Consider the following 72,089-nt stretch of genomic DNA (forward strand, 5'->3'; position numbering starts at 1 on the left):
ATGACAAGAAGTGCACACTTAGGGAGAAGGGTGAAGAATTGGGACGTAGCCTTTGTGTGCTCTCTCAACCACCTCTATGCTAACAAAAGAACATACGGGATACTCTACGGCATGACATTTAATTCTATTCATATTGAAGTCCCATTCTGTCTCACTGAGTTCTTCTATATGACATGTTGCAAGTGTGGAGGAAATTAATTTATTACATACTATGCTGTTTAATTAGACATACTATGCTGTTTTATTTACTTAAAAATTGTCCATGGTTAAATGCTAGTATTATTTGCTGTTACAAACTTGTCTTGTGTGACTTAGTCATAAATCCGAGCGTACAGATTTAGGAGCCGTTTGGGTATGACCTGTGTTTACAATCGGCAGGAATTTAGCTATGTGGGAATTGCAGGGAGGAACATAGAATGGTGGCGATATCGTTTATCTTGATCTGCACAGATGAGCTAAACTACTTTTAACAACTCTGTTCACCTGCCGGCCCTGTTTATGCACATCTGCTAACTGTCACATAGATAAGAGGATGTACTTTCTATAAAAGGAGAGAGCCAACTGTTCATTGGGCTTTCAACTCTGAACTATTTGAGTAGTATTATTGATTACTCCATTGTTGCAAATCTCATTGTTGCAAATCTTGCTGTTTGAAGAAATCTACAGTCTCTCTTCATTTGTTAGAATTCCCATCACAATTTGGCAAAGACATAGGATGGCTAACTCCGTCTACTGATCGTTCCCGGGGTGACCGAGGTTATCTGCACACGGGCTGCGTTAGACGTGGCTCGGGGAGCCCACACTTAGCGGAGCAGAAAGGGACCTGCCTCGAACCCGGCAGGGAGCGTTAGTAAGATGGATAAGCCATCCCGAACATACAGAGTTAAGGGTGAGACTGATTTTCTTTCAAACATCATAGAAAATCCTGTTCTGGGAACAGATTGTGCACTTTAGGTCTTTTGTTGGAGCAAAAGACACCCCTAGTTAGAAACTCAGTTATTTCTAATAGGGGAAGTCCTATCATTTTTAATTAGGAACTCTGTTGCAGCAGAGATATCTTTAATTAAAGGAGAAATTCTGGGACGACTTGCCCTGTTGGAGCAGGGTAGGGGGGTTCTCTGTTGAGCACAGAAGCGGACATGGGATGACATGACATGGTTACGAGTTATGTGATCCCAGGGCACAATCCTGAGATAGAAGTTAGAAAAATATTCCTGCAGGTTAGAAAACATTGTAAAAGAAAATAAATGAATCAGTGGACTGGTAAAACAGTTGGTTATGATTGGGAAACCAGCTATAAATTTAAACCCTACACGGATATTTGCATTGGAGGAACTGCCATGTGGGTACAAAATGTAAAATTACATAGAGTGATTAAAAAATATTTTGAGGGAGTGTGTTTGTTTTTGTTTCCTGAGTGTGTGTGTGTGTGTGTGTATTGACAAGAGATTTGTATTATGGATGGACGATGGACCCTAATTTTGGTAATATGTGTTGTCAACAACATTGATATTTGAAGCGTGAGAATGGTATAAGATATTAGGTCTCCCATATTCTCCTGTAGTAAATTGGCAGAAGCTTCAGTATTGGTTCTAATACAAGGTATCAGGTGCCGTGACCAATCAACAGGCACAAATACCATACCTACTCTCCGGGGAAGTGGGTATCACTACCTTTAGAAAATTGTTAAGATTGGCATATATTAAAACCGTGAATGAGGAAATCTAAACACCCTGGACACCGTTGAGAGAAGCACAGAAATAACCACCATTGAAATGTCATCCATTGTTTCTGACACTCGCGTAAAAGTAGGAATAGAAGAGGTAAACTATAGCAAAGCCGTAGAGGCACTAAAAGAAGTGTGAGAGCATTCTACAAATTCGGCTCGAATATGAAAATAAATCTAATCATGGATGCAATTGGGCAGCATTTCCCTGCTGACAGAAAATTCCAATCTAATAAAGAATTCAGAGATGCTATTGTGAGTTGGCACAATGACATAAGAGAAAAATGTGAAACATCTGAAAGAGCTCAGCTAGGATCTCGCAAACAAACACCAACCAGACAACGATTGGAATCTGTTTGGATGGGTTCAGTCATTATTTGGTCTTATTGGAGCTACAATATTCCATTGGTTGATTTATGCCCGCTTCGCCTTCATTGTTTTCATTACTAAATGATAATAACTTTGAACATGTGTGCGTCTCTAACAAAGTAAGTGCCTTATTACATTGTAAAAGTTTCTGTATGACGTGTTATGTTGTTTCTACTATAGCTCACAGTATGTATGGAGCATAATATATGTGTGTATTCCTTATAACTGCGGACACGCAAGGTAACATTACTAATTTCATAACCTTTATGGTGTTTGAGTAAATCGATTGAGTAAATCGTGCATATGTAGCTACCTACATTCTTCTATTAGCTCTGTAAAACAATGATAATTGCGTCGGAGAAGTATTAGCTTGTGTTGTCTTTTGAAGCTACCCTGGCCTTATGACCATGGTTTGTTTTCAATTGGCCTGTTTAGCATAGCCCTGTTCTGCTCTGCCCTTGCACCCTTGTGGAGCTCAACAGTTACTGTTTCTTACTGTTATATGACTCATATTATTGATTTTGTCAATGCAATTTTATAATTTTTATAGCAGTGTTGTTATGTTACTTCTTTGTAATATTGTTTTATTGCTATATCCTGATATTGTATTCTAATTACTAATAGTTACTCTTTATTCTGTACTTTCAGAAACCACACATACAAACAGTATTGAACATTATTTGCCGATATCAACTGGAACTGGACATCTTTCAAGCTGAAGATTGAGGCCAGCTTTTGTATGCTAGCGTACACTCCTAAACAGTACTGGATGAAAACACAGCAAGAAAACACTTGCTGGAAGAGTGTGGGACTGCTGTACCAATTGTCCACATTCAAAGTGTGTCCCTTGCCGAGATGAGAAGCCAGCGTGGTCATCACCGTGGAACCTGACACCCCAAGCCCCTCATAATGTTGGATGTCAGTGGTGGATCCTGTGTAAACTATAATGTCCTGGACAAATCCTGTTTTCACGTCGCACATAACAAAGCACTTGACCCCAAACCTGTGCCTTTTGGGTGGAATATATTGACAGAACGCCAGCCTACCCTTCCATAACATCAGGGACTCATCAATGCATAGCTCCTTGTATGGCACAAAGACCCTACCAACTGCTAATGTCAGGCTGGTAAGAACATTTCGTATTTTCGGTGTAACGGGTCATTTAGGTTGGCAGTAGAATTGTTGACGAAATGCAGGCATCGCAGCAGAAATAGGAAGGGTCCTTGGGAAAAGAGGGTGGCAAAGAAGGGAGTTGCAAACATAGGATCTGTGCTCCAGTATTCTCTTAGGGAGTTATTCTTTACTATTCCCATGAGAAGGATTGTCACCAGGAAGGTATGCAATTCACTAATTGTGATTGTCACCCTTTTAGCGAGTTTCCCCCTCCCTCCTGGCTCTCTCTTCTCCTGCAGCTCCCAAGACATAGCGGTTGGTCTCCTCGAGTATGTCTCCCACCAGCTCCTCTGTCAGAAACAGCTTGAAGCACTCTGCCTCAGAGGGAAATGGCAAGGGGCTTTGCACTCCAGACTGGGACTCATCAAAGCAAACAGCAGTGCCAGGAAATGGCTGGTAGCCTTCCAGCTACCACAGACCTCCTGTACATTATCCACTGTCGGTCTGCCTCCATCAACACCAGCATCTTCAAAGGGACCTCAGGCTTCGTCAGGGGACAAGGGGTCCTCAGATTCAGGGTTCTCAATGGCTAGAAGGTTGGGGGGCAGCTCCTCGTTGTCACTGTCAGAATCTGATTCCTGACTTTGATACTCATTGTCAGAATTGTAAAAAATCTTTCCGCATTTGTGAGTTGTCTCCTTTTGAAAGACATTGCTGATGCTACAGCTTAGCTCACTAGCTACATACATAAAGAACAACACTGAATCGCTCAGGGTGGGAGTGAGGTTACATAATTGACTGCCGACACGCGCCACTTGTATCGATACATCACTATCAGAAAATGTGTTGTGTGGTAATTATTTATTTATTTACTGTTTTATTCACATTTTCAAGTACTGGTGACAAATCATGCATTCGGATTCTTGCATAGATTGTAATGGACACATATTATGTGTGTAAAATACTTTTTTGAAGGTTGTACTGATTATGATGAGCTAAGCTAATTCCAGCTATGTGTGGAGCCATGTTTGTTGAAATACAATGCATTCTGGGTTTCATATAAACGTCTGTCGAACCAAGGATGTTATAACAAAATGAGGTGAGGGAGGGTTCACTCACTTTTTGAGTAAACTTCTGGAAGTGAATGATGAGATGTGAACGATGGTAGACGACACACCCCCTTCAACATGCATACTATAAACAGACCAAACTCATCTTGTCTCCTCTTATTATCTTTGGTTGATGAGAAAAAACAAACATGGCGGTGTGCACAAACTACCCATCGTTGGATTACTTTCAATTTCTAGAAAGTGTTTTACTCAATTATTTAGATCAATGGTGAGCTCACCCGTGATGTGATTATTTTTATATACTAATTGCTATTAGCTAATTCCTGCTGTAGTTTCTGTCAACCGAGAGTTATGAAAATATGAACGCTTATGTTACGTCAGTCTTTCCTCAGTTAGCGCTAGGATAAATGTAGCCTACATTTTCTGGTTTGGATGATTGTGTTATGTTGTAGCTACTGCTGTGAATGTCTGAACATTGCATCCAAAAATAAACTGGTCACATTCTGGACATAACTTTATAAGGACTGTGTTTGTGCAAAATGTTTCTGTGAAATAAACAGTGTGGCCAGCTCAAATGCTGACTGTTGCATCAATCGAAACGGGACGTTCTAAATAAGCATTCTAATCACATCGATTTGAGCGTACGCTGCAGGGACCACTGTAGAATGATCACCCCCGTTTGTTGGTTGGTGTGAAAAAGTTAAGGGTCACTACCATCATGGTGACCAGTCTTCTACTTTCCCTCTTTCCTCATGTTAATGCTTGTTTGATGGAAATGCTCGTAAGTCATTTCCTATTAGGTTGGGACTTAGTCTCAAAAGGGAGAATATCTGGAGGAAATTTATTCATTACATACTATGAATTTAATTAGGCATACTATGCTGTTTTTTACTTTCTACCACACAAGTCAAGGTTTGTTGTCCCTCGCAATGAAATGAGGGAGTGGACTGTGGATCTGTCTCTGTCCATTCATACGTTCGTCACACGCAATATCTCAGACAGCACTGGCCCGCACTTGGGTGAATGATGCGTCTTGCCATAGAGATCCGGCATTTAGAGAATTATATTGATTGGCCCAAGGCAGGAACTATAGTAAATAACTGAAATGTGTTAGTCACACGCAATATCTCAATTGGCACAAGGGGACTGAATCATTTGTGGGGGACGACATGTTTACATTTGCCTTGTATGCATACCAAGTAAATATTGTCAGTTGTTAACAGTGGGGACAGTACCAGAGTCTCTGAAAGGGGATGACCTATGATATGGACTGGAAATAGTCTAATTCAGTTTCATTTTTCTGATGTGATATTTGAAGGTTACAAAAGTTATCTTTGGAAGAAAAGTATTTTCTATACAAGTTCATTTGCTTTCGAGACCTGACACTGTGCCTTTCAACTAATCTATTTTGTGTTCCAACCCTCAGGAAACTATGAGAAGGTAATTGTTCCACTGACCAACTGCAGTTCCACCATATTCCTTACACCAATCTATTCCTTTTAAGCCCATGAGGGTGATTGTATGAGTGCTTCCTTTGACTTAGGGTAAAGGGTAGGCTTATGTCCTGATTGTCCACCCATCTCCCAAAATGTGCAGTGTTATGGATTTTATGATGGAAACTCCCTCTATAGCCAATGACTACATCAATTCAATGTTTATACATTTATGGTGGGGGAGAAGGGTGGTGAATCGGGACACAGAAAGTCTCATTCACACTTCATTGGCCCTTGACCACCCTGGTGCATTAGACTGACCTCTTATGTTTTAAGTTTCCACACATGCTAACCAATACATAAGTTGTGCTCCTTTTTCACAGATGTTTCAGGCTGATGACCTGTCTCCATAGCTGAGAGAAACCGAGGAGGAACATCACTTTGTCCCCAATTCTACTGCTAATGTTTCTAACTGTACTGATGAGGAAGAAGAGGGCAGACTTATCCACTGTTGCGAAACTGTTCAGTCAAATTTACATTGCAACTTTGTTACCAGCAACAAGTCACATGTTCAATAAGGTATTCTGCAAATAGAATTACAATACAAAAATGTTCTTGCTCTTCAGTGAAGTTCTGCCACTTGTATGTTGGAAACCATTATCAAGGAAACTTAGTTGAACACGTTGTGTAAATTGTAACATGTTTCTTAAACACCAGTGATTCCAGGGGCAAGAATAACTGTTACCTGTAGAACAATGTCTCTATCACAGGTCACTAATACAATTATTTGTTAATTGTGCAGACTGATTGGTATGGCATGGGCATGACAAAGCAATGAACTAACTAAACACTTATCGGCTATTATGCCTCTCAATTTCCAGTCGACATTTGCAAGGAAAAAGTCATTATGCAGTATAGCTATACCGATGGCTAGCGGCTTTGACAGTATTGAGTCAAGCAAGTTTTACTGTTTCACAAAATATGGTGTTGGAGGGGCTGTCAGGTGGGCATCTCTGGTCAGAACAGGACCTGCACAAACTTTATCAAATGATAACCTCATGATGCACACTGGCAGAGATGTCAACCAGCAGTATTTGTAAAGACTGTCTCACCAAGGACAAACTCAAATAGCCTACTGTAATGAAAGGCGGCCTAAGGGGTTCTTCTCCCAGTCACTGTGTGCCAAAATGTGATCAACCAGAATGATTTCAGTAATTTTCTATCTACTTATCCCTTAAAATGCTGACATATACACACACAACTTGACACTTTCCATACGCATAGCCAATGATGTGTTTAGAGGTTGTAAATGGCTTTGATTATGTTGCACAGCAGCTATCTAGCTAAATGACCACACAACTTGCTAGCTAGCTTATTGGCCTGGAAGCTAACAGACCAAGGTGCTGGAGCTATTAGTTCAGAGGATACAATCAACACGTCCATCTACTATTTTATTCAGTAACAAACGAGTTGCTAACTAGTGAGCTAGCTACATACAGTATATAGCCACAGAATTAGCTGCTACCTTGTTAGCTAACGTTAGCTTGCAGTACTTTGCCCAATCTCTCCCCTTTTCCCACGAACTGCTCGCACACAGATGAGCAACAGTAACTACTGGTCATAGCAATAGTAACTATGGGGTGGAGTTATGGAAGAGAATCAGCGAAACCGTTTCCAAAATGTTTGTGACGCAGATCGGCGTGACGGTGAGTTAGATTAGTTAGGCAGTCAGATCTGACACTGACACCGGCTTATCCAGTGAGGGGTTATTCAGTGACTTGCACCTGGGCCGCCCCCAGGTGGTAAGGGTAGACAACTACATATTTGCCACGCTGATCCTCAACACTAACACACACCCCCCAGGGGTGCGTGCTAGTACCCTCCTGTACTCCCTTTCCACCCATGACTGTGTGGGCAAGCACAACTCCAACACCATCATTAAATTTGCTGACGACACAACAGTGGTAGGCCTGATCACCGACAATGATGAGACAGCCTACAGGGAGGATGTCAGAGACCTGGCAGTGTGGTGCCAGGACAACAACCTCTCCCTCAATGTGAGCAACACAAATGAGCTGATCATGGACTATAGGAAAAGGAGGGCCGAACAGCCCCCATTAACATCAACGGGGCTGTAGTGGAGTGGGTCGAGAATTTCAAATTCCTCGGTGTCCATATCACCAACTAACTATCATGGTCCAAACACACCAAGACAGTTTTGAAGAGGGAACGACAACACCTTTTCCCCCTCACGAGACTGAAAAGATTTGGCATGGGTGCCCAGATCCTCAAAAAGTTATACAGCTGCACCATCAACAGCATCCTGACTGGTTGCATCACCGCCTGGTATGGCAACTGCTCGGCATCTGATCGTAAGGTGCTACAGAAAGTATAGTGCGTACGGCCCAGTGCATCACTGGGGCCAAGCTTCCTGCCATTCAGGACCTTTATACTAGGCGGTGTCAGAGGAAGGCCCCAAAAATTGTCCAAGACTCCAGTCACCCAAGTCATAGACTGTTCTCTCTGCTCCCGCATGGCAAGCGGTACCGGAGTGCCAAGTCTAGGTCTAAAAGGCTCCGAAACAGCTTCTACCCCCAAGCCATAAGACTGCTGAACAATTAATCAAATGGCCACCCGGACTATTTACATTGACCCCCCCGCTACTCGCTGTTTATTATCTATGCACAGTCACTTTACTCCTACCTACATGTACAAATTATCTCAACTAACCTGTACCCCCACACATTGACTCGGTACAGGTACCCCCTGTATATAACCTCGTTATTGTTATGTAATTTTCTTGTGTTACTTTTGGTTCGATTTTTTTACTTTAGTTTATTTAGTAAATATTTTCTTAACTCTATTTCTTGAACTGCATTGTTGGTTAAGGGCTTGTAAGTAAGCATTTCATGATAAGGTCGACACCTGTTGTATTCGGAGCATGTGACAAATACAATTTGATTTGACTGGTTTACTTTCCAACTTTTACTGTTTTAGGCCTAGTTCTAAATGGCATAGCCATACATCATCACAAATAGTTTTGTAATTATGTTGTTGATGGAAAGGCTGAGCTCTTAATAATCATGGTTGTTTTCTTGCCATTTTCTTTAGAGAACAGTGTAGTGTAGGTTACCATAGTATGTACTGAAAATAATGTGACCCTTGTATGCGTATAGCATTTGCTGGAAAGTAGAGTAATAATCTTTACTAGAAAAGCTTTAATGCACACAGACAATTGAAAACAAAGTTTAAGAAAAGTGTAAAGTTATTTCTTGACATTACAAGCAATAATATGTAATTACCATTGTAAAAAAAGAAACATCAAAATACAAAGCATAAAAACATTAGATAATAATAAAGAAGCCTGTGTTGTTTCGCAGCAAAAGCTAATGGTTTTATAGGCATCCAAAGCTGGATAATTATGTTAAAAATACTGAACAGGCAGCCATCTCCAGTGAACAAGGTGCTGATACCCCAATTTACTAATGTTTTTTGTCCATAAAGCGAAACTTCACCAACAAGAGCTTGTAAACAGGAAAACATTGGCATCCCTTTTAAGGAAAATATATTAAAACTAAATTCTCAACAACCGCAGCACAAAAATGAATGCATTGCATTGCATTGCATTGCATTTCAATCGAATTCCTGACATTTGAATTGAAACATCAAATGGTTGATTTTCCTGTTATATCTAATATAATGTGTTCCACCTCCTAGCAAATTAACCCATAAGTAAATGAGGAGTTGTAAGACTATCAAAAGCCACTGCAGGTCAATCTATTACATTTCATTTCACATTTAATTCCTAAACTGAATTATGAATTAAGCTCTTAGCTAAAGGAGTTTGTTTGTAGTCCCTCACTTACAGTAGGTCATCAAGATAAACACGCAACACTCAAAACCACCTCAGTGGACCCCTTTCAGGTCACCAATAATTTGTGAAGATGACTGCCACAGTCCACGCCTGTGTAGTAAGTACTGAAGTAGATGCACAGTTGTGAAGATGTTCCTTGTTGTCAGCTGTACATGTCCTTGGTCAAGACATCAATGTGGCTTCTGAAATTATATGACAAACATCATGAGACAAGATTCATCATTCTTTGATACACAATTTGATCGGATAAAGAAGGATTTGTCACATATTCAGAACATTTTGAGAGGTACTACAGACTCACCTTTTCTCTGTGACTCTTCTGGTGGATCCGCAATTCCTCTGGATTTGAAAACATATTTTGGCAAAAGGGGCAGACAGACTCTGGGATGGTTCTCCAAAAACCTTGCCCTAGGTCAGGAGGGTCACTGAGCTCCACTTTGGCCTCTTGATGACTTTCCGGAGATTTCTTTAGGTCTGCATGCCAATTATCATCACCAGCTGACTTCCTATTACTCTGATGGAGTGGCCCTGCTCCTCTGACACGCTTCATTCCAGCAACCCAAGATTTGGGATTAGAGGACTTTTGAGACAGCTGATCTGAACACACCACGTTATGGCGAGCCTCTTCCCCCTGTGAGCTTACTGCGGGCCTGGCTCGGGGAGGACTGCTCAAGCGCATCTGAGGCAGTTGAGGCTTATGGGATGCCTGGTTTGAGGAGTTCACAAACTGGATGGAACTGGGGTCAGGACCAGGGAAGGGGAAAGCAGTGTACTTGACCTGTTTTTGAGCCGATGCTGATACATCTCCCTGTCCTGTCTGATTCCCCCTCACAGAGCTGAGCTGAGAGGTGGTGGATCCAGGTCCCCCTGTCGCTGCACTCCCTGGCCTGGCCAACCCCGAGCTCCAGCTCTCCAGAGGCGGCACAGACAACTGCTGGATGCAGTGGTGCAGAGAGGGATAATCCACATACTTAAACTTGGGAACCTTCTCCTTGGAAGTGAGAGGGGTACATCCTCCAGAGGGTCTTCCCAGGGCCAGAGGGCAACCCTTCAGCCAGCTGTCCAGGGGTGGCACGGTGAGCTGCTGGATGCACTGGTGCAGCGAAGGAAAGTCCACGTACTGGAATCTGGGCACTTTGAGGGGCACGTCAGAGACGTCCTCTTTTTTAACCCTGATGGGTATGGTAGGCTGTGCCTCCTCTCTCACCCTACGGGTTTTTGTGTCCGGTTCAGTTTTGACCACTAAGGGTATGCCCTTTGTTTTTGGATCACCTGCTCCCCCTGTAGGGAGAATTCTCCTGTCCTCCATTGCTGGCCTCTGAAAACACATCAAACACAATTAAAGATAACCTACATTGGTGAAATCAGGCTTGAATTTTTTTGAAAGCATTTCCAAATATATCCAGTAACATTACTGTGGAAGGATAATGGAGGTTATTCATAAAATGTTGCTCTACTTCGCTTAAATGTATCTCCTGCTTTTTATCCAAAATGTGTCAATCAAATGTATGTATACTGAACAAAAATATAAACGCAACATGTAAAGTGTTGATCCCATGTTTCATGAGCTGAAATAAAAGATCCCCGAAATGTTCTATATGCACAAAAAGCTTATTTCTCTAAACTTTTGTGCAGAAATTTGTTTACATCCCTGCTAGTGAGAATTTATCCTTTGCCAAGATAATCCATCCACCTGACAGGTGTGACATATCAAGAAGCTGATTAAACAGCATGATCATTACACAGGTGCACCTTGTGCTGGGGACAATAAAAGGTCACTTAAAACGTGCAGTTTTGTCACAAAACACAATACCACAGATCTCTCAAGTTTTTGGGAACGTGCAATTGGCATGCTGACTGCAGGAATGTAGTCAGCATGCCAATTCTCAGAGCTGTTGCCAGAGAATTGAATGTTAATTTTTGAGTTTGGGAAACCCTGTGCTAAGAAATAACAGGTATTAAGTAGGCCAGGGCTCACCAACTCTGTTCCTGTAGAGCTACCGTCCTGTAGGTTTTCACTCCAACCCTAATCTAGCACACCTGATTCTAATAAGTAGCTGGTTGATGAGCTGAACCAGGTTAGTTGGAGTGAAAACCTACAGGAGGGTAGGTCTCCATGAACAGGGCTGAAGATCCCTGAAGTAGGTTGTCCTGACCTGACCACAATAATTAATAGGAAATAGCTCTAGGCAGCTGTATAATACATATATATGTTGATGAGATGCTGATAATAAGGGTAAAACTAGGTCCAGTTGAATATGCTGTGTGCTGCTCCTCCAACCCCATGTCAGGGATATTAATAGCTTTGCAGGTATGAAGTTAGGAGGAAAGTAGGTCAGAGCCAGACTGATCACACTGCCAGGGGCCCAAAACAAAATATATGTCACACAGCCGCTTGAGCCAAGAAAACCTGATACTTTAATACAAAACTCTTCACCCTGCTCACTTTTATAAGTATGGCTTGATTCAAGGGAAGACGGAGAAGATAAACTTGACTACCATTAAGCATTCTGATTCACAATCCAATAGTGAATCTATTATTTTGTTTGTTTTATATAGTTAGTGTGTTTGTTGCCATCATCAGTAGAGACTGTGAAATGACAGCAATATGCGGAATCCCTTTAGAATCCAGTATTATATAGTGATAACCTACTTCTTGTAATGTCATTTTTATTGAACCTACCATCCTGGCACAGTAAAACACAGAGCTTTGCCCTGGAACTGTGCCGAGCCATGACGAGGGGCGGGGGAACGCCGTGTTCCATATTCACTCGCTGTGTTACGAGGAATTGGGTCACGCACGGTGGCCTACATTTGAAGGGTTTGTTGTCTTCGTTTTTCCCTCCCCACATTTATTTGGGTTGGCCCCGCCCTCGTGCGCTCAACAGCACATCAGTAACTAGGCTACATAAATATACATAGTTGAAATGAAAAAGGACCTTTAAATTTGGAAAACTTCCATACCTATTTTATAACATGTTTACCCTAGATTCGTATTAGAAACATAATGACACGTCGCAAAAACTGCAGCGGCGAACGGTTGCATTATTTCCATATGATCACACAATGTATAAATATGTATATTAGACACCGACAAAGTCCACTGGGCTACAGGCCTAAAGCAAGTTCTAGAGAGCGACTGGCGCATACACACAGCAAAACATAGTACATTTCCAAATTAATCATTGTTCTTAATAGAAGTAGCATACAAGAAAATATGTGGCTATGACATGCATTTCTTCATCCAAGTTTTACCTTTCGTTATCGGTCTTCCTGGAAATCCGTGAAACGCGTAATGAATCTGCTTATTGGCGATGCTGTGTCCTGCATTGTGAGCAATTAAATAGTGTTACAAGAAGTGATTCAACCAGTAATTGCACAGACGTTTCGGTTTAGCAGCAAATCGAATAGAAAAAAGGCAAGGCTTGATGGTTGACTCTTCGAGCGTGGTTGATGACACCTGCTATTAGTTTCCGAGAAATAACAGGCTTAATCACTCGATGTCAATGACAGCTAACCAGAAACAGTTGTTAAATTGTGTCAAATGATTTATCTCTGAAAGCCTCTATTGCTACTGCTACCTTGACTGATAAAGTCTCAAACCAATCAGAGTTTTTGTACAGTCAAATCACTCCCACAGAATCCTTATCTATATAGCACAATGCAGACCAATGCTCGAGCTAGTTCCAGCTGAGTAGGCGGAGCCTTCGTGCTCTGGTTCTGGTACAGTTCAGAATGAGTCCTCTCCATTAGGATGGGCAATATCACGCATCACTCCTATAATCCTACAACCCAGAATATATATTACCGCCGTTGGCAGATAACAGAAATAGCGTTCAGCTGATGCTACATTTATCAGTAACGCTTTATGACCATACAATTTATCTTGAACTCACACCAATGTAATGACTAATTTATTACATTGATTATTACATTTATTACTAATTTCCAATAATGATATAAGTAACCATTTATTCTTTAAGAATATAAGACTAATGGTTTTGGGCTACAACTGCCTAATTTCCGATTATAATCCAAGGAAAATATGAAGTGATATTGTCTTTTGTTTATGTTTTTGTTTTCAGATGAGTGAATGTATAGCTTCAAAATATGTAAATATGCTCTCATGACTGTGAGCCCTTGCATCAATCGCTGTGTCTTTGAATTTGAGAGTGGTTACATTTCTCCAGCCCTATCCCTCAGCTTTCTACTAAACCAAGTGGTGGGGCTGCTATCAGGCTGAAACACAAACTCAGGATTGTGGCCTTGCTCAGTCTGCATCCTAAATAGGCATACTACAATTTCACTGGATAGTATGATTCCTAGCTCTGATCAAATTGTTTTATGTAGCTTTATCCCACTGTGCAGTCATGATATAGGCCTTTCCGAACAGTACCATCTTTAAAAACGTATCTATACCTTTTGATAAAACTATATGGTTTTGTGTTTTTATAATGTTACTTTCACAAGGAATGCCTTTTCTTAAACCAGCCAGGATTTTGACATTCAGCTAAAATTATGTATGTTTCATACAGAGAATATAGAAAAAGATAATCACTGATCATGTCATGACAACTTAAAGTATTTTACCTTTACTGTATGTAGTCATTCACAATACTGTGAACCATCAATTCAACATTAAGATTTTCTCAAAATCCTAAAACCATCAGGCAAAGGTCAAGGATTTCCGGCCATGTTTATATGTGCAGTTGGTAATGAGATCGTGTTACGTGTTGTATGCAAAAAAAATTAAGAAGCACAATCATACATCACTAAAACCATTATTTATTTACACAAGCACACACAATGAGACCACACTGCAAGATTTACAATTCAGTCATCATAATACCAAATAAAACATTGCTATTTGGGTTTGATAGACAGTCTATATCTTTCAGACCAAATACGTGAAGCTCATCCTTTGAATACATCACTTCCTATTAGGAACCATGTACAGTACAAGCTGGTGTGTATTCCAGTCTCTGCTCTTGATTTGTAAGCAGTCCCCTATGACTCGAAGGTGTATTGTAGCATATGTAGAAATAAACTAAAAATGACTGCAGCCATTATTATTCCCTTGCATGTTGTACTATTTGAACCAATATATGTAGCAGAAAATAGCTTGAATGACATGACTCTGTAAGAATTGAGATTGTGACCTCATCATTTTATAATGTGGGTTTACATATTTTTCATCCAAATGTTTCCCATTGGAACATTTATTAATCCCATTGCTCATTCCATGTTATTGTTGTAAGAAAATGCATATCACTTCATGTTAAAACAAATGAACAGTTCATTAAAAAAGAAAATTGGGATATACTGATATATAAATACGTAAAACAATACTGATATATAAATACCATAAAACAAAATGTGTCTATACATACATACCTGAATTTGGTTGAATAAGAAAATACAGTGAAAACATGAATAAAGCATGATTTCAGAAAGATAGAGAAGAGCATAGAGTTGGTTCTGTCTCAATAGATAAGAGTTTAGATCTATGAGTCAACGTTTATTAGTAATCTGTTGAAGTGAAGCTTAATTTCTGGGAACAGTGATTTTGCAACATTTTTATTTGATTTGAGAACTATTCAATTAATGTCCCAACTGACAAATTAGTGAAAAAAATATGAATGAATGTTTTCTAATGGGTTGAATTTTCTAAACTATCATTCAAACAATTAGAAGGCGTTAATTACTTAAGCAGGACAATAAGAAAATAAAAAACAGAGAACGCCTTGGACCAAATTCTTTAACAGTCTACCTTATACCTGTAAAAAAAAAAAACTTCTAAGATCGATGTACTGTATTATTGTGAGAGACGACGGTACCAAACTATAACAGGTTAGATACATTACAGTGCATGCTACATTTTAATATACGCATGTTATATAGTTGAGTATGAATACTTTTCATTCACCGTTGGGGTGTTTAAAATGAAATCTGTCCAATATTTCTACAAAGCAAAATAGACAGTAGAGATAAATACAGTATATTATACACGATATAATGGACATTTAACGTTTTTTCAAGAAGTCCGTCTCTTCCCATGTTTGTCCTGTGATGTTTTCATTCTACAATGACTCCTACAGTACATAAATATACACTACATGGCTAAAAGTATGTGGACACCTGCTCGTCGAACATCTCATTACAAATTCATGGGCATTAATATGGAGTTGGTCTCCCCTTTGCTGCTATAACAGTCTCCACTCTTCTGGGAAGGCTTCCCACTAGATGTTGAAACATTGCTGTGGGGACTTGTTTCCATTCAGCCACAAGAGCATTAGTGAGGTCGGGCACTGATGTTTTGTGATTAGGACTGGCTCGCAGTTGATGTTCCAATTCATCCCAAAGGTGTTCAATGAGGTTGAGGTCAGGGCTCTGTGCAGGTCAGTAAAGTTCTTCAACATCGATCTCACTGAACTTCGCTTTGTGTACGGGGGCATTGTCATGATGAAACAGGAAAGGGCCTTTCCAAAACTGTTGCCACAAAGTTAAAAGCACATAATCGTCTACAATGTCATTGTATTGTGTAGCATTAAGATTTCCCTTCACTGGAACTAAGGGGCCTAGCCCGAACCATGAAAAACAGCCCCAGACGATTATTCCTCCTCCACCAAACTTTACAGTTGGCACTATTCATTCGGGCAGGTAGCGTTCTCCTGGCATCCACCAAACCCAGATTAGTCCGTCGGACTGCCAGATGGTGAAGCGTGATTCATCACTTCAGAAAACACTTTTCCACTGCTCCAGAGGTCAATGGTGGCGAGCTTTACACCACTCCAGCCGCCGCTTGGTTTTGCGCATGGTGATCTTTGGCTTGTGTGCGGCTACTAGGCCATGGAAACCCATTTCATGAACCTCCCGATGAACAGTTCTTGTGCTGATGTTGCTTCTAGAGGCAGTTTGGAACTCAGTAGTGAGTGTTGTAACCGAGGACAGATAATTTTTACACGCTAAGCACTTCAGCAGTCGGCAGTCCCGTTATGTGAGCTTGTGTTGTCTACCACTTCGCGGCTAAGCTGTTGTTGCTCCTAGACATTTCCAGTTCACAATAACAGCACTTACAGTTGACCGGGGCAGTTTTAGCAGGGCAGAAACTCAAGAACTGACTTGATGGAAAAGTGGCACCCTATGATGGTGCCACGTTGAAAGTCATTGAGCTCTTCAGTATGGGCCATTTCACTGCCAATGTTTTTCTACAGAGATGTCATGGCTGTGTGTGCGCAATTTTATACACCTGTCAGCAACGGGTGTGTCTGAAATAGCTGAATCCACTAATTTGAATGGGTGTCCACATACTTTTGTAGTGTATTTGGTATTTTGGTGCATGATTGTAATACCCCTTTATTTATCTCTCCTGTTTCCCACATATGCTCTACAGTACATTTAATAAACTCTTGTTTAAAGGTACCTTTGCTCTGTGCAACAAATGTAATGTGTTGAAGACAGACAGTGTCTCTCCAACTTTGGCTTATTTGTGCAATGTGGATCTGCATTCTTGACAGGACACATGGGGGGATGCGACAGACTGTCTGTCAGACGCACCCCTAACCCATCCTCTCCTCTCCTCTCTACCAACCTGCTCTATTCACCTCTCTGGTCTTTCACTCCAACAGGTAGGACTGGGCCACACTATCTGTGGAAAATAATCTCATATATTATCACTTAAAAGGATATCATAAATGCAGAACAATGGATTTGTATGTACCTGAATTGACATCACTCACATTACAAACCATTTGGGGAAATAAAGTAATTGTAAATCTAGAATTTGAAATCAAAAAACCAGGCGTACCTTACAGGCTACTTATTCCTCGCCTGCCGGTCAAGGAATTTCTGTTTTCTATCGGGAGGAATCTCCTCCAAACTGATGCCATGGTTACTTGCCCTGAGGAAAGTCAAAGAAAGAAGGCTTATTCGATTGGTAGTGCACACTGAGCACTCAGAATATCCCAGTATATGAAGCAACAAAAGCCCTGTCCACAATGACAACTGTTTTCAGCAACCGCTGGTGACAACCGTGTCTCAGTTTGAACTTGTAACACAGTCATAAAATGTGAACAGGGCTAAATGAGGCAACCACCAGGGTAATGTGTTGAAACACTACAGCCATGTTTGCTGCCTGCCAGGCAGAGCGTTCATCACACATTATGTAGTGCAGTGGGAGATACGGATTATTTAAGCATGGATTAAACAGGTGGTAGATGAGGAATTGTACATTTGGGTCAGCGTGTGAACTGAACCACTACACCATGGTCATGTCAGCAGCACATAGAAATAGAATGAGAAATTATGATTTAGAAAACTGTTAGTTCCAACCACGCAATCTGACAAATGGGTCAGCACATTATCAGTTTTTTCTCAATTATTTTCTGACATCTTATCCTTTATATCCACAGTGACCTAGCTAGATGAAAATCAACTGTTTTGACACAAACAGGGTTGCATAAGTACTACTGACAAGGGGGCTGGCAGAAGGACCCAGCAGGACTGAGAGTCAATGACAGTATAGTTAGGGCAAACATAAAGCACAATGTAAATAGAGCAGGAAGGCATGTTAAATCTTACCCTGGAGTAAGGTCAGGCGGTATGGGCAGAACCTTGTCAAACCCAGCTCTCCCAGCCAACCAGTAAGTGTTTTCAACTCCCTTCCCCTGAAATAGAAATAGATTTACTGTTTGGGTCTTTCTGTCTTGTCTCTCTCTGTGTGTGTGTGTGTGTGTGTGTGTGTGTGTGTGTGTGTGTGTGTGTGTGTGTGTGTGTGTGTGTGTGTGTGTGTGTGTGTGTGTGTGTGTGTGTGTGTGTGTGTGTGTGTGTGTGTGTGTGTATTCACCTTCAGCTCTGTCATGCCCCTGGTGTCTACTTTGTAGCCCATTTTTAGTTCATGCAGGATATCGACTGTGCTCTGGTTGACATGGATTCTGTAAGCTGGGATAATAAACAACAATAGCAACCACAAAGGCAGCATTAGACTTCAAATACTCAAACACAGAACAAATTCAATGTAAACAATTACCATTAGTTATTTGTCTAAAGAGTATCAACATTATGAACTCATGCATCATTCACATATCCTACATATATTTACACTTTGATTCATTTATATGGTTGACCATATACTGATTTAGTGTAGAGCAACACAAGGTAATATATTGTGTTTGACCCCATATATTCACAATAACATTTTTGACAGATTCCGTAGACTCTTTGTGCAGCAATTTATATCTATGGCCACTTGGTGGGAGTAGATGTGAGATGTACTGTTCTCTTTTGTCACCTACAATAATAATTACTTACTATAGCTGCTATACTGGTTGCCCCTTACCTCTAGAAATACCCTAGATATACACTACTGTTCAAAAGTTTGGGGTCACTTAGAAATGTCCTTGTTTTTGAAAGAAAAGCTAATTTTTCGTCCATTAAAATAACATGAAATGTATCAGAAATACAGCGTAGACATTGTTAATGTTGTAAATTACTATTGTACCTGGAAACGGCAGATTCTTAATGGAATATCTACATAGGCGTACAGAGGCCCATTATCAGCAACCATCACTCCTGTGTTACAATGGCACGTTATGTTAGCTAATCCAAGTTTATCATTTTAAATGGCTAATTGATCATTAGAAAACCATTTTGCAATTATGTTAGCACAGCGGAAAACTGTTGTTATGATTAAAGAAGCAATAAAACTGGCCTTCTTTAGACTAGTTGAGCATCCGGAGCATCAGCATTTGTGGGTTCGATTACAGGCTCAAAATGGCCAGAAACAAAGAATGAAGGCTATTCCATGCGATAAATTGCCAAGAAACTGAAGGTCTCATGGTGAGTAAGTATATATAAAACACAGAAAAATCATGTTGTTAATGGCACTGGGCCTTTAAACCCTGAATTTGCCCACTAATTCCACTGATAGTCTTAAAGGATTAGTCAGGACTGCTTATAATAAACCTCTTTAGTGTTGCATGCACACAAACTGCCATACACCTGTCCCTATCCTTAGTGGCCTCACACAGCGTGATTTCAGTGGTGACTGGCCAAAGAACGAATGTGAGGTACTCACACAACCCTGTGGACTCCATTCGAGAGGCTGTGTTGACAGTGTCTCCGAACAGACAGTACCGAGGCATCGTCAGACCCACCACACCTGCCACCACAGGGCCTGATGGACACAGACACAAACGCAGATAATACACATGATGACATGTTGGTGTCATGTTGTGTTGCTACCATGCTGTCTTGTCATGTGTTGCTGCCATGCTATGTTGTTGTTTTAGGTCTCTCTTTATGTAGCGTTGTGGTGTCTGTTTTGTCGTGATGTGTGTCTTGTCCTATTTTTCTCCCAGCCCCCGTCCCCGCAGGAGGCCTTTTGCCTTTTGGTAGGCCGTCATTGTAAGTAAGAAGTTGTTCTTAACTGACTTGCCTAGTTAAATAAAGGTTAAATAAATAAAGAAGATCAGAAGCAACATAATTCCTGATTTATAACTTGTGATTCATGACTTATTCAAAGAGCCTACAATATGTCTCACAAAAGTCTCTGGAGCAAAGAAATAGCAAATTAACTTCATTTGATCAGTTTAATTGCAGAATATCCTTTCAATCTTTAGAAGAGATGTCAGAATATTTTTATTTTATGCCATTGTGTTATTTCTGAGCTGTCCTTTTTCATACCTTAAAGTAGCCCCCTCTGTGTTACTAGAAATGTGTAAAACATTCCATATTAATTGGTAGGGTAGAGTAACAAGAAAGCATTAGGCAGTGGAGACTAATAGGATGACAGGGCTAAGTGGATGACATTTCACAGTTCCAGGAATATGTTCTAGACGGGGATGAGGTAAAAATACACTTTTGACCAATACTCTGACGTTAATGCCATGTTCCAGAGAATTCCAATACAAGGATTGAATAAATGTACTCATTCTCCATTTTTTTTCAATATAATGTAGCAAAAGCGTAGTTTGCTTATGTATTGAATTTTACATTTCATCTGTTGACTTTGTTGCTCATGGATGAACTGCAATCTATAGCAGTTGACCTCATGGATTGCCAGTCATTTTATCCATAGCTCCATCTATGAATTTGAGAGTAACATTTCATCAGCCTCATGTAAGCACGAAATGGCATGTATTATTATTATTATATTATCACCCAGCTTTTTAGCAAACTAAGTAGCGGGGTTACCGTTTGGTTGAAAAACAAATGAAGAATTATGGCTTTAAAGAGAAAAGGACAGTCAATCTGTCTACATTATAAACACTGATTCAGAGGATAACAATATGACAAATCATTTGAGATGGGTCACCCACCAGAGTGCAGGCCAATACGAATCTTGACCTTGACGTCAGGCATGTGCCTCATCTTGAAGGTTCCAATACAGTGGAGAATGTCCAGGGACATGTTGGACATCTCAGCTGCGTGGCGTCTACCGTTCCGGTTTGGAACTCCAGAGGCTACCATGTACGCATCTCCGATGGTCTCCACCTGAAGTACACAAATCAATCAATATTATATATCAATATAATAATATCATAATAATAATAGTCGAATAGGTCCTGACTCTTGCTAAATAGTAGAAAGCAGATTATTCAGTTGACGTTCCTATCTGTCCTAGACTATGGCGACATCCTCTATATGAACGCAGCTGCCACTTCATTAAACCCATTAGATGCAGTTTATCATAGTGCACTGCGCTTTATTATTTATTATTAGTACTCATCACCGCATTCTCTACCAGGAAGTTGGTTGGCCCTCTGTTGTCACGTAGGTTGATACATTCTTATGTTTTCATTTCTAAAGCCTTTTTTACAAAAAGTCCTTTGGTCTCTACTGAGTTAGGGAAATCAGCTTTTACTTTTCTTGCATCTTATTTGTGGAACAATCTTCGAAATGTTCTTAAATGTGATGTTTTGGTGCCTCTAGGGCAATTCAGAAAGCTGATTGAGGACCTTACTACTGATGAATGTGTTAGTTTTTTATGACCGTGTTTTTCTTTCTGCTTGCATTTTGTACTCATCTTTTGATGAGTGTATTTTCTATAATGTATGTAAATCAGGGCTCATCTGTAAAAGACACCTTGGTCTCAGTATGACTCCCTGATAAAATAAAGGTTCAATAAAATAAATGAAATATCTTTATTGTCCCGATTGGGATTTTTTTTTAATCACATAGGAAAGTCAGTGACACAAACTCGTACACACCAAGACATGCACCCATTTACTTCCAGGATTTGTATTGAAACTAGAACAAACTTCCATTGCATCACTAATATAGGATACAACTCTCTTGCAGCAGGACAGGATACTCACCTTGTAGACATCATGCTGCCCGATGATGGCATCAAAGAGTGTGTAGAGATCATTGAGTAAGTCTACCACCTCAATGGGCTCGCTGAGTGCAGAGATGGTGGTGAAGCCCACAATGTCACTGAAGTACAGAGTGACCTCAGAGAAGTGCTCTGGTCTCACAGGCTTGCCCGTCTTCAGGGCCAGGCACACAGACCTATTGGGTTAGACAATACAAAGGAGTGGATAGAGGGATGCAGATGTGGATAGGATGGAGGTTTGGAGTGTAGGTAGAGAATAAATGACAAGCAACCAATGGACAAAAACAATATATTCTCAATACAGTAAAAAAAATAAAAAATGTGATGACGCAAATAGACATGTGCAGCTTTTAATTTGAAGTGTCAGGAGAGGAGGGGCACTGACCTGGGCAACATCTGGGCCAGCAGGTTATCAGTCTTCTTCCTCTCCACCTCCAGCTCCTCTGTCCTCTCCCTGATCAGGTCCTCAAGGTTAGTAGAGTACTGCTCCAACATACGTAGCATGGAGTCTATGATGTTGGTCTTCTTTCCCTTGGTTATACTCTTGAACTAAGGGATGAAAGGGAAAACATACAGCATGCAGTGAGGAGGGGGTGAAGTGTGTTACATATTACTGTAATATGGTTCACAAAGGCATGTCATTTTGAGTTCTTGTTAGGAGGCATGGTTACCGGATGGGGAGGGAGGATGCGGGCAGGTGGATGGGGACTGAGGGGGGGATGGGTTTGGGTTATCTTAATATGCATTTCTTTGATTGTTTTTTTTTGTACCTGTAACCCACCTCAATTAAAAAAAAATGACAAACCTAAATAAAAAGTTGGTCACAAAAAGCATGTTGTTTTGAGTTCTTGTTAGCTTGAGACCACAGTGTTCAGGTTTGTTGTGTTCAGGTTTGTGCGTGTCTATGAAAATGTATTTGTGTGTTTATGTACAGTTACGTCCAAAATATTGGCACCTTTGATAAAGATGGGCAAAAAAGACTGTATAAAATAAATAACACAAATACTGAGTTACATTATATACTCAAAAATGCTTGTTTAACAAGTAATATTTTTCACAAAAAAAAGATTATTGGCACCCCTGTTTTCAAAACCTATCAATACCTCACCTTGCGAAGATCCACCACCATTTTTACATTAGGTGTGGAGTTCTTTTCTGCTTATGCATCCTTATTTTGACGCCAAACCCACCACTGTTGGGCATGGCCAAATAGCTCTATTTTCATGTCATCGAACAAATGCAAACCTCTGGAGTTTGCTAAACGGCATTGGAACCAGTGCAACAGAGCTCTTTGGCCACGCACACCAGTAGTGAATCTGACATTGAAATAAGGATGCATAAGCAGAAAAGAATCCCATACCTACTGTAAAATATGGTGGTGGATCTTTGATGTTATGGGGCTATTTTGTTTCCACTGGTCCTGTGGTCAATGGCATCATGAACTTGACCCAGTACCAGGACATTTTAGCCTAAAACCTGGTTGTCTCTGCCAGGAGGCTGAAACTTGGCTGCAAGTGGACCTTCCAGCAAGACAATAACCCAAACCACACATCAAAATCCACAAAGAAATGGTTAGTTGACCACAAAAATCTACATTTTGCAATGGCCATCTGTCTCTGGACTTGAACCCCACTGAAAATCTGTGGTTTGAATTTAGAGGGCCACCCATAAGGGCAGACAAAGAATATCAAGGATCTGGAAAGATTCTGAATGGTCCAAGCTCCCTCCCAATTTCATATTATTTTTGGGATAAAAGCTCAGTGCTGTTATACAAGGTGAGGTATTGAAAGGTATTGAAAACAGGGGTGGCAATCATTTTGACCCCTATCTTTTTGAGAGAAAAAAATATTACTTGTTAAACAAAATCATTCTCTGAGTAATTGTATTAGTATAAAATAATAAAATGTTCCCTTTTTTTAGCATAAAATATAGTTCAGTATTTGTATTATTTATTTTATGCAGTAGTTTTGCTCTTTATCAATGGTGCCAATAATTTTGTACCTGACTGTATATGTGTAGCTTTGTGTATGTTTGTGTACAGTAAAGTACCTGTTTGAAGATCTCCTCGAAGGTGGGTCTCTTGTCTGGCTCCTCGCTCCAGGCCTGTTTCATGACCTGGATCACCTCTAGTGGAGCCTCATCCACTGACACAGTGGGCCGACACAGTGGTGGGGGGGATTTCAACTTACTGATGATCTCTGTCAAACACACACACACTGTCAACTTCTGATGCATTGTTTTGAGTGTTTTCAAACCTTTGGTGGTTCCTATGATCTCCAATAATTGTACTGTTCGTATTGGCATGGTGGTCATCCTTCTGTATTTGTTTTACATCTGACATGAGGTTATGGTGGTATTGTTTGATATGAGTTCTCACCCTTGGGAGGCATGTCCAGCATGCAGAAGGGAGCACAGCGGGCAATGACCTCCTGCATGATGATGGCGAAACTGTAAACGTCCCCTGGGAATGATCCTCTCTTCATCAAACTGGAGTCCCTTAGTAGCTCTGGAGCCGTCCACAGCTGATCTGCAAGGTGGACCAGGGAGGGGACAAGAGGGGGTTGGTTTGTTTCACCTTCCTTCAAACATTTTTATTTTTAATTTATTTTTACCTTTATTTAACTAGGCAAGTCAGTTAAGAACATATTCTTATTTTCAATGACGGCCTAGGAACAGTGGGTTAACTGCCTTGTTCAGGGGCAGTTATTCTTTTTGTATTTTTTTTTACCTTGTCAGCTCGGGGATTCAATCTTGCAACCTTTTGGTTACAAGTCCAACGCTCTAACCACTAGGCTACCTGCCGCCCCATAAAAGGATCATGGTGATAAGAGTGAACATTACTAAGGCCATGAGTTTTTCGTGATCACATAACCTGACCGGGGGGAAAACGGACACACGTGTCTTTTGTTTGTGTAATGACTTGGTAAATGATGAGGTGGAGGATTTGCTGGCTCTGATATGTTGAGTGTAGTGTATGTGTCCTTATGGACTTACCCTCAGGCCTGCCCTCGTCAAAGTCGACCCCCTGGGTCAATATGATCTCGTTGAAGCCGTACTCAGTCACCTTCAGCACAAAGCGTCCGTCAACCACACAGTTTCGGGACTTCAGGCGCCCATGGATGACATCACGGTTGTGCAGGTACTTCATTCCCTGGGAGGGAAAGGAAGGATTGAGACAGAGTCTAAACAACGAGGAGAGAGATATAGTCAGACATGTCTATGAACGTGAGAGTTGTTTCCCTCCTTACCCTGATCAGGTCCATCAACAGGGAGGACTTGAACATCCAGTCGAGACGCATGTCCTCGTTGTTGAGAAGGTCCTCCAAGCTGCCCCTGGTACAGTGCTCTGTCACAACACCAAAGATCCCAGAGTCGTGGAACAGGCCAAGGAACAGGTTGAGATTCTCATTCCGCATGTCCCTGAGCTGAGAGAGGCAGAGGACAGAGAGAGAGGTAGGTTATGACAGAGGAACAATGCAGTGGCAGACAGATTCAATGTCTTGCTGTTTTGACTGGCTCACTCAGACAGTCACTCACCTTGGTGAAAATACTTTGAGTGCCATCACTGACACTTGACACAGTGTTTCCATTGGGACATTTCTTCAACCAAACCCAGTCACCCTAGTGAGGACAGAATATACAGGTTTAGCAAATATTTATCTGGAAAACCCAAAATGCTACGGACAAGGACACTAAACAGAGATATTTTTGTTCAGAACTGTTTGTCAAGAAGACAAGAGTATCAACATTGGGTGTGTGCATCATCACATATGAACTTGGTCCAGTTACATATTAGTACTATTTCTTACATGCAGGGCATCAAACATTTGAATATTGGATTGCTGTCTCTGTTCTACAGTAGTTTTACAGTAGATTCCCCACATTGACATGTGACCCACCTCAAAGACAGCGACATTGGAACTGTCAGGGGTGGAGCCAAAGTAGCTTCGTCCCGACACTGAGTGGCGAGGCGTCTTCACGTCCAGCTGACTGTTCATCATACTGTCCTCATTCAGCTTCTACTTACAGAGAGAGATTACAAAGATAAGGGACTTTAAACAGACACAAACTCACACACACACACAAATTGGCCTTTATGGTATCATAGGCCTGACACTGACCTTTTGGCTGGTCTGGGTATTGATGAATATCAGGTCATCCAGATTCAAGACTACTTTTAAGGGCCTTCCTCCTCCTCCTGATCCTCCAAAGATGGTTCCAATCTGGCCACCTCTCCTGGACAGACACAAAGGGCAAGACCCCAAAACATCAGTAACCTCATTACAAACAAAAGCATGTGTTCAACGCAGAAGACAAAACAGGCAGCTGATTGACACACTCCTCACTGTGTTTGAGCTTAACTTACTTCACATAAAAGGCAGCTCCACCTCCAACCAACCCACAGAACAGGATGAACAGAAAGAGGATAGTACCTGCGTCCATTCCTTAAGGCAGAGAGGGGGATAGAGGGAGTGATAAAGAGAAAGAGTTTGAGGGAACACAAACCTCATTTTACCATAGGCTACTGGTACATCACTGACCCCAATGCTAGACCACCTACCCCAACTGCAGGTGATGTATGGACTGAACCAGCAACGGGAGTCTGTGCTGGGGCTACTGCCAGCAAAGTGGATGGAGCGCCCATTGTACTTGACCGCCCCAAATTTGCCAAGGGTATGAGGGGCTTCCAGAGTGTGTGTCATGTAGAGTTTGTCTCCCCCGTCAGAGTCCAGTACCACGTAGCGAGCCAGCATCCCCAACCCATCTTCATCGGATGAGATGGGCTGGTTGAAGCCTTCAAAGTCGACCCCTCCATCGCTCTGGAGCATGGTCTCCCCATCCACCCAGCGCCCAGCCACCATGCGACTCTTCTCTACTGCATAGGCCATGTAATATATCATGTTGTAGATGGTGCCGAAGAATGGAGACACCTAGGTCAGGGGAGAAGAGTGGTGACAATGTATCAATCATTGATCTGACCAGCTGTTATTGAAGACTCTGTCTGTAGACTCTTTAGACTGGCAGTAGGAGTTTTGATGATGGTAAGCAGGGAGTACAGGAATAGAGAAACATACCATTGCCAAGACACTGACAAACCACTGGTCATTATCATCAATACTGAAACATTCCAACAACATTGGTTTTAAGGTTTAAGAGGTCCAAATACCTTAAGGTTACCTGTTTCTGAAGAACTACAACTCAACAGGACTGTTGTGCAACCAAATGTGCTTGCTACAGTACTGCATGTCCATGGCATGTGTGGCTAATGATGAATGATGACTAGATGAATGCCTCAGGAGCTGTACTCTGGGATGTCTCACCTGATCTGGTGGAGTGCTGGTGCGAATCTCAAATTTCTCCTGAGCATCTTTGAAGCTTTCATAGAAAGTGTTCTCACCAGAATCCATGGTGATGGTGAGAACTCCATCGTAGGCTTTTCTCAACAAGCTGTCATTGGTCAGAGCATGAAGGTTTGTGCCCTTGGGCAGCGAGTATGTGAGGGTGTCGTAGGGGATGAAAACATAGCCACGGTCTATCATACGCATGTTTGAGGCAGAGGTTAGGAGCTGATACTGGGCCTCACCACCGATCAACGCTGAGTGCATGCACATGATGACCACTGCAGAGACAGAGAAGGGAGAATGGAGGAGGAGGAGGAGGAAAGTAAGAAGGTAGTAAAGTTGGAAGTAGGGGACAGAAGAAGGGAATAGAATAGACCATTATTAGTCATTGCAGTGTGGCAGTGTGTTATAATGGAATACATGACAGTAAGTCACACATTCACACACACATAAACGCATGCATGCACACACATAAACAAACACACACATAAACAACCAAACACAAATGCGCATACACACCTCTGACACGGTCTAACTCCCGTATCCTTTTCAAGGCCTTTGTGGGCCCATCCTTGTCCGGCTCCATGGTGACCACATTGATAACCGGCAGGCCCAGGGCCATAAGAGAGGCCGCCAGCTCGTGTCCTGTAGCCTCCCACAGGTCATCCTCTGACGTCACGATGACCACATGGGCCCAGCGGAAATACCGCAGCACAGAAAACAGAACTCGGGAGGACAGAGGCAGGGGCCTGTGAAAGGTGGGATACTGTCCATCCTCCATGTTTGGTTTCAGGCAACCCCAGGACAGAAAGGGCTTATTCCAGTTTTTCGCAAACAGAGCAGCCGATGAGCAGTAGCCTGGATTAGTAGGGCCGAGGAAAGCCGAGCCATAGCTTTCCAGAGAGGAGAAGCGGGCCAGGGCATTGGATGTTTTACAGTCCTCGTTGACGAGAGTATAGTCATACCAGTAGCCTTTCTTAGTGTAGGGGTCCATGTTGAGGCGGGCGGTGGCCAGGCGTGCAGCCAGGTCAGGGAGGGCTTTGGAGTACATAGGGTCACATGTCCAGGGCCCAATTATGGCCACAGTGAAAGTGGCGCCCCAGGCCTCACAGGGTAGATAGGTGGCCATCAGCAGGGGCAACATCAGCCAGTTTCCCCACGAGCTTCTGGAGCGTAGCACCGCAGATGACGATGCAGGGGTCAGACTGTTCATTGTTTTTGTATCCTCTGTCCTTCTTTGTCTCCTTCTCTCCCTCATTAAGGGATCTTGCATCCATCGTGGGTGGTGGGAGAGGTTGAGGAGGAAACTAGAGTTTCTGTGAGATGCCATTGTCTCACAGGGCTTCTATCTGGAGTCAGACACCACAGATGAGAAATGGAGGGTTGGAAGTGACGGAAGAGTGTGTGTGTGTGTGTGTGTCTGTGTGTGTGTGTGTGTGTGTGTGTGTGTGTTTGTGTCTGTGTGTGTGTGTGTGTCTGTGTCTGTGTGTGTGTGTGTTTGTGTGTGTACGGAAGGGATTTTGCCCCCTAGCACTCTGTAGGGCATTAGCCCAGAGCTGTGAAGGTCACCTCTGGATTCCCAGCCATCACTGCTTCCATGGAACATATGAGTGAGAGAAAACAAAATTAGACATATTGTAGCATATTTTATCTTCTGTCTCAATTTTCTAGGACAAAGCTCTGTCTTTGTCGGTGAGATACAGTGTCATCAGAAGCTCAGAAATGCACTGTTTCTATAATAATTGTACTTTCATTAATATAGATTTATTACATAACATATAAAGGTTTAGATTCAATCAGATCAAGCGTTCACTGGCGATAGCAGACACCTGCATAGCAGATGTTTTGGCAGTGTTAGAGGTGGAACTGGGTTGGAACCGAAATCGGTGAGCAGTTGCTCTCGCTCTCATTGTCACGAAGCCACACCCGCCCCACTCGCGTTAGAATTGTAGAACGAGAAAGTGTAGGCTATATATAAATAATTACACTCAATTAGGATTTTTATTAGGATATCTACATCTCACATTCCATTGTTTGAACTTGCAAACAAGGCTGTGTGGGATTTCTGTTAATGCGACTCCGTGCAGCCAATGGCAGTGTCCGCTTTAGGTAGGCTATATAATCCAACGCAGTTCCACCTCTGACACTACAAAAACAACCACTATGCGGATGTCAGCTAAAGGGGATCTGATTGAATAGAGCCCTAAACTGCTTTTGGACAACATAAATACTGTATGAACATATGAAGTAATGATGTAAGAGAAATCACTGGTAAACAAGACTGACAAAGACTATCCCCATTATAAGAATGTAATGTGATGTTGGAGGAGCTCAGTCCATCTGTCTCTTCAGACCAGGGTGCCCTGAAACCATGGCTGAATCAATGCTCAGCTCTGTGCCCAGGCAGCTTCCATGACATGCAAGTGGCAATCAGATTAGCTGCTGACACAGGTGGGGGCCATTAGCCATGGTGTGAGCGATGCCAAATAACGTGGCTCGTAATCTGTCTTCCATGTCCCTATCGCTTTCTCTTTCTCAGAAGTCACTCGCCCCATGTGACCTCTTGGTCAGCCTCTCCTTCCCTGGTGGCCTCTATCTCACTATGTAATAACTCCAGAAATAACTGGATTAGGAAGACCATCAATAAACTTTGATCTGATAATCACTTACCTTTTATGAGATCATGTCCTGTCAATGGAACTGTGGAGTTTAGGTTTGGGGTCAATTCCATTTAAATCCAGACCATTCAGGAAGTAAACTGAAATTCCTTTGAGGAAAATTGGAATTTCAGTTTCCTTTCTCAATTGCAGGTGTAGACCAATACAATTTTATTTAATTTTATTTTAATTAAATATTTCCTGAAATTAAATGGAATTTACCCCTATCCCTGATGGAGTTAACTGGATTTTGAGAGAGAAGTCCATTGTCACCACCTTGACCCATGCCCTCTCACTTTCTAACAGAAGCCTCATTTATACCTTGTGCTAACATGCATCCTTTGTCCTGATCTTGTCCACATTCTGATTGTGCCCACATTTTCAGAAATATGTCTACACATGGTATTAAAATGTGTCTCATATCCGTCCGCTGTGTCCGCGTTGTGACCAGATTTCCTGGTCCCTCACTGTATGCAAATAATTTGACAGCTATTCTTTATCAATATTCTTTTTACATTTATTTTAAAACACATATTGATGTCATAATTCAATGGTGCCACTTGTCAATATTTTGAGAAGGCAGGATTATGATGATTTAATTGGTGTCACTGTCCAGATCCATCTAGGCTTTTAAGATATCCAGACAAAATGCGTGCCTGCCTACAGTACCTCCGGAGGTGGTCAGGTTGATCTGATCACAGTCAGATCACAATAAGTCTTGTAATCGTCTACACCTGTCTGAAAATGTGGGTACAATCAGAATGTGGACAAAAACAGGAAAAATTATATATGTTAGAACCAGGTATAAGCGGGGCTTAAAAGTGCTCATTTCAAACTAAACATTTTCAAATGAAAAGTTCTAATTTCAAACTAAAAGTACTATTTGCTAAAATTGTGTTGTGTATGTAGTATTTGTATTCATTAGGGATCCCCATTAGCTGCTGCCAAGGTCCAAACACATTAAGGCATTTACATCACACATAAAACAAAATATAAAACCGTACATCATATGACATTATTACACCACTACATATCTAGAATACAAAATGTATAATACCACCGTACAACAATATTACAATGTACGTGTGTGTAGAGTGCGTGTGCTAGTGTGTGTATGCATGTATCTGTACCTGTATATGTCTCTTCACACTCCCCGCTGTTCCATAAGGTGTATTTTGGGGGATTGTGAAGAGACCTCTGGTGGCATGTCTTGTGGGGTATGCATGGGTGTCCAAGCTGTGAACTAGTAGTTTAAACAGACAGCTCGGTGCATTCAGCTTGTCAACTCGTCTTACAACAAACAAGTAGTGATGAAGTCAATCTCTCCTCTACTTTGAGCCATGAGAGATTGACATGCATATTATAATGTTAGCTCGCCATGTACATTTAAGGACCAGCTGTGCTGCCCTGTTGTGAGCCAACTGTAATTTTCCTAAGTCCCTCTGTGTGGCACCTGACCACACGACTGAACAGTAGTCCAGGTGCGACAAAACTAGGGCCTGTAGGTCCTGCCTTGTTGATAGTGTTGTTAAAAAGGCAGGACAGCGCTTTATTATGGACAGACTTCTCCTGGATCTTAGCTACTGTTGTATCAACATGTTCTGACCATGACAGTTTACAATCCAGGGTTCTCCAAGCAGTTTAGTCACCTCAACTTGCTGAATTTCCGCATTATTCATTACAAGATTTAGTTGAGGTTTAGGGTTTAGTGAATGATTTCTGCCAAATACAACGCTTTTAGTTTTTGAAATATTTATTCCTTGCCACCCATTCTGAAACTAACTGCAGCTCTTTGTGTTGCAGTCATTTCAGTCGCTGTAGTAGCTAACATGTATAGCATTGTATAGTAGGTGGTCAACTGTTTGTTCATCCACACCAATCTCCAATTGCTAATAACCCATCTGCAACTACCTGACTATATGTGATAAAGTGAATATCTGAGTCCCGCACCCAACCCTAACCCGCAAACATAGAAAATGTGCTATCGTCTACAGTCAAAGACTGAAGAACGATTTTTTTCTCAGGTTTAGATATGTTTCTGTATATAATTTCTTACATTTTGGTAGGCTATTTGTTAGTAAACTTGAATCTACAGGCTTCATGTAATTTAGTCCTAGTAGTTGCTGCCCATGTTTTGGACAGGGACCTGCCCCAAACCTAGGAGCAAGGGACGAAGAGGGATGTAAGAAGAAGGGTGAGATTCACCCATTCTGATAACAGATACAATATATAGACTGATAGTTGGTAAGAGAAAACAGGTGAAGGGTAGGGAAGGGCTGAGCAGGACAGGCAAGCTTTGACTTCTCAACCCGATTTAGCTTTTAATCCATAATCAACAGTGTGGGAGTGTGAGTGTGCAGTTAAGGCTCAGGGGGGAGGGAAAGAAATAAGGGATTAGATAGAAGAGAAAGAAGGTGAAAATAGAGGAATGTGTTCTACCCATTCCCAGGGTCTATAATTAGATACATGTAGCTTCTCTTTTGTCATTATATGTTGCCCGAGAAGACTAAATAAACCATTGCTCAACAGAATGTAATAGATCGATAGAATTAATGCTTCAATCTTGTTGACATCTGTAAAGTTTTCTATCACCTTTTGTGCGGAGCAAACAGGATAAGATTTTCTGTGCAAAATGTCCAAATGACAACAGTTTGACCGGTTGTAAGGAAATACAAAGCTGTGAAAACGGCCCAAAGTGTTTCTGATTAGATTTCAGTTCACCTTTGATGCATATTTTATGTGGTTGAAATGCTATCAGATTTTATTATGTTTTATGATGAAGACAGCAGCTCTACAGATTGTATCTAACTGAGCATGGCATTCTCTCAAGATGCAGAAATAAATAAATCATATTTCTCCACTCCTGTTCCTAAATCCAAATTTTGCCAACATTTGGTCTATAATTTTACTGCAAGTGTTGCTTAATTCAGCAGGAGTTATTATTTAGACTATAGCCCTATTTTCACGGGACTAGTATCACTATTTATTTTTTATTTTATTGAACCTTTCTTTAACCAGTCAAATCAGTTAAGAACAAATTCTTATTTACAATGACGGCCTACCAAAAGGCAAAAGGCCTCCTGCGGGGACGAGAGCCTGGGATAAAAAAAATATATAAAAAAAAAAAATACAATATAAATATAGGATTAAAGTAGAGAACGTTGGTTATGTATTTATTACGCCAGAATATACGTTATTCTAGAGGACGATTCAGACGGCATGCGTTTTTTTCCAAACTGCCCCCCTGTAATTCTTTCGCTCTTTTTTTTTTTGGACCGTTTGACAGTTATGACGGAATCCTGAAGGTTTTTTTCTAGGTGTGAAGATATTTCTACAAATCCAGGCGATAACAGGCTACACTGATAACTCGAGCTTGGTTCCCAAGTTTCCAAAACATACCAAACCATCATTGGTATAGTGTCGCCATTATATTTGAAATGAGGAAGTGTGATCATAATCAATTGGATATTTTAGCGATCCGCAGTAGAAGATGTCCTAAATGCCCTCCCAGCCTTCAGATTTGAGCTAAACAGCTAACTTGCACTTGATATGCATTTTTAGGCAATGGATGAGAAAGTGAACTTGTTCCAAACGTTTAGTTCAGTTGTATGCTGCTTTGCGATCTATTAACAGCAAGGGTTGCATTAAATTGGTGCAATATTTTTTTATGATGCATTAGGTGATGTTCAATTCATTTGCACAAAATGTATAAACAAAAGCATTCACTGTGAAAGTTGATATATGTAGGCCCTTCATAAATAGGCCATGCGCAGAACTTCGTTCATTTTATCAAATCAGTTATTGTTTTCTTGTTTAAACCGCGAGCAACACCTGTAAAACTCAAAACACAGGGATGTTGATTCATAGGTTATTCTGGTTAGTCAATGTCCAGATTTCAGTTTCCATTTAACCAATCTAAACTGTAGGCTCCAGTTTCCTTGACATGCCATAAGGTTATTTGAAGTTCCGTCTTGTGACTGTCGAATATGTATAGCACCTCACAATCATCACACATAACATAACCGGCACTGCTATCATCCTCTTTTACCACTTTTACCGCTATCATCCTCTTTTACCAAATATTTTCCGAACATTACAGTAAGGTGCCTAGACAGCTGCCCTGGGGAACTTCTGATTCTACCTTGACTATGTTGGAGAGGCTTCCATTAGAAAACACCCTCTGTGTTCTGTTAAACAGGTAAATATTTATCCACAATATAGCAGGGGGTATAATGCCATAATACATTTTTCCAGCAGCAGACTATGATCGATAATGTCAAAAGCCGCACTGGTCTAACAAAACAGCTCCCACAAACTTTTTATCATCAATTTCTCTAAGCCAATCATCCGTCATTTGTGTAAGTGATGTGCTCGTTGAATGTCCTTCCCTTTAAGCATACTGAAAGTCTGTTGTCAATTTGTTTATTGTAAAATAGCATTGTATCTGGTCAAATACATTTTTGCCCAAAGTTTACTAAGGGTTAGTAAGAGGCGGATTGGTCAGCTCTTTGAGCTCCCGAGTGGCGCATCTCAGTGCTAGAGGTGTCACTACAATCGGCCGTGATTGGGAGTCCCATAGGGTGGCGCACAATTGGCCCAGCGTTGTCCGGGTTAGGGTTTGGCTGGGGTAGGCCGTCATTGAAAATAAGAATTTGTTATTAAACTGACTTGCCTAGTTAAATAAAGTTTACATTTAAAAAATGAAAATTCAAAAGGGGTCTTTAATATTCCTGGGTAGCGGAATGACTTTTGCTTCCCTCCAGCCCTGAGGGCACACACTTTCTAGTAGGCTTAGATTGAAGATATGGCAAATAGGAGTGGCAATATCATCCGCTATTATCCTATTATTGTCATACCCCGGTGGCTTGTCATTGTTGATAGACAACAATAATTTTTGCACCTTTTCCACATTCACTTTACGGATTTCAAAATTACAATGCTTGTCTTTCATAATTTGATCAGTTATACTTGGATGTGTAGTGTCGGCGTTTGTTGCTGGTATGTCATGCCTAAATTTGCTAATCTTGCCAATGAAAAAATTATTAAAGTAGTTATCAATGTGTTTTGTGATGAATGAGCTGTCTGATTCAATGAATGATGGAGCGGAGTTAGCCTTTTTGCCCAAAATTTCATTTAAGGCTTTCCAAAGCTTTTTACTCTCGTTCACTATCAGTTTTACTTTCATGTAGTGTATTTGTTAAACAGAAAAAGTGAAGGCCTACTGTTCCTCTCTCTTTAAAGGGCAATTCCACCACTTTTCAAGCTCATATTCCATATTTCCAGCACCAAACCAGTGTACATATGAAAAGTGTGTTTCTATTATCTGTTGTTAAAAAGATAAGACAGGTCCTAAAAAATGCTTCTATGTGGCATTACAGGGTTGGTTAAATTTTTTTTTTTTAACTGCAACGAGTTTCTAGCTAACGGTAGGGTACTTTTTTGCTCCCCACATCACCGCATAGTGTTTGAAAATCACTGTTTTAAAACGTTTTAACTTTTGAAGATGTCATCAGGTAGAATTTTTTTACTTTATATATTTTTTTCTACTAAAAGTAGAGATGTGCCATTTTCACATATGTAGACACTGGTATTGACGGCTGTATCAGTCCGCTAATACAGGATTATTAAAGGCCCAGTGCACTACTTTTGTGAAAAACTATATTTATTTTCAATTTTATTTATTCCGATTTTTTCACTGGGTGATGCACCACCCTCAGCAACCCTACTTCCTGCAGCTGTGTCCTCAGTGATTTTTTGATTTTTTTTACTCTGCCCTGCTGACATGACAAAACATGACTGGTTCTCAGTAAAGTCTGAGCAAGTCTGAGCAGTGTCTAAATATCTCTAGTCTATTAAAGTGAAATGTTGCTGAATTGGGTGAGTGTACAAAAATAAAGTTATTGTTTATTGTGCGTTGCAGCTAGCACATACAGCTAGCACACAGTGTACAAGCCGTAGCTAAGTTGCATGGCTATCATCAAAAGCTAATAATGGCAATGGTTAAGAACCTGCTAATAGGCTAAATACTGAGGCCTACAGTAGGCTATCCCCTTGCTCTGATGCGTTACCATAAAATATTGCTATAGCCCGAGTACAAGTATAAGCCATCTAAACCGCGTAACCAATAAATCTCCATTATAAATGTATTTCTTTAGTGTTTGAGTTTGCATATCAACAAAAGTTGATATGCAGACACAGGTTTCTGCATTTTCTGTTTCAGTTACCACTTTTGAATCACCATGACTTTTCCAGGCAGCTTAACATCAGGCATTTTGGTGAGAGTAGCTGTAGTGATGACATGAGCTGTAAAGTGATGCAGGCCTCATGGTCCCATTTACAGTATTGATGTCAGAAACATATCCAATGTTAATTGTATTTAAATCAAATTATGACTTGACATCCAGTACATTCAAGTGAATTACATTAGCTGTGAGGATTTGAGATACGAAACACATTATAAGAAAGGAATACTGGATAAATATAGAATGAAAAATCCAGCACCAAGTCTCTTGGTGATAAAACCTTTACTGACCGTACAACATAAATGTGATGCTGTGACTCTAGGATTATTGAATCCATCATAAACAAATTCCTCTATGAATCTGAAATTGTAATATAACTGTGTAATCCAGGTATCCTGATATCACTGCAGCTGCAATAGATGATGTTGATCCATCTCTGTGGAGTGAAAACATTAGCACCTACTGAACACACACCTATGCAGGTGGGCACAAAAATGTCACAAAATTTGACCTGAAAAGCTCAAAGTCCTTTTTAAGTATTTCAACCATTGACTGACTAATTAATTTGTATTTATTTAACCTTTATTTTATCAGGGAGTCATACTGAGACCATGGTCTCTTTTACTGATGAGCCTTGAATTAAAGAAAAATACATTATAATTGTATATATACATTTACAATGATATATGTATACATTATAAATTACATTATAAGACAGCACAACAGCATACAAGTTAGGTTAGAATGTATTGAAATAAAAACAGTAAGTACTAAAACATAATAAAACAAAATCATATAGATTGGAAGTGTTGCTGACCTGGAATAGTTTGTCTATAACAGTGCCATATCGATGCTCTCTGTCTTTGAATGGCAGGGATCCAGATGACAAGGAGATTGAAATTCAGCAATAGAGCAGGTACAGTATCTTCGCATGAAAATGTAAAATAAAAAGTATTCCAAGAAAGGGGGATGGGGGATGGGGGAAATCAGAACAGTTTAAAAATGTCCTCTTGTTTTTAGAATCCTCTTGTTAGAATCTGTTTTGTACAAATCCAAGCAAATTCACAGGCTTCATGTAATTTAGTCCTAGTAGTTGCTGCCCCTGTTTTGGACTGGGACCTGCCCCAAACCTAGGAGCAAGGGACTAAGAGGGATGTAAGAAGAAGGGTGAGATTCACCCATTCTGAAAACAGTATATAGACTGATAGTTGGTAAGAGAAAACAGGTGAAGGGTAGGGAAGGGCTGAGCAGGACAGGCAAGCTTTGACTTCTCAACCCGCTTTAGCTTTTAATCCATAATTAACAGTGTGGGAGTGTGAGTGTGCAGTTCAGGCTCAGGGGGGAGGGAAAGAAATAAGGGATCAGATAGAAGAGAAAGAAGGTGAAAATAGAGCAATGTGTTCTACCCATTCCCAGGGTCATACAGTAGTGCAGCAGTTCCCAACCTTTTCCGTTCCGGGGACCAACAAATCACTGTCAAAAGCTCTTGAGGACCACCATCGCAGAGTCGCAGATATGTTTCACATAAAATATCTTTCCAGACAAATTTAGAGTCGATTGTCTCAGTGAATGTAACAGATATGCCTATTATTCTTGTTATTATTATAAGCAATTTACATTGTAAATAGTAATGCAAAATTGCTTAAAATGCCATTAATACTCCCAACTGTTACTATTTTTTAAAGAAAAATACAAAATCTTTAAAAAAATTGCAGACCACCTGCAGTACCAGAGTACCACCATGGACCACAGGTTGAAATCACTGCATTTGAACATGATGCACGAAAAAAGCTGATATCGGTGCCATGATCTGAATGGAATTTGTGCCACAAATGCTAAAACGTTAGCATTCAAAAACATTGACAGAGAAATTAAACCAAAGCATGGATTGCTGTCATACCAAGTCCATAGACTGCTTACAGGGCGGCAGGGTAGCCTAGTGGTTAGAGCGTTGGGCTAGTAACCGAAAGGTTGCAAGTTTGAATCCCCAAGCTGACAAGGTACAAATCTCTCATTTTGTCCCTGAACAAGGCAGTTAACCCACAGTTCCTAGGCTGTCATTGAAAATAAGAATTTGTTCTTAACTGACTTACCTAGTTAAATAAAGGTAAAAAAATAAAAATACAGGGTAAAGAAACCAATGTGTAGTTTGGGTTAACTATATCTTTAAGATGCACACAATAAATGTTATTTTATTAAAAACTTAAAACTCAAAGGCCAGAGTAACAATGGAAGTTTCATTTGAGGAGGCTGTTAATGACTTGCGGGCCAATTCAGACTTAGAGAATGAACGCCTTTCCTACGCTCGCTTTTCTTATGCACTTCTCAGTATTTGGTATCCAGACTTACCTTATTCAGTCCTCTTAAGGATCGGACCCTTTAAAAAAAAAATGTTTAGCTCAGGACCTGAAGCAAGTATATGCATATTCTTGATATTCTTGATATACTTGATATACTTGATACTATTTGAAAGGAAGTTTGTGGAAATGTGAAATTAATGTAGGAGAATATAACACGTTAGATCTAATAAAAGATAATACAAAAAAAAAACGTTTTTTATTTTTTTATTTCAAATACAAGAGAAAGGCCCTAATGTATTATTCCAGGGCAGGCACAATTTTTAGCCACTAGTTGGCAGCAGTGTATGTGCAAAGTTTTAGACTGGTCCAATGAACCATTGCATATGTGTTCAAAATGTTGTATCAAGACTGCACAAATGTGCCTAATTGGTTTATTAAACCTATAACTTTCTATTGCTCAGGCCCTGAAGCAAGGATATGCATATTCTTGGTACCATTTGCTTAATACATTTTCAAGTTCATAATTGTGCACTCTCCTCAAACAATAGTACAGTAGTCTTTCACTGTAGTAGCTACTGTAAATTGAACAGTGCAGTTAGATCGGTGTGCTCCGCAGGTGTGACTACCTTGTGCGCTCGGAATACATTTCATTCAACCGCTTAAAACTCTCCCACTTGCTGGTCAACAGATTTTCTGTTCAATAGGGTTTTCAGTATATTAATCTTAAGCCATCCCTTTAAATACGTTGTACCTTTTATTTAGAATTTTGTCGATATACTCACTAGAATACAGTCTATTCGGAAAATTATTCAGACCCCCACCCTTTTTCCACATTTGGTTGTTACAGCCTTATTCTAAAATTGATTAAATCAAACATTTTCCTCATCAATCAACACACAATACACCATAATTGCGAAGGGAAACAAGGTTTTCAGACATTTTTGCAAATGTATTAAAAATAAAAACAGAAATACCTTATTTACATAAGTATTCAGACCCTTTGCTATGAGACTCGAAATTGAGCTCAGGTGCATCCTGTTTCCATTCATCATGCTTGAGATGTTTCTACAATTTGATTGGAGTCCACCTGTGGTAAATCAAATTGATTTGGAAAGGCACACACCTGTCTATATAAGGACCCACAGTTGACAGTGCATGTCAGAGCAAACATCAAGCCATGAGGTCAAAGAAATTGTTGATAGAGCTCCGAAACAGGATTGTGTCAAGACACAGATCTGGGGAAGGGTACCAAAACATTTCTGCAACATTGAAGGACCCTAAGAACACAGTGGCCTCCATCATTCTTAAATGGAAGAAGTTTGGAACCACTAAGACTCTACCTAGAGCTGGCCGCCCGGCCAAACTGAGCAATCGAGGGAGAAGGGCCTTGGTCAGGGAGGTGACCAAGAACCCGATGGTCACTCTGACAGAGCAACAGAAATCCTCTGTGGAGATGGGAGAACCTCCCAGAAGGACAACCATCTCTGCAGCACTCCACCAATCAGGACTTTATGGTAGAGTAGCCAGACAGAAGCACATGACAGCACACTTGGAGTTTTCCAAAAGACACCTAAAAGGACTCTCATGCCATAAGAAACAAGATTCTCTGGTCTGATGAAACCAATATTGAACTCTTTGGCCTGAATGCCAAGCATCATGTCTGGAGGAAACCTGGAACCATCCCTATGGTGAAGCATGGTGGTGGCAGCATCATACTGTGGGGATGTTTTTCAGCGGCAGGGACTGGGAGACTAGTCAGGATCGAGGCAAAGGTGAACGGAGCAAAGTATAGAGAGATCCTTGATGAAAACCTGCTCCAGAGTGCTCAGGACCTCAGACTGGGGCGAAGGTTCACCTTCCAAAAGGACAACGACCCTAAGAACACAGCCAAGACAACGCAGGAGTGGCTTTGGGACAAGTGTCTGAATGTCCTTTAGTGGCCCAGCCAGAGCCAGAACTTGAACCCGAACGAACATCTCTGGAGAGACCTGAAAATAGCTGTGCAGTTACACTCCCCATCAAACCTGACAGAGCTTGAGAGGATCTGCAGAGAAGAATGGGAGAAATTCCCCAAATCAGGTGTGCAAAGCTTGTAGCGTCATACCCAGGAAGACTCGAGGCTGTAATTGCTGCCAAAGGTGCTTCAACAGAGTACTGAGTAAAGGGTCTGAATAGTTACGTAAATGTGATGTTTCAGTTGTTGTTATTTTAAATTTGCAAACATTTCTAAAAAACAGTTTTTGCTTTGTCATTGTGGGTATTGTTTAATTGTTTAATACATTTTAGAATAAGGCTGTAACGTAACAAAATGTGGAAAAAGTCAAGGGGTCTGAATATTTTCCGAATGCACTGTATATCGAGAGAAAGGGTTCAGAATATTAGGCATAAATCAAATAAATGCATCTAAATATACTGTACCAGTCAAAAGTTTGGGCACACCTACTCATTCAAGGGTTTTTCTTTATTTTTACTACTTTTTATATGGTAGAATAATAGTGAAGACATCAAAACTATGACATAACACATATGGAATGATGTTGCAACTAAAAGAAATTTAAACAAATCAAAATATATTTTATATTTGAGATTCTTCAAAGTAACCACCCTTTGCCTTGGTGCTAGTTTTGCACACTCTTGGTATTCTCTCAACCAGCTTCATGAGGAATGCTTTTTCAACAGTCTTGAAGGAGTTCCCGCATATGTTTAACACTTGTTGGCTGCTTTTCCGTCACTCTGCCGTCCAACTCATCCCAAACCATCTCATTTCGGTTGAGGTCGGGTGAATGTGGAGGCCAGGTCATCTAATGCAGCACTCCATCACTCTCCTTGGTCAAATAGCGCTTACACAGCCTGGAGGTGTGCTGGGTCATTGTCCTGTTGAAAAACAAATTATAGTCCCACTAAGTGCAAACCAGATGGGATGGCTTATCGCTGCATAATGCTGTGGTAGCCATGCTGGTTAAGTGTGCCTTGAATTCTAAATAAATCACAGACAATGTCACCAACAAAGCACCCCCACACCATCACACCTCCTCCTCTATTTATTTATTTAACCTTTATTTAACTAGGCAAGTCAGTTAAGAACAAATTCTTATTTACAATGACGGCCTACCCCGTCCAAACTCTCCCTTAACCCGGATGCCGCTGGGCCAATTGTGCGCCGCCCTATGGGACTCCCGATCACGGCTGGTTGTCATACAGCCCGGGATCAATCTAGAGGCGAAAGAAACGCACACCTATTTAGACAAGGTGCTGGCTAGCGGAGTGGAACACTTAAAAAAAATTAAAGCAAGCCGCACACTCTAGGAGCTCAGATGCAAAAATGTAATGTCCAACGTTTTGACAGACAAGCTGTCTTCATCAGAGAATAATGACAAACACTGCGGCGTGACTCGTTTATATAGTGTCAAAAGACACACACAGGTATCTGTAATCATGGCCGGGTGTGGCCTGATATCATTGGTTAATTCTCATATATTAAAATAGCATACAAAAAAAACAGGCCGGGATCAAACCAGGGTCTGTAGTGACGCCTCTAGCGCCTCTAGTGAGATGCAGTGCCTTAGACCGCTGTGTCACTCGGGAAGCCCTCCATGCTTCAAGGTGGGAACCACATATATGGAGATCATCCGTTCACCTACTCTATGTCTCACAAAGACCAAAAGACAGATTTCCACCAGTCTAATGTCCATTGCTCGTGTTTCTTGGCCCAAGCAAGTCTCTTCTTTTTAATGGTGTCCTTTAGTGGTGTTTAGTAGGCCTGATTCACGCAGTCTCCTCTGAACAGTTGATGTTGAGATGTGTCTGTTACTTGAACTCTGTGAAACATTTATTTGGGCTGCAGTTTCTGAGGCTGCTAACTCTAATAAACGTATCCTTTGCAGCAGAGGTAACTCTGGGTCTTCCATTCCTGTGGCGGTCCTCATGAGAGCCAGTTTCATCATAGTGTTTTGTGGTTTTTGCGACTCACTTGAAGAAACTTTCAAAGTTCTTGACATTTTCTGTATTGACTGACATTTATGTCTTAAAGCAATGAAGGACTGTCATTTCTCTTTGCTTATTTGAGCTGTTCATGCCATAATATGGACTTAGTCTTTTACCAAATAGAGCTATATTCTGTTTACCACCCCTACCTTGTCACAACACAACTGATTGTCTCAAATGCATTAAAAAGGAAAGAAATTGCACAAATTAACTTTTAACAAGGCACACCTGTTAATTGAAATGCATTCCAGGTGACTATCTCATGAAGCTGGTTGAGAGAATGCCAAGAGTGTGCAAAACTGTCATCAAGGCAAACGGTGGCTACTTTGAAGACTCTCAAATATAAAATAGATTTTGATTTGTTTAACACTTTTTTGGTTACTACATGATTCCATATGTGTTATTTCATAGTTTTGATGTCTTCACTATTATTCTACAATGTAGAAAATATTTTGAAAAAGAAAAACCCTTGAATGAGTAGTTGTGTCCAAACTTTTGACTGGTACTGTATGCATATTCGTCTCCGTTTCAGCACCAATTAGTACATAAAAAATATTATTATTAGGTTTAGGAAAGTGTTCATGAATCATAAAAAAATGTTTTGTAGAGGCTTTACACATGAAAGAAAGAAAACAGTATTTTTATTAATTCTGAAAATTGCCACATTCAGTTCTTCAACCCATGGGATTGTTGGAAGATTATTGCAAATATATTTATAATGGGGGAGTAGTGTACAATAATAGGCTATACCCTCGTTTATTGCTTGGGAATTGATTATGGGTGGTTATTAGGCCTACAGACTGTCTGTTAGTGGCTAATACTGATAGTGGCTAATATTTAACATGATAGAAATAGTAAACAGAGAAAGTCTGGGTAGCCTATAATTAAGACATTCAAGAGTGCCCATCCCTGCAAGTTAAAAGGATGTACAATTTATATTCTGCATAATGGCACAACATTTCATAAACTTTACTGTGGGAAAGTTGATGTTTTGATATCTTTCATTTTGGTTTCACATTTGTCTCCAGCGATTATAAGGTAAAATAGATCTAAAACAAGTGTCATTTATATTTACAATTCCCTCATCCAAACAGAGTATTCTGTTACCTTACTCTTATCAATAGCTCTTGTCAAATTGTAAATTACAGTGCATGGAGAATGGTATTTTGTTCTATCTGAAAAAAAATTGTAAATGGTTTTCCCACTTGGAACCAGTAGGTTCGTTCGACCTTATTCATGGTTTCCTCGCACATAAAGGTGCTGGAATTATTAGGGAATTAAGTAAAGGTCAGAAAACTGCATATCTATAGACACACTTCCACCACACCTTCATTTATTGGATCTCTACCCCAAACGAATAGTGGTTGAATAGCACCCCAAACTCATGCTTAAATTCAAGGTCAGAATACGCATGTAGAGAAAATTACACAAAAAAGGAATTACGTTCCATATACTGTACATGCGCTTGACTGGGGCCGGAATTCCCCCATTGATTAGCAGTGTCAAACTGCAAAAAAAGAATAACTAAGAAATTTGGCAGAAAAAAAATATGGTAGAGGCCATTTTTTGTCTTCTACAAAGTGCTGGTTCTGGCAGGAACCATGTAAACCTGCATGCTTACATGTGTTTTGGATTATGCTATGTGCACCAACATTGCAGACTGCTGCCATAACTCAACCTGAACCTAGAAATCCCCATTAGTGGTTACACTGATCAGGTGGTGAGATTGGAGTCATGGACTACAGTTAGTGTGACACTGACATTGCATGCCAATGCGGCATTCCTAACTGAGTGGGAAGTGGGAATTTAACACATACGACTGGGAATTCCACTTGAACGGCCCTCCAACTGGGGAAACTCATCTATCATTCTGAGCTCCCACTTCTCCCACGATCTGACCTCTGACGTCACCTACTAAGAAAATGACCTTGATAACAGCATTTTTGGCAGTTAAATGCAACAACAAAACATTATTTATAAAAAGCAATCTATTACTATGGTTTTGAAACACTATGATTTGTTTACAAGCATGATAGCTGTACTTTGAGTTTATGGTTTACACAGTTTGTTGGCTATCAGCAATAAGTGTTTCTATTCGAGTTCAAAGCATGTGAATGCAACTGGTATTTACGACTTCACAACTGGTAAATTCTCACCTTCCACTTGGTTACGAAAGTAGCATGAAACAAATCTAATGGGCTTTGATTGGTTTAGATGTCCCTCCTTGTTCCCTCCCCTGTTCTTCAGCTCCGTCCGATTGCCTAACAACGGTTCCATTGGATTGGCATTGTACCGGCTGTGTGACATGGCGAAGGGGATTCCACTTCCTGGAATGGATAAGTCTAGCTTCCTTTGCCATTACACCAAACCAATTACTTTGAGATCTTGATTGCGTGCTACCTTGAGTTCATTCTCACAATTTCACACAGGCCACTGAGTCTGCTATTTGTTTCATTCATTGTTTATTTACTCAATTGTTCATATGATGTCTGAGTGCTATCTACAGGTGGTTAAAGGTGCTCCTTACATAATGGCAGAGGATGAAAATGGGGGCTTAAGGAAAGAGAGCAGCTTGTATTTAAAGTGGACAAAGACTGTCCTGGCAATGTACAGGTATGGGCTTTAGTGCTGTTTAAGTGGTATTTAGTATGAGAGGATGTTTTGTGAGAACCTTCTCACCTTCAATTTACAGACATCAATGGTGGTCTGAAATGGTCAATCTTAGAGAGCTGAAAATGTTTCATCTGAGAACAGATGATTGACAACTTTTAAAGATATGAAAATAACTGAACTATTTTTTCCTTGGACAGTTCACAATGCGTGGACAATGCTTAGCATAATTTCATTACCTACTGTGGCACACCACAACGAGAGAACAACACTCGTTGTGCATCTAACCACAAGATAACCAGAGAAAGGCAAATCTAACCACACCGATGACTTTACTCAGGACCATAAGATGACATTATATTCAGAGGGCAAAGTGCAAAGTGGTGACAGTGATAAAGATACCACGGCTGAATATACCTTGGGGTGAGTTACAAGTCTGTCTTTGGCCTTTTGACCCAAGCCAGCCCATAGATTCAGATGCCGCAATGTGCATGGTAGGTATATGGATGCCTGGAAATGGCCTGCTATACAGATAGAGGGGGGAATGGCACAGTTTATTGGGCTGTGACTGGCTGCTTCTTAGGAGAAATCTCTCACACATGCAAACACACGCACACATACACTCCCATATTGGGAGAATGCTGTCATACAGCTTTCTGGTCATACGATCACAAGTGTGTTCTCTATGTCGCGACTGATAGAGTCCAGTTAAAGTAATCAGATTAGTCAGATGGGGTCCTGCTAAACTGAGCCGCTACCTGCAAGCCTCTTAGCAGCATGTGGGACAGGCTGACTGCACTGACACTGCAAGGTCACACTTAGGGATAAAGCCTCAAAAAGCTAGCAAAGCCCATACACTGGCCCTTTAACTGTAGCAACCACAGAGAGAGCACCGAGGAGGTGCAACGAGAGAACATGCTCTTTTGACCCGTGGTCAAAGTGTAATTTGGTCTTAATACAGCCCAGTAATAGCGCTGTAAAGTCAGATCATCTAGGGCAAACACACATCCATCCACATCACATGTAAAATGTACAATTGTAACAAATATTGCAAAGTGACGTTGAAACATCTACCTGCCAAAGAGAGGGCCCTTGGAATATATCACATATAACAATGCCTTTTGGTTTATTGTCATGGACAGTTGTTTGAGGTATGTAATTCCATTGTTTCAATGTCACACATTGTTACAATAGAAACACTTAAATATTCAATTCTGGAGGCAACTCTCTAAAATCAGAATAGAGTAGAAGGCTGATGACTGGTAGTAAGTGGTACACAATCCTTGAAAGGCGCACTATACTATTGGAGCATCTGTCTTGGACTGAATTCTCTCTTCTTCTTTCCTTCTCCCTAAGCTTTAAGTCAAAGTGGCCACCGGCAGACCTGTAGGAGGAGGGAACATGAAAGCAGCTTAGGTACACAGCAGACAGCAGCCCCCCCCCCCCCACCTCCTATTGATCGGGTGACTACATCAAAGATCTTAGTGAAGTAATAGGAGCTATTCTGGCTCCAGCATTAATCTGTAGGCTATATGGAGTTACTCGACTATGAATAAGCAGGCTAAAAATAGATGTGCATGTGTGAATGATATACTGACATGCAATGTTGGAGTAGAACTACAGGGTAATTGTTTAACTGTTAAAGGGTCACTATGAGGGTCTAAGGACCTACATTTATGTATAAGGCATCATTGTGACACATTTGGCATCTAAAGACGCAGGTAGCTTAGCGGTTAATAGTGTTGGGTCAGTAACCGAAAGGTTACTGGTTCGAATCCCCAATCTGACTAGGGGAAAATACTATTAATGTGCCCTTGAGCAAGGCACTTAACCCTAATTGCTCCTGTAAGTTGCTCTGGATAAGTGTCTGCTAAATTACTAAAATGTTTAAGAGTAGGCTGCTGAAACCAAGTGGGGTAGCCAGCTTTCTCTGGTCTCTCTCCACAAATAAAGGCCTTATGAAACAAACTTAGATCTCATTGGAAAACACCTGATTATTAATCACAGTGACCTCTTTACACCTGCAGATTACCTCCTGCTGCCAGACACACTACTGTGAACACACAGACACCTAACCCCTTCATACACACTATTATCACACCTTGCCACTGGGAATATCTCTCTCACGCACACAAGAACAAAGACTTCTAGTAGTGCACTTACTGAAATAACAAGTGATGGGGTAAGTAGCATAGTAAAGCAATAAGGGGGTGTGGTATATGGCCAATATACCATGGCTAAGGGCCGTTATGCACGACGCAACGTGGAGTATATGGCCATATATCATGAACCCCTGCGGTGCCTTATTGCTATTATAAACTTGTTACCAATGTAATTAGAGCAGTAAAAATAACTGTTTTGTCATACCCGTGGTATACGTTCTGATATACCACGGCTGTCACCCAATCATTATTCAGGGCTCGAACCACCCAGTTTATAAAGTGGTTTGAACACCTTTCAGAAAAATCTGCATGGAAATGTATGAAATCCAAAAGCATTATCCAGTTATCTAGTACTGCATATAGTAAAACAAATATTTTTTTAAATTTCACCCTAAGAAGTAGGCCTACTACTATTTTCCAGCAGTAGTAACCCTGCTCTGTGTTCTATAAAGCCTTGAATTTACTCCAGATTAAATGTAGATGGCTTTAAATCCTTAAGCAGAAAATAATCCTGTGCTAAAAATAGTGGTGACGTCCCTATAGTTCAGACATATAGGCTATTTAAAGTGCCACCGCCAGGTGCCAGTTATGTATGATTATGTTATAACATGACAGTATATAGTGTCAGAGGCCAAAATAATTATTGTTAGAACACTAGTCTGGAATGGAAGTTCCACCATCTATGGATGGGAGAATTGGCCACCTGATTATAAACTCTCTGTGACATGATATGATTACTGAACCCATTTGTCACATGCAGAGGTTGCTCTCTATTTTTAGCACATAATCAAGATGGCGTCGACAGAGATGGTCGCCTCGCTTCGAGTCCTTAGAAAACTATGCAGTATTTAGTTTTTTATGTATTATTTCTTACATTGTTACCCGAGGAAATCTTAAGTCTTATTACATACAGCCGTGAAGAACTATTCGATATAACTTACCAACATTATGACCAGGAATACGACTTTCCCGAAGCAGATCCTCTGTCTGGACCACCACCCAGGACAATGGATCTAATTCCAGAAGCCGACCGAAAACAACGGTGCTGCAGAAGGGGCAGACGGAGCGGCCTCCTGGTCAGGCTCCGTATACGCGCACATCGCCCACCGCTCCCAAATACAAATATACTACTCGCCAATGTCCAGTCTCTTGACAACAAGGTAGATGAAATTCGAGCAAGGGTTGCCTTCCAGAGAGACATCAGAAATTGTAACATTCTCTGTTTCACGGAAACATGGCTCTCTCGGGATATGTTGTCGGAATCGGTTTAGCCACCAAGCTTCTTCATGCATCGCGCCGACAGAGATAAACACCTCCCTGGGAAGAGGAAGGGCGAGGGTGTATGCTTCATGATTAACGACTCATGGTGTAATCATAACAACATACAGGAACTTAAGTCCTTCTGCTCACCTGACCTAGAATTCCTTACAATCAAATGCCGGCCATATTACCTCGTCATATTATTGTTGTCAGTTATTGTCACAGCTGTGTACATTACCCCTCAAGCAGACACCAAGACGGCCCTCAAGGAACTTCACTGGACTCTATGTAAACTGGAAACCATATATCCTGAGGCTGCATTTATTGTAGCTGGGGATTTTCACAAAGAAAATTTGAGAACAAAGCTACCTAAATTCTATCAGCATATTGATTACACTACGCGCGGGGGTAATACACTCAATCACTGCTACTCTAACTTCCGCGATGCATACAAAGTCCCCCCCCCCCTCCTTTCGGCAAATCCGACCACGATGCCATCTTTCTCCTACTGTCTTATAGGCAGAAACTCAAACAGGATGTACCAGTGACTAGAACCATTCAACGCTGGTCTGAGATTGTTTTGATCATGCGAACTGGGATATGTTCCGGTCAGCCTCAGAGAACAACATCGATCTATACACTGACTAGGTGAGTGAGGTTATAAAGAAGCGCGTTGGAGATGTTGTTCCCACTGTGACTTAAAACCTACCCTAACCAGAAACCATGGATGGATGGCGGCACTCACGCAAAACTGAAAGCGCGAACCACCACATTTAACCTTGGAAAGAGGTCTGGGAATATGGCTGAATATAAACAGTGTAGTTATTACCTCCGCAAGGCAATCAAACAAGTGAAATGCCAGTACAGGGACAAAGTGGAGTCGCAATTCAACGGCTCAGACACGAGATGTATGTGGAAGGGTCTACAGGAAATCACGAACTACAAAAAGAAAACCAGCCATGTCACGGACACCAACGTCACGCTTCCAGACAAATTAAACACCTTCTTTCCCTGCTTTGAGGATAATACAGTGCCACAGTCTCGGCCCACGAACAATGACTTTTACAGATGCACAATTGAGAGCATCCTGTCAGGCTGTATCACAGCCTGGTATGGCAACTTCACAGCCCTTAACCGCAAGGCTCTCCAGAGGGTGGTGCTGTCTGCACAACGCATCACCGGGGGCAAACTACCTGCCCTCCATGACACCTACTGCACCTGATGTCACAGGAAGGCCAAAAAGATAATCAAGGACAACAACCACCCGAGCCACTGCCTGTTCACACCGCTACCACCCAGTATAAGGGCAGTATAAGGGCACAAGGCGAGACCCAAATGCAAACACAGGAGGCAGCTGGTTGTGCTCCGATATTTATTATGACAAAAGGGGTAGGCAAAAGGCAGGTCGGGTACAGGCGAAACCAGGTAACCATAAACCAGGTCAGATTCAAAACGGTACAAGATGATAGGCAGGCTCGAGGTCAGGGGCAGGCAGAGTGGTCAGGACAGGCAAGGTTCAAAACCAGGAGGGCGAGAAAAGAGAGACTTGGAAAGCAGGAGCTGAGAAACAAAAACGCTGGTTGACTTGACAAACAAGACAAACTGGCAAAGAGAGACAGGAAACACAGGGATAAATACACAGGGGGAAAATAAGCGACACCTGGAGGGGGTGGAGACAAGCACAAGGACAGGTGAAACAGATCAGGGCGTGACATCCAGGAGGCGAGGTCAGTACAGGTGCATCAAAGCTGGAATGGAGAGACTGAAAAACAGCTTCAATCTTATGGCCATCAGACTGCTAAACAGCAATCACCAACTCAGACAGGCTGCTGCCTAAATTGAGACCCAATCACTGGCCACTTTAATAAATGGATCACAACTCACTTTAAACAATGCCACTTTAATAAAAAATATACCTTTATTTAACTAGGCAAGTCAGTTAAGAACAAATTCTTATTTTCAATGACAGTGGGTTAACTGCCTTGTTCAGGGGCAGAACAACAGATTTGTACGTTGTCAGCTCAGTGATTTGAACTTGCAACCTTTCGGTTACTAGCCCAACACTCTTACCACTAGGCTACCCTGCCACCCTGATGTTCACATAGCTTACATTACTCATATCATATGTATATACTGTACTTTATACCATCTATTACACCTTGCCTATGCCGCTCGGCCACCGCTCAACCATATATTTATATGTACATATATTTAGATTTGTGTGTATTAGGTAGTTGTTGGGAAACTGTTAGATTACTTGTTAGATATTACTGCACTATCAAAACTAGAAGCACAAGCATTTCACTACACTCGCATTAACATCTGCTAACCATGTGTATGTGACCAATACAATTTGATTTGATTTGATGCACCGAATACAACAGGTGTAGACCTGACCATGAAATGCTTACTTACAAGCCCTTAACCGACAATGCAGTTCAAGAAATATAGTTAAGAAAATATTTACTAAATAAACAAAAGTGCAAAAATTACATCAAAAAGTAACACAAGAAAATTACATAACAATAATGAGGCTATATACAGGGGGTACCGGTACCGAGTCGATGAGTGTTAGTCTAGGTAAATTGTACATGTAGGTAGGGGTAAAGTGACTATGCATAGATAATAAACAGCGAGTAGCAGCAGTGTAAAAACAAAAGGGGCCTGGGTGTTGGGGGGAGCAATGTAAATAGTCCAGGTGGCTATTTGATTAATTGTTCAGCAGTATTATGGCTTGGGGGTAGAAGCTGTTAAGGAGCCTTTTGGACCTAGACTTGGCGCTCCGGTACCGCTTGCCATGCAGTAGCAGAGAGAAGAGTCTATGACTTGGGTGACTGGAGTCTTGACCATTTCTTGGACCTTCCTCTGACACCATCTAGAATATACACTACTGTTCAAAAGTTTGGGGTGACTTAGAAATGTTCTTGTTTTAAATCAAATCTAAAAAAATTGTCTGTTAAAATAACATCAAATTGATCAGAAATACAGTGCTGACATTGTTAATGTTGTAAATGGTGTTGGTGTTGAATGCTGAGCTGTGGTCAATGAACATCATTCTCACATAGGTGTTCCTTTTGTCCAGGTGGGAAAGGGCAGTGTGAAGTGCGATTGAGATGGAGAAATAAGTAAAACCACAAGTCCAAATCCCAATCTCCATCCATGGCGAATTTAGGAAAGGGCCGATTTTAGCTAGCTAACAACACAACATTTTAGCTAGGACAACAACACAATAAGATGCAACAATTCAAGTTGTTTCTGTCAATGACATATTTCTCTTGATGCGATGTGATAGGAGTAAAGTCAAATCCAAACTGGCTTCCCTTGAGACTTTTTTCACAGCTGAGCTCACTCAGTTTAGCTTAACACTGATTGGCTATTCTTTCCCTTGCATTCAATGCTTTGGGCGGCAACAATGTCATACTCTTTATGACCAGATAGAATCAGATAGATGGCCATCACAGGGGCACTGTTTCGCTCACTCTGATGCTTTCTCAGGTGAGATACTGTGCATTCAGCCTTTTGCGAATTGAAAATAAAATTATGAAAACACAGAGAAACTAAATATAAAATTATATGTTTATTTCTTTGAACATGTTTTGGGGAAGCCTGGCTTCCCTTGGCATCCATGAATATATGCCACTGGTGTCAAAACCCAAATGATAACTTCTGGCTTTATATATCTTTTACTTGAGTATTAGACAGATTGCATTTAACAATACAGAAGCAATGCAGCATAGCAATATGATGTCTTTGTACCATAGAACTAATGTAATAATTCCATTAGTAAATACAATCAAGATGATTTCCTTTTGCAAGTGGTAATGAATGAGGCCGTAAATTAATGTTCTACAGACCGTTGCATAGCCCCTACAGTTCCAACTCTCTGAGAGACTGACTGTTATCCACCACAGTGCATGGTAAAGGATACTCAAAATCATCATCATCATCATCATCATCATCATCATCATCATCATCCACTTCATAATCATAGCACTCCTTCTTCAAGCAGCGGAAGCAGAACTCCTTTTCGCAGTGTGGACAGATGATATTGGGGCATCCCTCTCCAGTGTGAGTGAGGATGGCCTTACAGTGAGGACAGGCCCTGAAGAAGGGGCATCCCTGGGCTGAACTGCTTGGATCAACTATGACCTCTGGGGAGAGGAGGGCAGCCCTGAGGGCACAGCCTGGTAGAGAGCAGGAGAAAAGGACCCCTTGGCCCTCCAGGGTTCCTCCTGACTGGTGCCACTCCCTCCCACAGGCCCAGCAGAACTGGTAGACACGGCGCAGGGCCTCGGAGCAGCGCTGACACACAGCACACTGACCTTTGACCTTTCTGGCCCCAGCCTGGTGGCATCTGGGGCACTTCAGTGGGGTTGGAGGAACGGACTGGTAAGGAGTGGGGAGGGGAAAGAGAGAGACATATGTCATAAACCATTAGTTGTGAGATTAAGATAAACAACCTATTGATTAAATTGTCTGTAAATAGTGTGGGTCAATAAACATGTCACATTTTGACGTGTGCCCATAACACATAGTCATTGAAATGCTCAACCTTACACTGTGGACAAGAATACATCTTAATAACTTAATGCTGTCCTATAGTGGCTCTGGACAGCCCGACTTGCTTGGCACCATAAATAATGAGTACAAGGCGCTGAAGCCATACTTTGTCTCTGTGGAAGTGTTACACAGCTTACCTGTGAGAGCAGGAGTGAGGCACTCATTATCAACTGTCCTCAGAGGCTAGGGAAATAGAACATTACAGTAAAGAGGGTCAAGTGAAATTAGGTAGATGTATTCTAAGTAAAGGGCTCTTCTATTCTATAAAACTTCCAGGAACATGCCTTTTTATTGATTGCTATATTAACCACGTTTAAAGAGATTCCTTGTGAAGATGCAGTACTTACTGTTATTTCAAAACACATATCTCATGAATCAAAGAACACAGTTCAAAGATTGATTATGAACTACTTGATTTACTTGGATGTACACTCCCTATTAGACATTGATCTATCAATCTGCAAACATACCAATGATATACAATAATTTTGTATTACCTTTAAATCATAAGTTAGTCCCAACAGAAAAAACGTCAGCTCGTCTTCCTTTCTCTACTCGATCCACTGTGAAAGGACGATATATGCTTTTGCATTTCATTTCACAGAGCGGGGGTAATTCCAGGACTTGAACTAAAAGTTACTTGACATGGCCATTGCATTTTCACTTTCACTTAGAACTAACTGGGTCTAACTCAGAGTGATCTTGCATTTTTTTTCACTACTACACCACCATACTTTCTGAACCCTGTAATAAATACATGACACCCTGCACATTTATAAACTCTGGTAATTACAGTACATACAGTATACATTTATTTCCTGTTGCTGTGAACATGAATTGTTAAAGTGCCATTTGCTCTTTCCATTAACTTTTAAAAGTGTAGTTGCACAGGAGATAGAAAGAACTGCAGGTTTTCAGTGAATTTATGTAAATCATGGGGTTTATTTTAATTTCCTGAGGTGCAGGAACACTCTCAGTGACAACAGAGTGATCAAATTAAGATATGACACCTGTAAAACTGTTGAGGTGCCAGTAGCCTTGCTATCAGTCTCTCTGTTGGCTGCTTCTTGGCTGAGGTGCCAGTAAAAGCAATGCTGCTGGCTCCCTCTAGTGTTGTGTAGCGTCTACAGTCTGACTTTTAGCAAATCAAATTTTATTTGTCACATGCGTTGAATTCAACTGGTGTAGATTTTAATAAAATTAAATACACAAGAATGGAGCTTTATACAGGGAGTACCAGTACCAGATCACTGTGGAGCTATGTACAGGGAGTACCAGTACCAGATCACTGTGAAGCTATGTACAGGGAGTACCAGTACCAGATCAATATGCAGAGGTACAAGGTATTTGTGGTAGATTTTAAATGATACAATTTCATTTGAGGATATTTTCATCTATAATCGGGTGAACCGCTTAGAAATTACAGCACTTTTTGTACATAGTCCCCATTTTAGGGGAGCAAAAGTATTGAGACAATTTAATTTGTAGTGTATAAAAGTTGTCAAAAGTTTAGTATTTGGTCCCATATTCCTAGTACGAAATGATTACATCAAGCTTGTGACTCTACAGACTTGTTGGATGCATTTTCTGTTTGTTTTGAATGAATGAATCGTGAATAATGATGAGTGAGAAAGTTAGGCATAAATGTCATAGCCCCCCAAAAATGCTAAACTCCCCTGTTGTTGTAATGGTGAGAGGTTAGCATATCTTGGGGGTATGATATAAAATGCTAAACTCCCCTGTTGTTGTAATGGTGAGAGGTTAGCATATCTTGGGGGTATGATATTTGTATGTCTGTAACATTCTCACTCATCATTATTCACAATTCATTACGGATTATCCCTAATCATGATAGCATCCACAGTAATGTAAAAATGTTTAGAAACATATTCTATTGTTATTTACACTAAAACTGAATCCAAAATTAGCAGAACATTATTTAACATTAGGCACAAAATAATCTGAAACACAACCTAAAACAAACAGCAAATGCAGTCACAAGCTTGATATAATCATTGCATGCTAGGAGTATGGGACCTACTAAACCTTTGACAACTTTAATACACATCAGTCAAGTTGTCAAATCAAATCAAATTGTATTGGTCACATACACATATTTAGCAGATGTTATTGCAGGTGTAGCAAAATGCTTGTGTTCCTAGCTCCAATAGTGCAGTAGTATCTAAAACAATTCATAACAATACACACAGATCTAAAAGTAAAGAATATTAGATCGAGCAATGTCGGAGTGGGATTGACAAAAAATCTGTAGAATATAATACAGTATATACATATGAGATGAGTAAAGCAGTATGTAAACATTATTTAAGTGACTAGTGTTACATTATTAAAGTGGCCAGTGATTCCAAATCTATGTACATAGGGCAGCAGCCTGGAAGGTGCAGGGTTGCATAACTGGTTGGCTGCTGGCTCCCTCTGCTGGCTCCCTGATAGTGATGGCTATTTAACAGTCTGATGGCCTTGAGATAGAAGTTGTTTTTCAGTCTCTCGGTCCCAGTACTTTTGGTCCCCTAAAATGAGGGGACTATGTATAAAAAGTGTTGTAATTTCTAAACGGTTCAGCCGATATGGACGAAAACACCCTCAATCGTGATCACTTGATTTTTGTAAAGTTCATGCATGTATGTGCAAGTTGGACAATTCTGATCCCCATAGTGCAACACACTTTCAAAGGCGGTAACCAACAATGTTCACTGAAAAGTGATCTGCTCGAACACGCCCATTATGTACAAATTAATGTGATGTTTAAGTCTCTCGCTCTCTCTCCAATTTATTGTACACACATATTTTCAGTTTGTGAGTGTCTCCATAGACGAAACCTCCCTCATCGTCACTCAACGCCTAGGTTTACCTCCATTGTACTCACATCCTACCATACCCTTGTCTGTACATTATGCCCTGAATCTATTCTACCATGCCCAGAAACCTGCTCCTTATATTCTCTGTTCCCAACGCACTAGACGACCTTTTCTTATAGCCCTTAGCCGTACCCTTATCCTACTCCTCCTCTGCTCCTCTGGTGATGTAGAGGTTAACCCAGGCCCTGTAGCCCCCAGTACCACACCTATTCCCCAGGCGCTCTCATTTGTTGACTTTTGTAACCGTAAAAGCCATGGTTTCATGCATGTTAACATCAGAAGCCTCACTCCGCCAACCCGGATGTCCTAGCCTTGTCTGAATCCTGGCTTAGGAAGGCCACCAAAAATTCAGAAATGTCCATTCCCAACTACAACATTTTCTGTCAAGATAGAACTGCAGAAGGGGGCGGAGTTGCAATCTACTGCAGATATAGTCTGTAGAGTTGTGTCATGCTATCCAGGTCTGTACCCAAACAATTCGAGCTTCTACTTTTAAAAATCCACCTTTCCAGAATTAAGTCTCTCACTGTTGCCACTTGTTATATACCCCAATCAGCCCCCAGCTGTGCCCTGGACACCATATGTGAATTGATTGCCCCCCATTTATCTTCAGAGCAAGTACTGTTAGATGACCTAAACGGGGATATGCTTAACACCCCGGCCATCCTACAATCTAAGCTAGATGCCCTCAATCTCACACAAATTATCAAGGAACCTACCAGGTACAACCCTAAATCCGTAAACACGGGCACCCTCATAGATATCATCCTGACCAACTTGCCCTCTAAATACAACTCTGCTGTCTTCAACCAGGATCTCAGCAATCACTGCCTCATTGCCTGCGTCCGTAATGGGTCTGCGGTCAAACAACCACCCCTCATCACTGTCAAACGCTCCCTAAAACACTTCAGCAAGCAGGCCTTTCTAATCGACCTGGCCCGGGTATCCTGGAAGGATATTGATGTCATCCCGTCAGTAGAGGATGGCTGGTTATTCTTTCAAAGGGCTTTCCTCACCATCTTAAATGAGCATGCCCCATTCAAAAAATGTAGCACTAAGAACAGATATAGCCCTTGGTTCACCTCAGACTTTACTGCCCTTGACCAGCACAAAAACATCCTGTGGTGTACTGCATCAGCATCGAATAGCCCCCACGATATGCAACTTTTCAGAGAAGTTAGGAACAAATATACACAGTCAGTTAGGAAAGCTAAGGCTAGATTTTTCAGAACATAAATTTACATCCTGTAGCACAAATTCCAAAAGGTTTTGGGACAATTTAAAGTCCATGGAGAACAAGAGCACCTCCTCCCAGCTGCCCACTGCACTGCGGCTAGGAAACACTGTCACCACTGACAAATCTACGATAATCGAGAATTTCAAAAAGCATTTTTCTATGGCTGGCCATGCTTTCCACCTGGCTACCCCTACCTTGGCCAACAGCTCTGCACCCCCCCGCAGCAACTTGCCCAAGCCCCCCCCTCTCCCCACCCCGCTTCTCCTTCACCCAAATCCAGATAGCTGATGTTCTGAAAGACCTGCAAAATCTGGACCCCTACAAATCAGCCGGGCTAGATAATCTGGACCCTCTCTTTCTAAAATTATCCACCACAATTGTTGCAACCTCTATTACTAGCCTGTTTAACCTCTCCTTTGTATCGTCTGAGATCCCTAAAGATTGGGAAAGCTGCCGCGGTCATCCTCCTCTTCAAAGGATGAGACACTCTAGACCCAAACTGTTACAGACCTATATCCATCCTGCCCTGCCATTCTAAGGTCTTTGAAAGCCAAGTCAACAAACAGATCCCCGACCATTTTGAATCCCACCGTACCTTCTCCGTTATGCAACCTGCTTCCGAGCTGGTCACAGGTGCACCTCAGCCACGCTCAAGGTCCTAAACGATTTCATAACCGCCATCGATAAAAGACAATACTGTGTAGCTGTCTTCATCGACCTGGCCAAGGCTTTCGACTCTGTCAATCACCACATTCTTATCAGCAGACTCAATAGCCTTGGTTTCTCAAATGACTGCCTCGCCTGGTTCACCAACTACTTCTCAGATAGAGTTCAGTGTGTCAAATCGGAGGGCCTATGTTCCGGTCCTCTGGCAGTCTCTATTTGGGTGCAACAGGGTTCAATTCTCAGGCCGACTCTTTTCTCTGTATATATCAATGATGTCACTCTTGCTGCTGGTGATTCTCTGATCCACCTCTACGCAGACGACACCATTCTGTATACATCTGGCCCTTCTTTGGACACTGTGTTAGCAAACCTCCAGACGAGCTTCAATGCCATAGAACACTCACACCGTGGCCTCCAACTGCTCTTAAATGCTAGTGAAACTAAATGCATGCTCTTCAACCAATCGCTGCCCGCACTCGTCCGCCCGACTAGCATCACTACTCTGGACGGTTCTGACTTAGAATATGTGGACAACTACAAATACCTAGGTGTCTGGTTAGACTGGAAACTCTCCTTCGAGACTCACATTAAGCATCTCCAATCCAAAATTAAATCTAGAATCGGCTTCCTATTTCACAACAAAGCCTCCTTCACTCATGCTGCCAAACATACCCTCGTAAATCTGACTATCCTACTGATCCTTGACTTCGGCGATGTCATTTACAAAATAGCCTTCAACACTCTACTCAGCAAATTGCATGTAGTCTATCACAGTGCCATCCGTTTTGTCACCAAAGCCCCATATACTACCCACCACTGCGACCTGTATGTTCTCGTTGGCTGGCCCTTGCTTCATATTCGTCACAAAACCCACTGGCTCCAGGTCATCTATAAGTCTTTGCTAGGTAAAGCCCCGCCTTATCTCCGCTCACAATAGCAACACCCACCTGTAACACGCGCTCCAGCAGGTATATTTCACTGGTCATCCCCAAAGCCAACTCCTGCTTTGGCTGCCTTTCCTTCCAGTTCTCTGCTGCCAATGACTGGAACGAATTGCAAAAATCCCTGAAGCTGGAGACTTATATCTCCTTCACTAACTTTAAGCATCAGCTGTCAGAGCAGCTTACAGATCAATGCACCTGGACACAGCCCATCTGTAAATATCCCACCAAACTGCCTCATCCCCATATTGTTATTTATTTATGCTCTTTTGCACCCCAGTATCTCTACTTGCACATCATCATCTGCACATCTATCACGCCAGTGTTAATACTAAATTGTAATTATTTTGCCACTATGGCCTATTTATTGCCTTACCTGCCTAATCTTACTACATTTGCACACTGTATATAGATTTTTCTATTGAATTGTTGACTGTACGTTTGTTTATCCCATGTGTAACTCTGTGTTGTTGTTTTTGTTGGACTGTTTTGCTTTATCTTGTTCTCAACTGGCCTACCTGGTTAAATAAAGGTGAAAAAAAAAATATATATATATATATATATATATATATATATATATATATATATTGAACAACTGTTAAAAACAATGGCAACACTGCCATTGCACTGTGCCTTGCTGCCCCCATTAACATCGACGGGGCTGTAGTGGAGCGGGTCGAGAGTTTCAAGTTCCTTGGTGTCCACATCACCAACACACTATCATAGTCCAAACACACAAAGACAATTTTGAAGAGGTAACGACCGGTTGCATCACCGCCTGGTATGGCAACTGCTCAGCATTCGACCGTAAGGCACTACAGAGGGTAGTGCGTAAGGCCCAGTACATCACTGGGGCCAAGCTTCCTGCCACCCAGGACCTTTATAATATGCGGTGTCATAGGAAAGCCCAGACTCCAGTCACCCAAGTCATAGACTTTTCTCTGCTACTGCACGGGAAGCGGTATCGGAGCACCAAGTCTAGGAACAATTAATAAAATGGCCACCAAACTATTTACATTGACACCCTACCTCCATTTGTTTTGTTCACTGCTGCTACTGCTGTTTATTATCATTGCGTAGTCACTTCAGCCCTACCTACATGTACAAATTACCTCAACTGACATGTACCCCTGCACACTGACTCGGTACTGGTATAGCCTCGTTATTGTTATTTTGTGTTACTTTTTATAATTTTTTACTTTACTTTATTTGGTAAATATTGTCTTAACTCTTCTTGAACTGCACTGTTGGTTAAGGGCTTGTAAGTAAGCATTTCACGGTAAGGCCTACACTTGTATGTGACAAATAAAGTTTGATTTGTTGGCTCCGCCATTCCCTGGTTGCTAAAATTCTAATAGTGGCCTAATTTCAATTTATGTGACAAAACAAGCAATATATAGACAATCATTGTAAGGGAAAGGGGTCTACCTAGTCAGTTGTACCTTGAACTGAAATGTGTCTTCCGCATTTAACCCAACCCCTTTGAATCAGAGAGATGCCTTAATTGACACAAAAACATATTTTACCAGGCAAGTCAGTTAAGAACCAATTCTTATTTTCAACAAAAGAATAGGAACAGTGGGTTAACTGCCTTGCTCAAGGGAAGAACTACAGCTTTTTACTTTGTCAGCTCGGGGATTCGATCCAGCAACCTTTCAGGTACTGGGCCAACGCTCTAACCACTAGGCTACCTTCCGCCCCTTGTACCCTCTAAACCGCTGTGAAATATATTTTCCATAACCAAAAATATTGTATTTTCAACTGTTTAAAGCTGGTGTTCAAAACCGAACGCAAAAGACGCAAAAAACAAAAATTAAGAACGAAGTGCATAGAAATAGCGGACATACAACAGATCTACCACTTCTTAGACTTGCTTTCAATGAGAATGACATTTTTATAACTCACATTTCTATGTGAATTCGGTCGTGTCACCCAAAAAGTTACATATTGCAGCTTTAAGCGAGAATGTGAGGCACAGAAGTTGGCCGTTTGAGAGCATCACAACCATGATGTATCATGGGAAAATTGTGACTGACTGATTGCCAAATAATAATCATTATTTATGATGCAAGGTGATTTGTAGATCTTTCAGTCGGCTTAACCCCTACACTTACCCTACCCTTACCTAACTCTAACCCTCACCTTAGCCATGTTAAATGTAAATTTCAACGACGTGATGTCAGAGTTGGACGTTCCAAGGACCCCGGATAGCAGGACCCGACCGTTAGACCGATGACGTGTTTCTGCACATGAGTTTAAATAGGGCGGCAAGTAGCCTAGCGGTTAGAGAGGCAAGCCAAGAACCGGAGGGTTGCCAGTTTGAATTCCGGGTCCGACGGGGAAAAAATATTTCGGGAAGTGAGCTGGAAACAGGAGGGTTGCTGGTATCAAATCCTAGATTTGTCTGCTATTATACCCTTGAATAAGGCACTTAACCCCGAACAACAACAACTCCCAGGATGTCCACTGTAGCAGCCCCCCGCGCTGCTCCAAAACCTGTGCATGTCTTTCGGATCTGTTAGGTTAAAAACGGAAGTCACATTTTGGTTGGAGACCTTATGTGCAATTGACCAATAAAATGATCTTAACATTGCCTACAAGTGTGAGCTAGGATTTATATTGAAGAAGCAGTTTCTACATATACAGCGCATTTGGAAAATATTCAGACCCCTTCCCTTTTTCCACATTGTGTTACGTTACAGCCTCAATCTAAAATGGATTAAATACAAATCCTAATTAATCTACATACAATAGCCCATAATGAAAAATTGAAAACAGGTTTTTTGATTAAAAAAATGTTTTATTCAAAATAAAAAAACATGAATACCTTATTTCCATAAGTATTCACACCCTTTGCTATGAGACATGAAATTGAGCTCAGGTGCATCCTGTTTCCATTGATCATCCTTGAGATGTTTCTACAACTTGATTGGAGTCCACCTGTGGTAAATGCAATTGATTGGACATGATTTGGAAAGGCACACACCTGTCTATATAAGGTCTCACAGTTGACAGTACATGTCAGAGCAAAAACCAAGCCATGAGGTCGAAGGTATTGTCCATAGAGCGCCGAGACAGGATTGTGTCGAGGCATAGATCTGGGGAAGGGTACACAAACAGTTCTGTAGCATTCAAGGTTCCCAAGAACACAGTGGCCTCCATCATTCTTAAATGGAAAACGTTTGGAACCACCAAGACTCTTCCTAGAGCTGGCCGCCCGGCAAACTGAGCAATCGGGGGAGAAGGGGCTTGGTCAGGGAGGTGACCAAGAACTCGATGGTCACTCTGACAAAGCTCCAGAGTTCCTCTGTGGAGATGGGAGAACCATCCAGAAGGACAACCATCTCTGCAGCACTCCACCAATCAGGCCTTCATGGTAGTGGCCAGACGGAAGCCACTCCTCAGTAAAAGGCACATGACAGCCTGCTTGGAGTTTACCATAAGGCACCTGAAGGACTCTCAGACCATGAGAAACAAGATTCTCTGGTCTGATGAAACTAAGATTGAACCCTTTGCCTGAATGCCAAGCATCACGTCTGGAGGAAACCTGACACCGTCCCTACCGTGAAGCATGGTGGTGGCAGCATCATGCTGTGGGGATGTTTTTCAGAGGCAGGGACTGGGAGACTAGTCAAGATCGAGGGAAAGATGAACAGAGCAAAAATAACTGTGCAGCGACGCTCCCCATCCAACTTGACAGAGCTTGAGAGGATCTGCAGAGAAGAATAGGAGAAACTCCCCAAATACAGGTGTGCCAAGCTTGTAGCATTATTCTCAAGAAGACTTGAGGCTGAAATTGCTGCCGACGGTGTTTCAACAAAGTACTGAGTAAAGGTTCTGAATACTTATGTAAATTCTATTTAAAAAAAAATAATAATAATCTCAATTTCTAAACCTGTTTTTGCTTTGTCATTATTGGGTATTGTGTATAGATTTAAAAAAATCTATTTTATAAGACTGTAACGTAACAAAATTTAGAAAAAGTCAAGGGGTCTGAATACTTTCTGATTGCACTGTATGCAATTCAGTAGCAACCTCCTTTGCACTCATTAGTCCGCTTTTCTGGCAGAAGCGTCTCTCTGCTTCACACAGTAGGAAGATAGGCACAGCCAATCAGGGAAGAATATGGACAGAACAATGTGCTGTGGGATGGCAAAGATATTTACAATCTCACAAAATAGTATAAAAGTATATACTGTATATTCTGCTGGCTCCATTTTGGCTTAGGTAACAAACAGTATACAGCAGTTTGATTGGACTATATGAGTTGATAAGAGTTCCTACCTGAAGAGTGCAAGTGAGACAGCCGCTGGTGTTTCTGGAGTGACCCACTGTGTCTTTCCATATCATGTCCAATCAATTGACTTTACCACAGGTGTAAAAACATCCCAAGGATGATCAATGGAAACAGGATGCACCTGAGCTGAATTTCGAGTCTCATAGCAAAGCGTCTGAATACTTATGTAAATAAGGTATTTGTTTTATTTTTATAAATTAACACATCTGTTTTCGCTTTTATGGGGTATTGTGTGTAGGTTGAGGCACTTTCTTTATCCATTTTAGAATAAGGCTTTAAAGTAACAAAATGTGGAAAAAGGGGTCTAACTACTCTCCGAATGCACTGTATGTGGTGCTATAGGTCACATTGGAAATTGAGATGAGATATGTTTTACTTCATGTTCTGTATTTGCATTATTGACTGCCATTGAAATATATTGGTAATAGGAAGACTGTAAAGTTGATGATATTGTGATGTAGCCTAAACAAGCTGACCCCAAATCTATCATGTCTTGTCCTGACCTATATAGCCTGAGTGAAGCAGAGAATGATCTGTGGGTAATCACATCCAAAGCCTGTATTCTGCCTGTATACAGATGCAACTCTCAAACAGCTCAAATAAACTTCTATACTACATATTCTAGCTATATACTGGAGTAATATAGGGATATAGACTACAACATAACTGGACTGTTGAAAATGTGCATGTTCTGTGGTTGATTTGATCTTTTAATATAGTACCACTTCTGATATCAACCGTCACAAGTCATTTTTGTGATCTTGAATTTTTTTTATAAAAAAGACATTACTATTGTTTATTTTATTGCATTTTACAAACCCATTCACAAATTACTGTCATTTGTTACTGTTTCCTCTACACATATGTTACTCAGTATGTTATACGTTGTCTATTCTTATTCTTGAATAAAGTATGTCCTGCAGAACTAGCTTGTGGCCTATCTGGCACTCAATGAGAAATCCACTGACGCTGGAGAACAGTCTGTGTCACACAACGAGAGAACAGTACATGGATTCTGAGCAGTCAGAAACATATAGTAACTTCAGTTCTCTTTATAGTCCTATTTCTGCTTAAAGCACAAAAGTCCCACAAGTCGTGTTAAATGTAGAAGCTTTCACACAGCGCCTAATACATGCTTCAATTAGTATTTAAAAATAGCTTCCATGAATACAAAACTCCTTGCAGTAACTCCGTAACATTCTGTTTCCTACGTCTGTACATAAGAAAAGCACAGCAGAAGCATTCAAATACTTTTCCCAAGTAATACATTCATGGGATGCACCTTAGCATTTGGCATAAAGTTGATACATAAAAAATTTGACAAAATAAATTACCAATTGATATTTAATCTGCCTGTTAGTGCCTTTGTGATTGTGTAACATTACATAATATTGTCAAGCATTAGGGGGTCAGGAACTTTGAATTCATGTTCCATCGTGGACCAGATAATAGTCCGGAAAAGCAGCATTTCAAGCATGACCGATTGGTGAATGACCTAAAATCCTAAGAGATCATGTGGTCCAGACAGTCGTGAGCTCTCCCAAACTGGGTCACAATCTGAAGAGGAATATGCTGGGAAAAGGGGTCAATAGAAAGAGAATGTGTTCAACATCAAATAAAAGAACACAAAATACTGGTTTCCATAGCTAGTAAACATATGCAGCCTTTTCTCCATTTCAGAATCCAGAGTTGGAACTCAACTCTTCTTCTACTCCATTAAATTACAGTATGAACAAATAAATATACACAGTGTACAAACCATGACAGACTGACAAGGTGAATCCAGGTAAAAGCTATGATCCCTTATTGAGGTCACTTGTTAAATCCATTTAATCAGTATAGATGAAAGGGAGGAGACAGCTTAAAGAAGGATTTTTTTACTGTGACTGACTAGGTGCCAAATGTGTTCATTTCTGAAATTAGTAGTTGTGCAAATGAGTTACATTACAAGATGTGAAACTATGTGCCTACAGAACAGAGCTATACTAATAGGTCCTGTTGTGTAGCGTGCCTGTGTGTTTATTGTCTAACTAACACATACATCATGTACCTCATATTTTAAGCATTCAACAGACTGCCCTTTCTATTATGCTCAGGATTAATTTAGCTACATGACATATTGATCCCATAAACACAGTGACACACTCAAAGCTCAGTGCACGTGACTGGGGTGAGACCATGAATCAAGAGGGTTGGGCCTAAACCGTGAGTCACAGCTTCCAACTGACTAAGGTATTGTTGTGATTGGCTAGAGTGAGTAGGGGGGCGTGGTAAATACAGGAAGCGGACAGCAGCCTGAGCACTGTGCTCCATCAGCAGGCAGTTGACTGCAGACAAGAAGTCCTCTGAGAGGGCTGGGGCCGGCCTCATCAGGCCCAGCTCCCCCAGCTCTGCGTCCTGTGTCTGTTTCTGTCCGTACAGCTGCACCACAGAGTCCCAAGGCACTATTTTGATGGAGGCCCTGATCCTCAGCTTCCTCAACAGCTCCCGGAAGGTCTCCTCTTTAACCACCCAGCCCTGGTCGCTTGACTCTGCCTCCACACACAGAAATATTCTCATTCTGGCATGGCGCCATCTGCTGGCCATGTTGAGGACACACGCCATCTGCAGCAGGAAAAGGCTGCACACGTCGACAGAGGCTGCTGAGGTGCTGCCCGGACGCAGCAGGTTGAGGGGCCACACGTCGATGATCCTCTCAGCCCCGTCCATCTTGGTCCCCATGCTCTCTCCCTGCAGCTGGAAGAAGTAGCGGCCCAGACACACGTTCTTACTCATCTTGATGGCATCCGAGATGATTCCCACATACTCCTCTGGCGTGAGCCAGCGTGGGCTCTCCACATGGCGGACTGGAGGGAAGTGGGCTTGCAGAGAGGGCAGATCTACCCCAAAATCATCCCCTCCGGCCTCTTCTGACTCATAGAAGGCAGGGTCTTGGAGGAAGTAGTCCTCAGGGGTGCAACTGTCGTAGAACCCCAAGACCAGAGTGTTGGGCTTCATGCCGCCTTGAAGAGGTAAAGAGTGGAGGAGGATAATCAAATGGATTAAAGAGTACATTGCTTGACGGGTTAAACAGTTTTATGTTCCATTTTCCAAAGTAGTACTATTATTAATACAGTATGTCAATGCTCTTTACGACACAGTTGTGTGTGAATAGGAGGAAAACAACAAACAATGATCCAGAATGGTAAATAGGAGGTTGAGTGACTCACCCAGGCCGGTGATACGCAGCAGATGCTGTGTGCCCTGCCTCACAGAGGGGGACAGAGTCAGGTCCACAAAGGCCTTCACCCCCAGCTTATCCACCAGACTCAGCCAGAAGTTATACTGCTGCTGGACAGGGTCTGAGGGCAGGGTGTCTGAAACAGAAGAGAGGCTGGATTGCCTGGATTCCCAAACAAGAGCAGAGCCAAACTAGTTTCCCTTAAATGTTCTATGGGGTCTGAAATGATTGACACACCTGATAAAGATGAGCAAAAATGACTGAATAAAACAAATAATTAATATTCCTACACTGAGTATACAAAACATTAAGAACACCTCTTTCCATGATATAGACTGACCAGGTAAATCCATGATCCCTTATTGATGTCACTATTGGAGACAGATTTTAAGATATTACAAGGGTCTTTTATACAGCTGAAACTTGTTTTAAACGCAAACAAAACACATTTTATGATTTTTAATAGGTTAAAAAAGTTGGTTGAAAATACACTTGCACTTACGAGCTTAGATGGTTTTCGAATTAATCAGGTCTCTGCATATAAATACTTAGGGATATGGTTGGATGATAAACTGTCTTTTAAAATGCATGTTGACGAACTGTAAACGGCTAAAAATCAAGCTAGGCTTCCTCTATAGAAACAGGACATGTTTGTCCTCTACAAATAGAAGACAAATTGTGCAAGCTACTTTTATGTCTGCTATAGATTATGGGGATATTATCTACATGCATGCTACGGCATCGACACTTAAATCGCTGGATGCTACTTATCATTGCGCACTTAGGTTTATTACGGGTGCTAGCTACAGAACTCACCACTGTGTTCTATATAAAAATGTGGGTTGGACTTCGCTGTCCATGAGATGAGAACAACATGCTCTCGTGTTTTTCTATAAAGCACTTCTGAATAAACTACCTTCTTATTTTTCATCACTCATCAATATTAGAATATAATTCCTAAAACCAGGTCTCAAGCATGGATTACACTTGAGGCCCATGCGATTTCCACAGAGTTGGGTATGGCTGCCTTTTCCTGTTACGCTCCTTGCCTATGGAATAGCCTGCAGACTAAACTTAAACTTGAGACTCTTGTCCCTCTTGCCCATTTTAGATATTTATTGGAGGATTTTTATTTTTGTATTGCTTGTAACTGTTTCAGGTAATACAAGTTCTTGTGCTGTTAGGGGAATAACCTATGTGTAAATGTAATAATCTGTTTGTCTTGTTTAGTTTCTTAATCATTGTACCTAAACTGTATGTGTAAACATGTATACACATGGCCCAGCTGTAAAAGAGACCTTGGTCTCAGTCAGTGTTCCTTGTTGAAATAAATGTATAATAACCTGTTAAATTCCCTTCAAATAATTGTAGATGAAGGGGAGATAGGTTAAATAAGGATTTTTAAACCTCAAGACAATTGAGACATGGATTGTGTATGTGTGCCATTCAGAGGGTGATTGGGCACGATAAAATATTTAAGTGCCTTTGAACGGGATATGATAGTAGGTGCCAGGCGCACCGGTTTGTGTCAAGAACTGAAATGCTGCTGGATTTTTCACGCTCAACAGTTTCCTGTGTGTATGAAGAATGGTCCACCACCCAAAGGACATCCAGCCAATTTGACACAACTGTGGGAAGCATTGGAGTAAACACGGGGGAGCATCCCTGTGGAACATTTTGACACCTTGTAGAGTCCAAGCCCTAACGAATTGAGGCCGTTCTGAGGGCAAAAGGAGTTCCTAATATTTGGTACACTCAGCTTACATTTTATGCTCCCTAAAAAATTGGGAAATTCTATTATTTTAAACTAATGCAATTGCTCAGATGGTAGGGGTCAATATGATTGACACCACTTTTGTCAAGGTTCAGCCTCTGGCCTGATACTGGGTAAAGTTGATGATGCCATTGACCTTAACAAGGGCCCCAGGACCAGAGAAAGTAAATAGCCCCACATCAAAGAACCACAACCACATTTTAAAGTAGATATGGGGTTATTTTCTGCTTATGCATTCTTATTACGAAGCCAAACCCACCACTAGTGTGCATGGCCTAAAAGCTTGTTTATGTCATCTGACTGTTTCCAATCCAAGTGCCAATGTCATTTAGCAAACTCCAGGTGTTTACATTTGTTGGATAACATAAAAATAGAGCAGCTCTTAGCATTAGTATAAAATATTTTCCAAATTTTTGGAGCATACAATATAGCTCAGTATTTGAACTATTTATTTTATACAGTATGTTTTGCACATCTTTTAGCAAGGGTGTCAATCATTTTGGACCCCAGAAATATCACACTCAGATTACTCCTTTTGTAATCAAATAGTGGAAGCTTTAGGTTTCATGCAGTCATAAAAATTACAAGCATTTATTATAAGAATCATAATCATATGATACCACTGGCACCAGAACCCCAGTCACCGTCCCTATAATGTTACCCAGATCTCCCAGCTTCACGTGTCCCAGCACAAACAGGCCGCCCTTCTTCAGCTGATTGACAAAGTTGATGAGCTGGCAGGAGGAGCGAGGGTTGGCCACCATTAACAACACCTGGGGCCTCCAGAACTTCACATGGTCCTTCCTCACATCCAGCATCAGCAGATACTTACGCACCTACAGGAGAGGGGGAATGGGGGAAAGTAGACTCAAAGCACCAAGAATGACAGCAGTTACACACCCCAGGGTCCTGTTTAGTGGGGAACACCGTAGCAAAATATTTTGCATCAGAAAACCTAAATCTGTTTTCCAAACTGAACACCTTCAGATAGTTCTTCACCGTTTCAAAATGTTTCCTCCCTGCTGAACATGACCCAGGAACTGGCCCATGAGCGCATGTTTGCTTTGGTACAAGTATATGCGTGTGATGTGTGTGCGTGCGTCTCCATGTGTGGGTACCTGATGGAAGATGAGAGCCTGGCTGATGTATCCCCAGCTGCTGGTGGGTGATCTGTAGTGCAGGAAGAGCAACAGCAGCAAGAGGAGGATGATGCTGGCTGAAGAGTAGACAGGATTAATGACAAACATCATCACCAGACAGCTCAGAATGCCCAGCAGACATGTGTGCCAGGAGAACACCTGGAAGGTGGGCCTGGGGAGATAGAATGGTAAGGGAAACCGGGGAAAGGTGAAAGACAGGTAAAAACTAGACTGGACAATGATGGTCAAAAGTATTCCAGATAAACGCTACTTCACTAAGGACAACGACGTCGAAACACAAAAAGAGGAGCATCAGCGCAAGGTCATTGTCTTCTTTTTTTTTATCGGATTGTACAGCATGATATTAGGATCTGATTACCTGAAGTTGGGGGCCGATGCCCATTCCAGAGCCAGACAGGCCAAGTCGACAGCAGCATAGGCCAGCAGGTAGAACACTGTCACAAGGCCAGCTATGGCATTAAGTTGGCCTGCAAACACCACACACTGCAACACAGTCACACCAAAGACACTGTCTCAGAGCCTGTTTAAAATGCCAAAAGTAGCACTGCACAGCTCAATATGATACACCCATGTCCTCTCATCACCTGTGCCAACCCCCAGGTGTACAGCACTGCCACCCATGGGTTACCAGAGCTGGAAGTGATAGCAGCAGGAGCCAATGGAAAACCTATGGGTAACATCAACATTACATCAACATTATGCTCCTTATTCTGTGTTAGCCCAAAACATGTCCTTTACTCTGTTACTCTTTGCGAAACTTGTTCAACAACATCCTTACCAAACAGCTGGTCCAGTGCAAGGGCATGGAGGATCCGGGACGCCCCAATCAGAGAGCACATGGCTGCTGATAGGGCGGAACAGTAGATCCCAATGGATACAAATGGCGGCCAGATGTTTATACGCTGGAAGAACCCGTAATCCTGAACCAACAGGGTCCTAAACAAAATACATTAATTCGTTGACTGTTTTAAAGTATATAGTTGCTACAGTATGATGAATATTCGGGCAGTTAATTATGAGCAAATTAGAAAGATGACAGAGTTTCCACCACTCCCAGCCTCATCCATTCAGACCTTTCACATGTGGAGCTGGCCAGGATGAAGAGCAGGACATAGACTATGCAGGTGTAGAGGACTGCAGTAATGGTGCCTTTGGGAATGGCAGCACTGGGGTTCTTCAGCTCTCCTACAGAGAACAGATTAAGGGAAAGATAGTTGAACATGTCAAGTTTGAGTCTGTATGTCAAGCTTAATAAGATGTTAACTAATGGAACTAAAATATTCCATTACCTTTAGTCAGAATACATATGGCACAGGTAAAGTAACAGCTACACTGAGTATACACAACTTTAAGAACTGCTCTTTCCATGACAGACTGACCAGGTGAAAGCTATGATCCATTATTGAGGTCACTTGTTAAATCCACTTAAAATCAGTGTACAGTCGTGGCCAAAAGTTTTGAGAATGACACAAATATTAATTTTCACAAAGTTTGCTGCTTCAGTGTCTTTAGATATTTTTGTCAGATGTTACTATGGAATACTGAAGTATAATTACAAGCATTTCATAAGTGTCAAAGGCTTTTATTGATAATTACATGAAGTTGATGCAAAGAGTCGATATTTGCAGTGTTGACCCTTCTTTTTCAAGACCTCTGCAATCTGCCCTGGCATGCTGTCAATTAACTTCTGGGCCACATACTGACTGATGGCAGCCCATTCTTGCATAATCAATGCTTGGGGTTCGTCAGAATTTGTGGGTTTTTGTTTGTCCATCCACCTCTTGAGGATTGACCACAAGTTCTCAATGGGATTAAGGTCTGGGGAGTTTCCTGGCCATGGACCCAAAATATCGATGTTTTGTTCCCCGAGCCACTTAGTTATCACTTTTGCCTTATGGCAAGGTGCTCCATCATGCTGGAAAAGGCATTGTTCATCACCAAACTGTTCCTGGATGGTTGGGAGAAGTTGCCCTCGGAGGATATGTTGGTACCATTCTTTATTCATGGCTGTGTTCTTAGGCAAAATTGTGAGTGAGCCCACTCCCTTGGCTGAGAAGCAACCCCACACATGAATGGTCTCAGGATGCTTTACTGTTGGCATGACACAGGACTGATGGTAGCACTCCCCTTGTCTTCTCGGGACAAGCTTTTCTCCGGATGCCCCAAACAATCGGAAAGGGTATTCATCAGAGAAAATGACTTTATCCCAGTCCTCAGCAGTCCAATCCCTGTACCTTTTGCAGAATATCAGTCTGTCCCTGATGTTTTTCCTGGAGAGAAGTGGCTTCTTTGTTGCCCTTATTGACACCAGGCCATCCTCCAAAAGTCTTTGCCTCACTGTGCGTGCAGTCACACCTGCCTGCTGCCATTCCTGAGCAAACTCTGTACTGGTGGTGCCCCGATCCCGCAGCTGAATCAACTAAAGGAGACGGTCCTGGCGCTTGCTGGACTTTCTTGGGTGCCCTGAAGCCATCTTCACAACAATTGAACCGCTCTCCTTGAAGTTCTTGATGATCTGATAAATGGTTGATTTAGATGCAATCTTACTGGCAGCAAAATCCTTGCATGTGAAGCCCTTTTTGTGCAAAGCAATGATGACGGCACGTGTTTCCTTGCAGGTAACCATGGCTGACAGAGGAAGAACAATGATTCCAATCACCACCCTCCTTTTGAAGCTTCCAGTCTGTTATTCGAACTCAATCAGCATGACAGAGTGATCTCTAGCCTTGTCCTCGTCAACACTCACACCTGTGTTAACGAGAGAATCACTGACATGATGTCAGCTGGTCCTTTTGTGGCAGGGCTGAAATGCAGTGGAAATGTTTTTGGGGGATTCAGTTCATTTGCATGGCAAAGAGGGACTTTGCAATTAATTGCTA

The 72,089-nt window shown here is 41.4% G+C and overlaps 4 protein-coding genes across 6 annotated transcripts in view; all 4 read right to left on the minus strand.

The window, feature by feature from the left end:
• Positions 1–8,896: 8,896 nt before the first annotated feature.
• Positions 8,897–13,228, minus strand: LOC106567883 (uncharacterized). The gene is made up of 3 exons (XM_014137737.2): positions 12,841–13,228; positions 9,887–10,903; positions 8,897–9,767 (listed from the first exon to the last, which is right to left on the minus strand). Exons 2-3 carry the CDS (start codon positions 10,892–10,894, stop codon positions 9,756–9,758), a joined length of 1,020 nt encoding a protein of 339 aa, XP_013993212.1. The 5' UTR covers positions 10,895–10,903; positions 12,841–13,228; the 3' UTR covers positions 8,897–9,755.
• A 1,124-nt stretch (positions 13,229–14,352) lies between these two features.
• On the minus strand, positions 14,353–37,386 carry LOC106567882 (retinal guanylyl cyclase 2). Its single transcript, XM_014137735.2, has 20 exons — positions 36,978–37,386; positions 27,781–28,850; positions 27,241–27,539; positions 26,481–26,850; positions 26,286–26,364; positions 26,041–26,155; positions 25,819–25,938; positions 25,457–25,540; positions 25,168–25,344; positions 24,914–25,070; positions 24,297–24,446; positions 23,969–24,117; positions 22,305–22,468; positions 21,903–22,095; positions 20,904–21,078; positions 19,661–19,759; positions 18,431–18,525; positions 18,166–18,251; positions 17,393–17,485; positions 14,353–17,233 (listed from the first exon to the last, which is right to left on the minus strand). The coding sequence occupies exons 2-19, from the start codon at positions 28,589–28,591 to the stop codon at positions 17,401–17,403; spliced, it is 3,408 nt and encodes a 1,135-aa protein (XP_013993210.2). The 5' UTR covers positions 28,592–28,850; positions 36,978–37,386; the 3' UTR covers positions 14,353–17,233; positions 17,393–17,400.
• Positions 37,387–52,045: 14,659 nt separating this feature from the next.
• Positions 52,046–53,788, minus strand: si:ch211-284e13.9 (uncharacterized). The gene is made up of 3 exons (XM_014138062.2): positions 53,534–53,788; positions 53,174–53,219; positions 52,046–52,862 (listed from the first exon to the last, which is right to left on the minus strand). The coding sequence occupies exons 2-3, from the start codon at positions 53,198–53,200 to the stop codon at positions 52,344–52,346; spliced, it is 546 nt and encodes a 181-aa protein (XP_013993537.2). The 5' UTR covers positions 53,201–53,219; positions 53,534–53,788; the 3' UTR covers positions 52,046–52,343.
• Positions 53,789–63,842: 10,054 nt separating this feature from the next.
• Positions 63,843–72,089, minus strand: part of LOC106567881 (solute carrier family 12 member 9) — a 19,671-nt gene continuing 11,424 nt past the window's right edge. For all 3 annotated transcript variants that reach the window (XM_014137734.2, XM_014137730.2, XM_014137733.2), the window contains 8 exons: positions 70,284–70,395; positions 69,989–70,146; positions 69,795–69,877; positions 69,569–69,693; positions 69,169–69,361; positions 68,712–68,886; positions 66,266–66,412; positions 63,843–66,058 (listed from right to left, as the gene is read on the minus strand). In XM_014137734.2, coding sequence (XP_013993209.2) covers positions 65,202–66,058; positions 66,266–66,412; positions 68,712–68,886; positions 69,169–69,361; positions 69,569–69,693; positions 69,795–69,877; positions 69,989–70,146; positions 70,284–70,395 — 1,850 coding nt within the window. In that variant the 3' untranslated portion in view covers positions 63,843–65,201. The remainder of the gene's footprint in view (positions 66,059–66,265; positions 66,413–68,711; positions 68,887–69,168; positions 69,362–69,568; positions 69,694–69,794; positions 69,878–69,988; positions 70,147–70,283; positions 70,396–72,089) is intronic.

The sequence above is a fragment of the Salmo salar genome, chromosome ssa13 (genome assembly GCF_905237065.1).
Source record: "Salmo salar chromosome ssa13, Ssal_v3.1, whole genome shotgun sequence".
NCBI lineage: Eukaryota > Metazoa > Chordata > Actinopteri > Salmoniformes > Salmonidae > Salmo > Salmo salar.

Bases quoted from the DNA above. Each gene is read 5' to 3' on its own strand.
- LOC106567883 (XM_014137737.2), bottom strand. From the start codon at position 10,894: ATGGAGGACAGGAGAATTCTCCCTACAGGGGGAGCAGGTGATCCAAAA.
- LOC106567882 (XM_014137735.2), bottom strand. From the start codon at position 28,591: ATGGCATCTCACAGAAACTCTAGTTTCCTCCTCAACCTCTCCCACCAC. The intron at 24,118-24,296 runs GTGAGAACTCAT...TGTGTTTGACAG, and splicing joins GCTGGACATGCCTCCCAAGG to AGATCATCAGTAAGTTGAAA. The intron at 18,526-19,660 runs GTGAGTACCTCA...TTATTATCCCAG, and splicing joins AATGGAGTCCACAGGGTTGT to CTTACAGAATCCATGTCAAC.
- si:ch211-284e13.9 (XM_014138062.2), bottom strand. From the start codon at position 53,200: ATGAGTGCCTCACTCCTGCTCTCACAG. The intron at 52,863-53,173 runs GTAAGCTGTGTA...ACTCCTTACCAG, and splicing joins CCTCACTCCTGCTCTCACAG to TCCGTTCCTCCAACCCCACT.